The sequence below is a fragment of the Camellia sinensis genome, chromosome 9, assembly GCF_055761805.1.
Source record: "Camellia sinensis isolate YWXY chromosome 9, ASM5576180v1, whole genome shotgun sequence".
Taxonomy (NCBI): Eukaryota; Viridiplantae; Streptophyta; class Magnoliopsida; order Ericales; family Theaceae; genus Camellia; species Camellia sinensis.
In genome coordinates, this window is record NC_138969.1 from 146961192 (window position 1) to 147033280 (window position 72089).

At 38.1% G+C, this 72089-nt stretch overlaps 2 protein-coding genes and 1 pseudogene across 10 annotated transcripts; 2 read left to right on the plus strand and 1 right to left on the minus strand.

The window, feature by feature from the left end:
* Positions 1-4146: 4146 nt before the first annotated feature.
* Positions 4147-12486, minus strand: LOC114275746 (long chain base biosynthesis protein 1-like). 8 transcript variants are annotated; one of them, XM_082887774.1, is made up of 14 exons: positions 12228-12394; positions 10467-10589; positions 10271-10365; positions 9495-9528; positions 8741-8832; positions 8170-8263; positions 8010-8082; positions 7763-7895; positions 6737-6911; positions 6407-6547; positions 6225-6320; positions 5922-6063; positions 4790-4917; positions 4147-4514 (listed from the first exon to the last, which is right to left on the minus strand). In XM_082887774.1, exons 5-14 carry the CDS (start codon positions 8767-8769, stop codon positions 4338-4340), a joined length of 1188 nt encoding a protein of 395 aa, XP_082743900.1. In that variant the 5' UTR covers positions 8770-8832; positions 9495-9528; positions 10271-10365; positions 10467-10589; positions 12228-12394; the 3' UTR covers positions 4147-4337. The 8 variants fall into 8 exon arrangements, 6 of the variants coding, with proteins under 6 accessions (XP_082743900.1, XP_082743899.1, XP_082743895.1 ...); XM_082887773.1 differs by having other exon boundaries at positions 10467-10606; XR_014340414.1 differs by lacking the exon at positions 9495-9528 and having other exon boundaries at positions 4790-5845; positions 10467-10606; positions 12228-12486.
* A 4182-nt stretch (positions 12487-16668) lies between these two features.
* On the plus strand, positions 16669-29658 carry LOC145799200 (tRNA (guanine-N(7)-)-methyltransferase-like; annotated as a pseudogene).
* Positions 29659-35829: 6171 nt separating this feature from the next.
* Positions 35830-40631, plus strand: LOC114275745 (wall-associated receptor kinase-like 1). 2 transcript variants are annotated; one of them, XM_082887775.1, is made up of 4 exons: positions 35830-36755; positions 37331-37375; positions 38802-39053; positions 39516-40631. In XM_082887775.1, the coding sequence occupies exons 1-4, from the start codon at positions 36002-36004 to the stop codon at positions 40367-40369; spliced, it is 1905 nt and encodes a 634-aa protein (XP_082743901.1). In that variant the 5' UTR covers positions 35830-36001; the 3' UTR covers positions 40370-40631. The 2 variants fall into 2 exon arrangements, with proteins under 2 accessions (XP_082743901.1, XP_082743902.1); XM_082887776.1 differs by lacking the exon at positions 37331-37375.
* The last annotated feature ends 31458 nt before the right edge of the window (positions 40632-72089 follow it).

Sequence of the window (72089 nt, forward strand, 5' to 3'; positions counted from 1 at the left end):
TTGTCTTTATTTGAAACAAGATTCAAAATTCAAGATCAAATGTGTTATAATTGAAAAGTCAGGGACCAAAATGACACAAATCTCAAACTATAGAGACATTTAGTGTAATTCATACAAAAAAATTTGTATTAGTTGTTTAATCTCTCACTAAACCAAAAAACTATGAATGTTTATATGTAGAGTATTGCACTAACTTTTTTTTCATTTTTATAATTAATGAAATATTAATAAAAATATGATTAAATATTAAGTGAATTAAAATTTAACATGTAATTATATTAAAGTGATAAAACTTTATTCTATTTTTTTCAAAAAGTTAATGTAATTTATACCTTTAAAGTAAACTATGTCAAAAGTCCTTGAACTTTGTATATTTTTTCCGATTAAACTCTTAGTTTTTGTTCAATAAGCTAATTAACTTTTTAAATGTGGACATACATTTTAACGTAATCATCATTACATTTTATTTTTATTTAAGATAAATTATAAATATATTTTATGAGGTTTATTTAAAGTACAGATTGTCTCATATGATTTGAAAAATTATAAATGCTTCTTGTCAGAATTTTTTATTTAACAAAATTAATTAAAAAATAAAATTCATAATTGCTCTCTTATATAATAATAAAATTACCTAAATTATTAATGAAAAAATATTTTTAACATCATTAAAAACTGTTAATTGGCTTGATAATTTTTTAATAAAATGGATGATTTATTATAAAATTAGAAACTTTAGAGGATGTAATGTAATTTTCAGAATCATAGAAGGCTATTCGTATTTTAATCAAACTTCAGGGGTGTATTTATAATTTATGATTTTATTTAAGAGTGCTGCTATTAGCACTCTATAAATTATTTTGGACCCCTCAATTTTAAACCTTCTTTTTTATTACAATAATAACTTTAAATAAAATTACTAAAAAGAACATCATTAATTTTGGGACACCCTATCTCACAATTAAATTACACACCCACTACATCATGAATTATGATTTATGAGAGCGCCCACCTCCATCACCACTCATCCATCTTTCCCAAATCTCACATTAAAAACCTACTCACCCTCAAAATCTTGAAAACCCTTTAGCGGCAATATTCCAGCAGTAACAGTAGCAACCATTTGACTATCTACACTTCTCCGACAATGATAATATTTCGACGGTTACAGTGGTAACCCTTTAGCGGAATACATGCCTGAATATTACTTATTTGTTCAGGATGGCATTTCCGAACAAATAAATAATGTTTGAGAATGAAGGTCCAACCATGGAAATTTCTTAACACATTGAACGATCAAAATTGTTAAATGTTGCAGGAGTTTTCATTTTTTCAAGTTCGGGAATACAAGCCCGAATATTACTTATTTATTCGGAAAGGCATTCCCGAACAAATAAGTAATGTTCGGGAATGCAGGTCTGAACATGAAAATTTCTTAACACATTGAATGGTCAAAAATTTTAATACTTGCAGAAGTTATCGGAAGTAACCTAAATCCATTATCAGATTCAAAAGTTATTCCTTTATCGCTTAACTTTGATAATTGATGTGTAGTTCTCTACTCAACTCACAATTTTATAATATCTACCAACAAAACCAATTATTATAATTTTTTTTCTTGCAAAAGATGAAATTATTACAAGAAAACTAAGAAATTATGTATATATATATATATATAGAGAGAGAGAGAGAGAGAGAGAGAGAGAGAGCATACCAACAATGATAATAGTGGATGAGGTAGTAGAAATAGTAATAACATTGGCTCTTCTTCTTCTTGGTAGGTTTTGTTAGGATTTTTTGAAAGATGATTTTTTTTTTTTTTTGGGTGTGGATTCAATGGATGAAATATTTTCATAAAGATAATTTTAATATTATTTGAGAGGAATCTTTTTTTTTTTTTTTAGAGTTTTAAAATTTATAAGTGAGTGCAAAAAAAATAAAGATCTAAAATAAATCATGATAGGGTAATAGCACCATTTTTTATTTAAATGAGTCAAACATTATATAGTATTTACATAATTTTTTTAATGATTTTAAAAAATATATAGATAAAGGAATATTCCAACAAACTCCTTGCCTTCATCCTGACAAATATGCTGGCGGCCACATATAATTGTTGGTTATTTTAATAAAAAATATATACTCTCTCTGTGTTAAAATAATGATCCTTTTTAAGGAATTCAATTTTTTTTAGTAGTATAATTATTACACTTTAAAAAAGTTAATTTTTTAAAATTATCCTTTTGATAATATATTTTTTAGAAATATTAATGTCATAATTGTACTTTTTATATTGTTTATTAATTTAAAAAAAAGATAAAATAAGAAATTTATATTATTTTTATACTTAATTTTTGAAAAGGAATTATTATTTTAAGGCAATAAAAAATGAAATGAGCAACTAATATTTTGGGGGAGGAAGTAATTAATAGTCTTGTGGACAAAATAAAAAGCGAAAAGAAAAAGACAAAGTAAGAAAAGTTGCAGTGTCAAAATATAATAAAATAAAAAGAAGAGAACATTGATATAGAAATTTAGAAAGGTCGCGAGACCAAAAAAAAAAAAAAACACAGAAGTATAGTTGTTGGTTATTATAATATACATTTTGGGAAACATAATAAAGAATGTGTATTATATGTATTTTATAATTAAAAATATAATATAATTTTAAATTTTTGAATCGTAATTAAAAAAATAAAAAAATATCATAATTAAACACAATACGAAACATAATTAAAGAATTTATGTGTCATAATTAAAAAAATATTATAACTAAAGAAAAAATTAATCATAATTAAAAAAATGACATAATTAAAAATATATATGATACACCTGAATGTATATTAAAATTTCTCATACATTTTATCTTGCAATATGAGATTGTATAAATGACACATTGGGAAGTTGGCCATCAGTGAGTCAAAGGGTTGTTTAGTGCAATAATTGAAGTTCTTTATAATTATTTGTTTTTTTCATTTTGAAATATGTATCAAATTATTTTGTTGTAATTTTTACTTTTAATTTATGAGGTAAAAATAATTAAAATAAATTTTAAAAAAAAACTAATAAATGACCCGTATAGGGCCATATATATATATATATATATATATCACAAGCGAAGTAGCCTCTGGACAAAAAAAATATAGAGCCTATTTCATATAACTTCTAACAAGTTAAATATTAATAATGAAAAAACAAAATCGAAATATACCTCTATACATGGTTCTCAATCATAAGATTTTTTTAGTTTATTTAAACTAATTTTGTCTCACAAACTGTACACAAAAGTTACACTAAATACTGTACCGTATATAACTTGTCGGTATGCAAAAATATTTCAATTCTAAGATGAAATAAAATTAAACTAAGAGATTGTTTGACATGTCCTAAATAAATATACTTTTTATTTTTTTAAACTAAAAAATTGAGTAAAAAAATATAAATATTTGAGTTAACTTTTTTGACTTTTTATAAAAAAAATATGTATTAAAAAATTATATAAAGAAATATATAGGAAAAGATAGTGTGGTACGCCGTATAAATTGACAGTCAGTCGGCTTGGTGAATATATGAAAAAAAATTACCTCATTTTCGGGCTTTGATTGGACGGTGTTGTTCGGCCCATAGAAGCCCACCACGGGTCCCATTTTTCTAATCGAAACCGTTCAATGTGTAGAACTCGTCGAGTACTGTATATTTATAAAAAATCACATTGATTGAATATCGATAGCTATCTGATCGTGTTATTTTTTTTTTGTCAACTGTTAACTATAACACTATCCAATTTTTATACAAAATTGATTTGATCATATAATTAGCAATATCCGATAGACATGAATTTTTACAGGCATATAGTACTAGACGAGTTCTACATCTTGAACGGTTTGGATTATCAAAACGAGACCCATGGTGGACCTCCATGGGCCTAACTTTACCATCCAACTTAGTGAATGTACCCATGCAATTTTTTTTTTCTTCCCTTTCACGAAGCTGGCCTGATATCAGTTTATTGGTTTAACAAAAAGTTGATTTGTATTTAATATTTATATATTAATTTTTTTTTGTGAATAACGATAATTTTTTAACTTTTTAAAGTAATTTTTTGACTTTTTTTACACTTGTCAAACCAGCCCTTAATATGAAGCGGAAGCACACAAAACATGTAATTCAAACTAATAATATAAGTGGTGTTAAAAAATAAAAAAATAAATAAAAAAATAAAACTAATAATACAAGTACTACAAAATGCACCTATAAAAAAATAAAAATAAAAATTTTCTGGGAAATGTTCGAAAGATCATTGGAAAAGAAATGAGATCCAATCTGCACTATTCAATTCAATCATAACCTGCTAACACCACTGCTGCAACTCTCTTCAATGATTCAGAGGCCTTGAGCAGATCAGATTCAGAATGAGAAGCTGAGACAAATAATCTGATTCCCACAGGTAGATGGCATTTATCAAGCATTGATCTTTTGGAAGTCACAACAAAGACTGAGTCTTCCTTCAATACCTGCAAGTGCACAAACATTAAGACCTCGAGATTGTGTAGGCAAGTGATCATGATGCTATATAATATATATCTGAAAATGGTTTTCCCAAAACTGAAGTTATAAACCAACTCGCACATTGCCAAAACTCATTTCCTCTAGTTGCAATTTCACAAAAATGAGCCGAAGGCCCAATTTTCCAACACACAAAAATCGTTCCATCAGAATGTGTAACCAGTAACTTACATTGACTAGCCAAAAAGTAGGAGCGAAAGAAATCTCAGAACAACTGGATTACCTGCTCAGCAATATGCTCAAGCAATTGTGAGTCGCTCTTCAAGGATCCTGTGGAGTTCTTGAGTCTAAGGAAGACGATTGGGGATTTCACGTCACTCACAATCTTGAGGCCGTGTATATTTGACAATCCTGCAATTGCCAATATAAGAGACAAATGGCTAAGACCAATCAGATGGAAACAATTTAGTTCTGTTGTTCTATTTTGACTGAAAGGTGAAAGCTACACATACCCCTGAATTGGTAGCCAACACCTTCAGCAACACATGAAAGAGCTAGCAAAGATGCAGGATGAAAGAGAGGTAGTACCACAAACACCTACTGTTTGGTAACATTCACTATTTGTTGTTTTTTATTTACACACAATGGTAAGCATGTTTGTCATATTTTATTTTATTTTATTGCAAGAATGAAGGTAAAAAAAACATGTTTGGTACAAGGGAGGGGTGGCAGGAGGGGGGTCAGAGGTGGAGGGGGACTCGCCACAGATGGTGACCAATGGGGCCAGAGGTGGAAGGGGACAAGCCGGAGGTGGTGGCTGGCAGCCAAAAAAAGTGGCCGGCAACTTGGGTGGTGGACGGATGGGTCGCCAGCAGTATTGATAGGCTGTGGGTGGTGGCAGGAGGAGGTGGGGAAGGAAGGAATGAAACCTTGTTTCAAAACAAATAAAATAACTTTTTTATGTTTATAGAATTTAGTAACTTTTTGTAAACTAATTGAATTTTTTTTTAATTTTTTAATTTTTAAACGAAAACAAATAGCAAACAAGTTTTTATTTCCAATTTTCAACTTTTTTTGCTTGCAAATATAAGCAGCAAATTGTAAACATAAAGGTTATCAACCACATTAACATTTTTCTTATGCTTTTTCTAGCTGCAAGTGGTTGATTTACATAACCTCTAAGCATCACATGTGCAACCGGAGAGGTCCATGCATCCAACAATAGATCAATATATCAGTGACACTGACTCATCTGATGCCAATGGAGCTACAAGATTTTCCTGAGTCACTTTGAGATTGTAACATTGGCACTTTATAAGTGATCTCAAGTTGAGGATAGCTGACACATCAACCATATCCCCAATGAGTACCTTGCACTTCGATATAGATTAAAAGAGAGTGAAAATAAAACAAACCTTGGCATAGTACAGCAATATTTTTGTTCAGTTTTGTAATAAGATCAGGATTTTCCTCCAGAACATCAATAGCAGTAATAGCAGCAGTTGGAAGATACGGAGGCAAGGAAGCAGAGAATACATAACCAGAACTACTGAGACGCTGCAAACATGTAACACGTCATCAACAATTAAGAATAGAAAAGGAGGAAAAAAGAGCACTAATATCAATCAGTAAATAAACAACTACATAGACAAGGAATTTTGATTATAAAAAATTATTCCAGACATGGTTCCCTTTTTCAAGTGGTGGTAATTTCATACTTGATGAGCAGTGACCCTAACGCTTCCTACGCAGAATCCTCCTTCCGCGGCCAATGAATGTCCCATGGAAGCAGTTATGATATCTACCTTCTCAATCTACACAACCAAGTACCAACACCATCATAAAACCACAAATTGAGAATTAATGAACTGACTAAATCTAAAATATCTTCAAAACATACCGGAACCCCATATTGCTCGGTGATACCTCTTCCGGAACTGCCAAGCACACCAAACGAGTTGCTCTCATCCAATAAGACACGGAAACGATACTTCTCCTTCAGTCGGATGATCTCATCTAATGGAGCAATTTGACCTGAATTCTACAAATTGAAGAAATCTGTCAAAACATTAACATTTCCCAATCCTGCACGGGAAACAGAAATGCAGGGTATACATGATAATATGGTATTAGTAAATAAGCAAACTGCTAATTGTCAATACTGGTCTGATGAAAGCTACAAGATATGTTATCAACATAGTAAAATTAAAGCATAATTGCCAAAAGATACCTGGTACACAGCTTCAACCACAATATAGCGCCTTAGCTTCTTAGCTCGCTTATTTTTTACAGTAAATTTCTCCAGAGTACTTTGTAGAGACTCCATGTCATTGTGCTTGAAATACACAATTGTACTTCTGGAAAGATAAAGGCCATTTTGTATTCCCCAGTGGACACCCTCATCCCTAAAAAATTCCCACCCCCAGTCCAAATAAATAAATCAATAAGAAAAGCTCTAAAATAGAGAGAAAAAAAAAAAATAAACTCATATACATGGCAGATTGCAAAAGCCAAACCAATGCTAATTTTAAGGGACCCAAATAAATGTGCCAATAACTACTCATATTCCCATGTATATGCATAAATGTTTCCAAAATACAAATTAATAGAGGTTCTCAAAGCACTAAACAACAAAAAGAGAAAGCAAATTGCCAATTGATCGTGATTGATCCAATATGGAACAACCATATAAACCATTGATCGGCATCTTTATTATAGCCGAATGGCTTATTATAAGCTCATGATATAAATATCTGCAGCTTAATATAAACTCAAATGATTATATATACATCAACAGAACACAGTCAGCTAATATGCAGTCTTAGCCCTCTTCGCTCTTTTCACAATCACATTACACCAGGTAAATTTAGTCAAGAAAAGATACAAAAGCAATAACGTATCATTATGTTTTCATATAACAATATTGGCACTTTCAACAACTAACTAAATAAAATATAGCCAGCCATTGAACGATACTTGTCATGCGTTCTTCAATAGTAACCTTTGTAGGAAAGTCCTTGCAGCCTTAACACTTGGGTTTGAGGATTTGGAGAAGGATTTGGAAAGAGAAAAAGAAAGAGAAAAAGTGTGTGAAACTGGGTGAAATGCAGGTATGTTTTATTCACATTTCACCTACCTTTTCCCTTTCCCTTTCCCTTTCCAAATCCCTTCTTAAATCCCCCAACCAAACACAGCGCAAAAGATTTATGCCATACCAAATGAAAATCAATAATTAAACAGCAATGATAATACTCACGCAACAATAATATCCCCCTTCTTAGAAAAAGCTGGAATTGCACTGAACATGGTGGAAAGTCCATAAGGATATAATATGCAATCAGGAGTTCCCAAAAACTTAGCGATTTTGGCTTCACAATCAAGGTGGACATCTATGCAAAATAACATAGTTAGAACGGTAATCATTTTCAGGCACAAGTCAAGGAGATAATTCAATTTAGTTAATACACTAAGCTACACAATTACGACTTAATATCAGTTTATACCAACTGTTCCATAAAATCCACGAGGACCACAAGAGCCAACACCATATTTCTCCAGTGCAGAAGTACATGACTCCTGTTATACAAAACTGCTGTAAGTTGATACGGAAATCAGACTAAGATGATAAAGGGAAAATTACGAATAGGAAGAATAGGTTCTCACAATTAACTTCTCATGTCCAACAAATCCAAGGTAATTTGCTGAAGCAAAGTTCACAACTTCTTTGCCATTGATTATTGTATGTGGCCCTGCAGCACTGTGTAACATAAACCCGTGAGCAAGAATGTCTTTGCTATAGTGACAAGTCTCTTTTATCCATGTTTAAGAATTTCAATATTTATTGGATCTTAAAGTGTACGTAGTGGTGATTAAAAAATAAGATTTTACCCATACTGAAAATAATGAACACCTACATGACAGTGGCTAACCAACCTAACTGGGGAAAAACTTCAAAAAGGAACAGAAGAAAGAAAAAACTCAAGGCAACATATAATAATTCTTGCAAAATAAAATTATGCAAGGGTTAGATAGTGCATGAAAAAGAAATAAGTGTAGTACCAAGCAAGAAACACATTTACATAAAGCATGGAGCCGCACACAAGCCAATTTTGGTTTAGATATAAATCTAAAATTAGAAAACACAACATTTTACAAGCATAACTTCGAGAACATTTCGAGAGAATTCAGAGGTTAAGGAAATAATAAAATAAATACAAACCAAAACTAATTTTACCTTTCCAATATTGGAGGCTCATATCGCATCTCTTCTGTAATTGGAGGTATAAGAGATTCCGGAACCCATTCATCACATAGCTCATCTATTTCCTAGAAAAACCAAGCAAACACTTGAAAAATGTTAGGTTGTCAAATTGTCTATGGTACAAGAGCTACTATCTTGAAACAACAGCACATAAAAGACTCATAATAGTTGTTTGGGCCCTTCAGTCTTAGTTTTACAACCATTCATGTATACATCTTTTTAGCATCATTTACCTCATTGCCTTTAGAAGTGAGCAAGTTCTCCTAAACTTCAGCTCAGTATGTATTTTCAATAATTTACGAATATAACTCCACCATTATTAACACTCTCAAATCCAAGGCAGAGTTGTTCTACAATTTTCAAATTGGACAAACCCTATGTGAATGGATCAATAATGATCAATTTATCATAATACTTGCATTTGCAAGCAAGTAAACCTCGAACAGCTGAAGATCTATCTATATATGCCTTCCAAAGGCACCTCAATTAAGAACAGCCAGTTTTCTTTCTATTTTGAGGTGGAAATAACAGGTCCTACATTTTGTGTCTGCATATACAGTGTGTTACTTGGTGGTGGTGGTGGTTTTTATTTTCTTTTTCTTTTTATGATCTTTCCATTACTGTGGACTAGTAGTGTGATTTAGGCTAAGATGATATTGAATGCATGGCATGGAAACAATTGCAGTGCATGAAGGGATGAAATAAAATGCATATATTAAATGAACACCTGTTTGCTAGTTTTGCTCTTGACTTCGGCTTCTCTACTTACACAAAAAGAATAAGAGATGTAAGAGACATATTAACTATACATCTTAAGAATAAGAATTTTCATTAGATTTATCTGGCCCATAAGTGTAATCAATTGAAATCCAAAGGATAGGGAAGAAAGAGTATAGGCGTATCAACAATGTAAAGTTGAACTAATAAATATTAGTACTATAGAGATCGTGACCTGGCACGATGACTAGTACTACCCAAACCTAACCTTGTGGCACGGGTTCAAGTCATGTGAATTGGTCCCTCCATCCAAAACGCGGAGGTAACACTACTCACACTAACTTTTCGAAGCCATGTTGTAAGCAAGAGCCTTCGGTACTGGGTACAACCTTCAGCACTAAAGTATGTGGTTGGTAACAACTGTTGTTATAAAAATCAACTGAGCCCTCAATAATTTTTCATGTCCACACTTTAAACCATAGGTTTCTACCTTCTTTCCCATTTTCACTGACTGAGAGACATCATTAGTGTCGGAAATCAAAAAAAAAAAACAAAAAAGAGAATAGGAAAAGGAAAAAGAAAAAGGAAGATAAACAATAATGAACAAAATATGTTTATCATAGAAAAAAGTCCGTGCAAAGATTGAAATGTAACAGATTTTTTTATTTTAAATGCAACAGGAATAAAAAAGGAGAAATTGTAGAACTGTTAATCAATACAAGAAGGCCACAAAACCTATTCAAGAAGACAGCAAGTTCGTAAGGAACATAAAGGAATTTATAGTACCTTCTTTGTAAGGGGCCGTTTAGGGGGCTTGTAACTTTTCTGGGAAAGTAAAAACAAAATAACAACTACAAGAAGGCCCTCCACAAATAGATGCCCTTCAACCCAAAAAAAAATATATATATATATTACTTTTCGGATCAAAATACCACTAAATTAAGGACAAAAATAATTTCAGTTTAAAGAAATGATAGCCTACCATGAATGTGCACTCCGAAAACAAAAGCTCGAGCAAAAGGAACCTCAAATGCGAATGTCACCCAATCCAAAGTAGTGTTGACTCTATCCATAACAGCTGATGCCATTGTATTCATTGCCTCAACTATAAAACATGCAAGGCTTCAACCAAAAATACACAAATAGAATTGAGTTGAAATTTAAAGAAAAAAAATTATGAATAATTTCTTTTGGTTTAATGTAATTCAACTTGTGAAAAAAATGAATAAATGACCCAATCGACAAACTTTTGCGTTAGAAAAGTAAACAAAACAAAAAATAATTAGTGCAAGAAAGAATGATTTCAAAACCAGATTAAATACACCCACGAAACAGATTCATACTAGCCAAAAAAAGCCAATGAAAAAATCAGCATAGTTGACAAAAATGCAAAGAAGCAAAGACAAAAATGCCACAAACTAAGTACTGCCACACAAAAAGCAGGACACCAGCAAGCCTGCAGGTGTTGCCACACTTATGTTACCTGGAATGTGGAGCAGGAGTTAGAGGCGGAAGGGAGGTTCGAATGGGGAAACACACACACACAGAGAGCATCCAAGCATAGATGATTTTGGCGGGAGACTTTTGCCTACCATATAATGCACAACATGTGGAAAGCAAATATGAAACAGGGAAAATGCTTCTCACGTTATAGCATTTGTCTCACGTTATACCTGTTGGAGGCACAAAACTGATGCTTGGCTAGCAAAAATTTCTAAAATACAATTTTCCTCCCGTGTTGGCGTTGCTTAGACCAACATTACCAGGCATTTTGTCTAGAAAAAGTACACAAAAAGTACACTGTGTATTTTGCCTAGCCACTTTATATTTATGTCTATGGTGTATTCCAACAAGGCTATCTATTTTAGCTAGTCATACAAACTAACTTAATTGATTTTCAACCCAAAAAAAAAAAATCTTATATACACAAAATAAAAATGATACCTTTTGAAAATATAAGAGCACATGCAAACTCACAAATTAACCTCAGTAAAACTGTCTAAATTAGACCATATTCATATTAATAGACACGACTTAGGTAGTGATTGGCTCCTGGGGATGAAGTGGAATGGAATGGAATGGAATAATTATTTCATCAAAATGTTTATTTCATGTTTGGTTGAGAATAAACATTGCAAACAAATAAAAAAAACTTGCAAATGGAATCATCATTCATCATGGTAAAGATCATTCCATAGAGTTTCAGGAATGACCATTCCATTCCATTCCATTCAATCCTGTCTCATTCCAGTGAACCAAATATAGCATTAGTTCCCTTGAGATTCCAGATCAGAGTAAACCATCAGATCGGTAATGGAATCAGCCTAATTGAAGCCTTCTTGAACATAGCACCAAACTAAAACTACAGAAACAAAAAAAGAAGATAAAAAACATGCAATTGACAACAGAAATCTCAAGCAGTCTATAAACTATTTCACAAGACTAAAAGTTGAATCTTTGACATGCATTTGATCGATGATCATCATTTCACTCATGAAATTCATATTCAAGCCCAGATTGGTATTGGGTTTCTCTGCAATAATTTTGTTGAAATGAAATCCCAAACAGAACATAAAATATAATAAAAAATAAAATAAAATACAACCGTAATGTTTAGAGAAGATTGAGAAACTTGAATCAGAAAGAGTAAGAACAGATTCTGTGAGATCAGGAAAAAAAAAAAAAAAAAACCACAAAAAACCTGATATATGATGATTATTAGGATGGACTGAGATGGGATTACCTCAGGGGCAAAGATCAGACCAAGAAGCCTCGTAAAAACTAGGATTCGTTCAGAACAAGAAAGAGACGAGGAGGACAAGATTTGAAATCTGTTCGAACCCAAATTCACTAATCCAAACGCGGCCTTGGGTACCCAAGAAGAGAATGGAATGACAACGAACGGGGTCCAGATCGGCGACTTTTGGAACCGTTTTAAAAAGAAAGAAGGAACTCGAGTATTTTGGGAAAACCGCTCCACCCGGCGGTTCAACCGGTAAGCCAAACGAACCGCTCTCTGTTCAGTTTAATGTTTTAAAAATCGAACAGATGGGCGAACCGGAAAAGAGTTCGGGTGAACGAGTTACCGGTTCAACTGTCAGGTTAAATCGGAATCGAACCGTGATGTAATAAATATATTAAAATCAATGGCGTAGGCAGGAATTTGATGGAGAGGGGGCACAAATTAATAATAACATCAGTTTGTTTAGTTTGAGTTTTTGGTTTTCGTGTTTTTTTGTTTTTAATGAATATTTTGAAAATTTTAAATATTTTTTTTTTACTTTTTAAGATGCACTTTACTTAGATGTATTTAAAAAGTAAAAAATTTGTGAAAAAATATTTTAAAAATTAATAAATACATAAAAATACAAATAATGTAATTTTTCTTTTTTTTGTATTTTTGGTATTTAGTGAATTTTTAAAAAGTTTTTTCACAAATTTTTTACTTTTTAAGTATATTTATGTTAGATATGTCTAAAAATTAAAAAAATTGCTTAAAATATTAAAAAAATTCAGTAAAAATTAAAAAAAAAACAAAAAACAAGTAGAATTTTCTGAAAAGTATTTTTGAAAAATTCTAACCAAGCAAATTAATTTATTTTATTTTTATAATAAATAACTATGAGATATTACTAAACTTAAATATTAAGAGTCCATTTAGATAAATGTGAATTTTAAATTATAGGATTTGAGATTAAATTTTATATAAATATTGGGGAGTAACTATTTATAGGTAGATTGAAAAATTAAAAAAGAAGATAAGTTGAGATAAAAAATAATATATTTTATTAGAGAAACTCTATAAAACACACCATAAAAAAAAGTGTCTATCATATGTCGTAATTATGATCTTCGTGGTCTTTAGTTATGACACATTATAGTGTTAGATATAATTTAGTTATAATTTCTTGTGGTTGTTATTTTGGCTATTATTATATATCAAGTAATAGTTAGTTATGACTCATTTTGATATTAGTTATGACCTATTGTAATTTTTAATTTTTTTTTATAATTGAAGATGCGTTACTTGATTATAATTTATATAGTGGTCATTTTAGTTATGAATGGGAAAAAACATATGGAGGACAAACTCTACAGGTCAAATGTACGTAACAATCTAATAAATTTCATATATCTTCATTGAGGTTAATTATGTTTGCATGTCAATAATTATAGACATCACTATTATATTGAAATTTTTATAAATAATAATATAACTTATCATAGTCTCTTTACTTTCAATCAAAATAATCATTATTGTTCTCACAATTTTAAAAATGTCATTGATATTTCACTTTAAATAATATTTTTATAATTTTTTTTATTTAAAATATTTTCTTTATATTTGAAAAAAAAATCCAAAAACTCAGGGGGCACGTGACCCCCCCGGCCCTTGAGTGCCTCCGCCCCCGATTAAAATTATATTTAAATAAAAATATATGTAATAAAATTATAAATTAAAAATATTAAATTATCTTAAATATTTGTCCTAATATTTTTTTTACTGAAAAATATAATAATATATTTTAAAATATTATTAATTTCAATTTTGGAAGATGAAATCAAATATTTAATATTCCCTCTATATGATTTTAATTCAAATAATTTGATTGAAAGGAGAGCAAAAATTTTGGAGGGATATCAAAATTTCAATATTCCCTCCAATACATTTGATTTAATCCCGCATGGATTTCTTGAGTCTTTTTGAAAGAATTTTTTTCTTATAAATAGGTGAAAACTTTCACAATAATTTCATCAATCTCTTAATGAGATTTCTCACAAGAGGAGACTCTTGAAAAAGAGTTTCAAATTAAAATTTTCTTATATTCTTATATTATATATATATATATATATATATAATAAGAAAGAAAGAAAAGAAAGAAAATATAAAAAAAAAAGAGAGGAAAACTATAAAAAAAAAAAAAAAAAAAAGGAGCCAAACAACCCGGCGAACCGGCTCCGGGTCGACCGGTTTACCGGTTTAACCGTTGGTTTTTCCGGTTCTCTCTAAATATGTCGGTTTTGAGTTTTGGCCGGTTCAGAGGGTATGTTCGGACCGGAACCCCGACCGATCGACGGTTCAACCGGTCGAATCGGCCAGTCCAGTCCGGTTTTCAAAACCATGGTTCAGTTAACTCCACCGGTTCGGAGCAACGTATAAAATTTTCCAAATTGGGGCAAAGCTTTTAGTTTCACATTCCAGTCGCCTCTCTCTGTCTCTCCGTCTCTTAGTCTTGCGATTCAACTCACAGTACTCACTCTCTTCCTCATATCCCCTCTAATTTTTTACTATTTATTTATTTATTTATTAATTTTAATCGATAGATTCAGATTTTGAAAATCCTTGTTTTTATTTCATTGAATTAGATATCTTTCCTTCAATTAGTAAATTAATCATGCAATCAACCTCTTTGTATTATTCATTACCCTCATTATGAATGTACACATAAAATTACAAACAGCAATGAGTTATCTAAGTAAGATCAACTCCATTGTCACATGGATTTGTCAAACTATTTATTGGCTTGATACAGTACAAAAAGGCCAACTTCTTCTTCTTCTTTTTTTCTCTTTTTTTTTTTTTTTTTTATATACAACTCAAAATGTTATTTTGGCACGCCTAATTCTATCAATTTTGCTACCGTTTGATCTATTTTTCAAAAAAAAAAAAGAAAAGAAAAGCGTACAGTGGTCATAATTGGTGTGGAAAATTTGACAAAACCAAATTTTGTGCCTTTTGACAAATTTTGGCTCAAGATTTGGGACACCTGGAAGGCATTTTATTTTTATTTTTATTATTATTATTAGATTGTGGGCTTTTTTGGCTATTTTAGTCATAAAAGACAAAATAGACTATTTTAACCACAACAAACAAAACATCACATCCAACCCATAATCATTACACTCTTCTCTCACAAAAAAAGTCAAAAAAGTCAAAAAGCCAAAAAATCCTTCCCAAACCAAGCTTTTTAGCCCAGGCTAAAATAGCCAAAAAAACCAAAACGCCAACCCACTTCCCAAACCAACCCTAAATGGCTTTGATTTAAGGATTTGACAAACCATTAGAGTTGCTCTAACCTATATAATCTCATTTGATAATATAGTCCAAGAGTGTTCTTGTCTTTTGGGTTTAGTGGCTGGTGTTCTTGGGATTTCTTTGTTTATATTGTTGTGCTCTGTTTAAGGCCTGAAAACAGGGGACCAACTTTGTGTGCTGGTGCTATTTAAGTTTTTTTAATTTTTTTTTTTGGATATATATATATATATATATATATTGAATTTAATGATTATATTTTTATTTCTATATAATTATCAATAGATGTAATTATGACGTTACAGCTTGATCCGATTATCCTAACGATTGAATTAGTGAATCGCGTAAAGTAATCAAAGTGAAAATTAGCATATATTAGTATGTATCAGCAGGTAGTGTCTGAGAATTCTAAAGCAGTTGAAATTTTTTATTCAGAGTCATGTAATGTTACTGTTGTTTGTTAAAATGCAAGAACCTTTGGCAAGGATGATAAGAGACTTTATGCTGGTGATTTCTTATATGGAGACATAATGTTTGGGTGAGAGGCTAATTATTCAGATTCTATTTTGGAAAATGGAAAGCTTCTGTATTTGCCAGGAAAATGGAACAAATTTGTGTTCTAGAAGAAATAATGCAGGTTGGGAAGAGAAAGAATACTTTAATAGAACTTAATTTTGGCAATATGAAAGCATAACTGAGGAGAATTAGGTCTGCAAACTAAAACTTCCATATTTTGCTTGTAGAAAGAAATGATGGAGAGAGAAAAAGATGACAAAGTTCTTCCAATTTTTCATTATCTTCTTCATTAAAACATGCCATGGAATCTGTCGTACTTTTCATAATTAACCAGATTTGGGAAAAGAAGGGAAAAAAAATAAAAACTAGGAAAAAGGAAACATTGAACCCTAATATGATACTTTGATTTAACATGGCTTAATGTGGAAAAAAAGTAAAAATTTTGGAAAAAGAAAATTTGTATGAGAACATTGAGAAGCCTTTGTTAGCAATATCTAGTTATAATTTTCTTTATTTTAGACTACAGAGCTGTTTTAAACTTCACATCTGCATCCTGTAATTATTTTTTTGGTTTTTTTTTTCCCTATCCTATAAATTATGAGTTGCTGCTGCTTTGCAGTTTTGAGAAAAGAAGATGCTGGAGAATGAGGCAAACCCTTGTATCAGCAAGACGACTCGTTTGCCACGGAAACGTTTTTATTTGGCACGAGCTCACATCAATCCACTAAGTGACTCCCACTTCCTTGTGCCTATCTCCCCTTGCCATGTCGACTATTCCCTCCATTTCCCTCAACTGTTTCCATCATCCGATCAAGTTGACAATTCCAAGAAGATCCAATTTGCAGATATCGGCTGTGGTTTTGGAGGACTCCTAATTAGTCTTTCAACCCTATTTCCTGATACCCTGATGTTCGGGATGGAGCTAAGGGACAAAGTGACGGAGTATGCCAAGAAACAGGTTTTAGCTTTGAGGATAGCACATCCTGGTCAGTACTAGAATGCATCAGTGGTTAGAACTAATTTCATGAAATACATTCCAAATTACTTTGAGAAAGGACAGTTATCAAAGATGTTTTTCCTGTTCTCTGATCCTCACTTCAAAGAGAAGAATCATCAGCATTGTGTGATCAACCCACACTTGCTAGATGAATATGCTTATGTTCTTGGAGTTGGCGGGATTATGTATACTGTACGGGGAGGAAATAATTCTCCTCGTATAATCCTGTTGACTAAGTCCACGCTCCTCCGTACGACGTCGCTTTGTCACCTGAAAACACAAACGTGAGCTAGCCGGCGGGTGTGTGCCGGAAACCTCTCCGATGCCTAAGTCAGAAAACTTGACAAATAGACAAAGCTCAATGTATTCAGGAAGCAAAACTGTATGCTGTGTTATGTTGTTACCTCCCCCAAGGTGATACTTGTGAGCTTTTATAGATTTCGAGTGGCATAATCCTAGTAGGACTTTTATTTCTCCATGCAGAGTCCTCCTAGGATTCATACTCCTAAAGGATAATGCTTATCCTTTTACACCCCCCACTGCTTAAACCAAGTGGGATGGTTTTCACTATGGCCGAACTACCACTTGACCGAAGTAAAACTGGTTATGTTGAGCCACAGAGTAGGCCGAGCTATCCTTAGTTCGGCTCTCCCTCTACTCCTCCTTACCTCGGTTTTCTCCTGTTCAATCCATGGTATGTTTGGACCGAACTAACGATTTACGACCGGTACATTCAAGACCGGTATATCTTCAAGACCGGTCTAATTTCAAGTTACTTTCAGACCGAAGTACATTTACCCTCAAACCGAAATAACTTCATCTCTTTCTGGGCCGGAGTAACTTTATCTCTTAAATCGGAGTAACATTCTTATTCTTGGACCGGAGTAAGTTTTACATCTTCATTGGGCCTTTTTGTCCTTCGGACTTTGGGCCATAAAACCCATCTTCGCAGCTCGGCCCAATTTTTACCAAAAATTACCCTCTCAATTGCCCCCTAATTCCATCTGCATAGCATGATTGGGATTACCAGTCCATCAGCTGAGTTGACGTTTTTAAGCTTTTCCAGCCGAGCTAAAAACACTTTAGCCTCTCCAACCGAGCTAAAAACTCTTAAACTTTTAAGCCGAGCTAATTTTACTCCGGGCTCTGTTTTGCCCGGTCAAAACGTCTCTTCAATCATAGCGCCTGTAACGCTTCCCTTTCCAGTGACACGTGGCAAGCTCTGATAGGCCGTGGCCAACTGTCACGCCGCCCTACGAAAATTTTGTACAGTTCCCGCCACTTTTTGCCGCTCGTTCTTTTCACAAAACATCCCTTCATCTTGAATCATTCACTCACACTTTTCACATTCTTCTCTCTTCGTGCCTCTGCCTTTTCAACTTGCGTTTGTGTTCTTCACTTGCAGCCACTGTCTTCATTTCTAGTCCCCTTCTCTCCAATCTGGTAAGTAAATCTATTTTCCTTCCTTGTTTTTGCTTTCGTACATGTTCTATGTATTTGTTTCTTACTTTCTATGTTTTTGCGAAACAATTTTCCTCCATTTCTGCTTTGCTTCTTGTACTCTTATGAAAAATTTAGTAAGAACTCATGTGTATGAACTATTCTGTAGAAAACTGGTCTTGGATCCAAAATCAAGTAGCAACCGAGCTAGGACACTGTTTGTCCTATATAAGTAGATCACTTTAGATAACAACCGAACTAGAACTTGTAGAAAAATCAGTAGTTTCAGTAGGTTATCAACTCTTGAGACACTCTAGCCGAGATAAATCCACCGAACGAGTCTTGAACTCCTCAATTTAGGAACCAGTCTCCAACCGAGCTCCGCCTTTGGGGCTAAGCCAGCTTTCCTAGTTTCTAAACCAAACTTAGAAAAGCTGCCCCTAGAGGCTCAGCCGAAGTAATAAAACTTATTGTACAACCGATTTAGGCCTTTGGGGCTAAACCGGTTTTCTTAGTTCTTAGACCGAACTCAGAGAGCTGCCCTTAGACGATGAACCGGCCTAAAAATTGATTAAAAAGCCAATACGCCGAGATATATGCCAAGGTCGAGCTACTAAAAACACTGCTCAAACCGAGCTATCAATCATTTCCGCTGGACCGAGATAGAACCTTTCCATTTTTGCTGAGCCTTGCTTTTAATTTGTAGCACGGTCTTATGATCTGTGCTTAACCCCCATTGTTTTCTACTTTGCAGACTTAGGCTATCCAGACACTCCTTTGTGCGCTCGACCGAGCTACCGAGCACCATTTTTGCACCGATATAACTTATTTGTAAATTATACCATAAATGGGGAAGTATAGGCACCTAGTAAATACTCTGGGCGGTCTAGCCGAATTTAGGAAAGACTACCATATACCTGACGACGTTCAACTGGTTCTGGCCGAAAAAGACATCATTCCCTGGGACAAAGAAGGCTTCGTTCCCTTCACCCTTTTATCCATCATAGAAACCGGACTACGGTTTCCGGTTCAACCGTTGATCTGTGAGTTTTTTAGGCAGACTAGAATATGTCCAACCCAATTATCCACCAACTCATACTGCATAATTATGGGGATAGCCGAACTGAACCGTCAGGCCGAACTAAACCTTGGGCTGGCCGAAATCTTCCATCAATATTCAATCGGCTCAAAGAATGATGGGTGGGTTTACTACCTTAGGATACGCCGCCGCCGAGAGAAGATAATTAAATATACACCGGACAAAGACCTAAATGACGATGATTTTTTCTGGGTCTCTGGGAACTTTGAGGATTTTCAAGCCCAAATTCCTGGCCGACCTATAAATTGGAAGAAAGGAGAGCCTGGTAATTTAACTTCGGTCTTCTTCCTTGCATTTTTTACTTCGGCGTGTTAATGTTTCAACCGGACTAACAGTTGTCTTTTCTCGCAGATTTTGCCCACCTTCATTCCTTATATAGCTATCCAAACCTTGGAACTTTACGAGCCGCACTACGAAACCCTGAACGTAGTTGGGCCAAGTTGTTGAAATTCGAACCGACCTACCGATATAGCGGTCGCCGGAAGGCCAGAGTAACTGACTTCCTTCTAGAAGACGCCCCTGAACCAGACCCATCCTTGCCTGAGATCAGACTGATCCCGCTTACAGCCGAAGAGGAAATGGCAAAGAAGAACAGAGTCAGGGCTCTTTTAACCGAAACAACCAGGCCCAAAGTAACGCCACCCAGTCAACCGCAGCCTGCTGTTGTAGCCCTCCCTTCTCAACAGCCGTCCTCTTCCCGCTGAGCCAAGCGCGCCCGGACTGCTGAAACCGAACAAATTTTGGTTGATGAAGCAGAACCTGCACTTCCGCCGAGCTTGCCACCGAGCCCCCAACCAGAACCCTCTGACCGAACTACTGGTAGCTGGGCCCCAAAACTTACTTTCAACGACCGAGACATCCGAGACACAGACTCGGTTGTTGCTGAAAAAGACCACCTGTTGGCCTTTAATCTGGCCAAGAGTGTGTGTCTGCCCAAAGACATGGAGCACCATCAAAAACAGTTGAACACCGAACTGAAGTCTATCCGGTCTTCAACCAAATCCATGATCTTGGTAAGTGACTTCGGTCGTATTTCGGTCTACTTTCTTTTTCAACTTCTACCTCGCCTTAAGTGGAAATCTCTGCTTTGTCAGGCCATCCAGAAAAACCAAATTACTCATAGGAAAGTGCTGGAGCTAAGGAAAGTAACAAGGCAGGCTGCGGCAGAAGCTGAGGCAAAAGCGGCCGAGTTGGTGGAGGCCAGAAAAGAAATGGCCGAGCTACGAGGTGAGATCGGCAGACTGACCGGACAGATTAGTTCGGCCGAAGCCGAAAAACAAAAGACTGCCATTGCTCTGAAGGACAAGTACCTGCGTGAGCTGGTAAAACTTGAAAAGAAGAAAGACGCCGAAATATCCCAGGCAAAGGAGAGCGCGAAAGAGGCCGAGAAGAAAGGTTTCAAGAAGGCAGAGGATGTATACGTCAAGCAATGTGAGGCTGCCAAGAAGTTGTTCTTTAAGTGCGGCTGGAGGGGAGCCGTTGAGAAGCTCGGTCATGATCCACAGACCGAGGTTTTCAACCCTCCAGCTTACTTTATACCAAACTCCCTCCTGGAATTTGCAAATGCCATGCAACAGAGGTTTCTTGAAGGCTCAGATTCTGATGAAGATTCTGCCTCTGAGGATACTCCGGTTGTCAACGTAGATCAGACAGTTCGGCCGGAGCCCACAGTGGAAGATCTAACTGTTGATCATCCAAATGAAACTGTGGTTCCGGTCGAAACCACTCTTGTGACTGAAAACGTCCTGCCGCCAGAAACCGGTCTTCCTGTTGACACTGATGCTGCTTTTGACGCCGAAATTGAAGATCTTTTCTCTTGACTTTATACTTTTTCTCTTTTTGTTACTTTTGTTTGCCTTTGTCTTTGTAACCGGGCTGCGGCCCCTCCATTGTACCTATTTTGATCTTTAATGAAAATCTTCTTTTGTGGGACTCTTATTCCGGTTGTGATTTGTATGCTTGTAGTTGTAATGTCTTCTATTGTTTCAACTGCCATTTCGGATTTGAATGATTAAACTAACTATGCTTACCAGCCAACCATTCCTTAGCCGATATAATTACTTCGGCTGAGGAGTACAAAGAATTTGTTTAATCTAGCCAACCACTCTTCAGCCATACCCATACCTCGGCTGAAGAGTACAAAGAGTTGGTTTATTCCGGCCAACCACTCTTCAGCCATTCATATACTTCGGCTGAAGAGTATGGAAAGTTGGTTTATTCCAGCCAACCACTCTTCAGCCATACACATACTTCGGCTGAAGAGAACAGAGAGTTGGTTTATTCCAGCCAACCACTCTTCAGCCATACACATACTTCGGCTGAGGAGTATAGAGAGTTGGTTTATTCCAGCCAACCACTCTTCAGCCATACACATACTTCGGCTGAGGAGTATAGAGAGTTGGTTTATTCCAGCCAACCGCTCTTCAGCCATACCCATACTTCGGCTGAGGAGTATAGAGAGTTGGTTTATTCCAGCCAACCACTCTTCAGCCATACACATACTTTGGCTGAGGAGTATAGAGAGTTAGTTTATTCCAGCCAACCGCTCTTCAGCCATACCCATACTTCGGCTGAAGAATACAAAGAGTTGGTTTAATCCAGCCAACCACTCTTCAGCTATACCCATACTTCGACTGAGAAGTATAGAGAGTTAGTTTATTCCAGCCAACCACTCTTCAGCCATACACATACTTCGGCTGAGGAGTATAGAGAGTTGGTTTATTCCAGCCAACCGCTCTTCAGCCATACCCATACTTCGGCTGAAGAATACAAAGAGTTGGTTTAATCCAGCCAACCACTCTTCAACCGAAGAGTGGTTGGCTGAAGAGCGGTGTTGGTTTATTCCAGCCAACCACTCTTCCAACCAACCTCTTAAGTTAGTTTTTTCTAACTAACTTAGAATAATGTTTGGTTATTCCGACCAAACGTCCTGCAGCCTGGATCTTTATCCTGGGCTTAGGAAGGGTGTTGGTTTATTCCAGCCAACCTCTTAAGTTAGTTTTTTCCAGCTAACTTAGAATAATGGGTTTGCGATATTCCTATCTTTACTAAAGCTAACTTTTACAAAGAACAACTCATGCTGAAAAGAATCGATTATCTTATTGAGGAAAAAGAAAATTACATGTGTTTGAAAGTGAAAAAGCTAAAAATAAAACAACTTGAGATTGGCCGTGTTCCATGGCCTAGGGATTGCTTTGCCATCCTCGTCTTCTAGGTGGTATGCCCCTTTGCCTGCTAACCCAACCACCTTGTAAGGACCTTCCCACTTTGGCCCCAACTTGCCATCTCCTGGTACCAAGGTGTTTCCCATTACCTTGCGCAGTACCCAATCGCCAATCTTGAATTGTCTTGGATGTACCTTTTTGCTGTATTTTCTGATTAACTCTCGTTGGTATGAAGCAATGTGAACCAGTGCTTTTTCTCCTCTTTCTTCCGCAAGGTCAAGTTCCAATGTTATGGCTTCTCCATTTAAGTCTGGATCAAAATTTTCGCTTCGAATTGTGGGGAGGCCAACTTCCAGTGGGATTACTGCTTCCATTCCATAGGATAAGGAGAATGGTGTCTCTCTTGTTGATCATCGGGGTGTGGTGCGGTAAGCCCATAAAACATGAGGAAGTTCGTCCGCTCATTTGCCTTTTGCCTTCTCTAGTCTTTTCTTAAGTCCATCCAAGACGACTTTATTTGATGCTTCTGCTTGGCCATTCGCTTGAGGATATGCCGGCGTAGAATTGTAGAACTCTATCTTGTATTCTTCGCAAAAGCTTCTGAAGATTCTGCCGTCGAACTGAGTGCCATTGTCTGAGATTAGGGCTTTTGGTATGCCAAACTGAGTGATGATATTTTGCCAAACGAACTTTTTCACATCTTTTTCCTTGATTGATGCCAATGCTTCTGCTTCAACCCACTTTGTGAAGTAGTCTGTTGCTGCGAGAAAGAACTTCCTGCCGCCGGGTGCTGTTGGAAGTGGTCCTACTATGTCTAAGCCCCACATTGCGAATGGCCAAGGGCTAGTCAATGGTAGGAGTTCTCTAGCTGGTTGATGTATTTGATGTGCGAATTTCTGGCATTTTTCACACTTCTTCACATATTTCTCTGAGTCTGCCTGCATGTATGGCCACCAATAACCTTGCGAAATGGCCCTGTAGGCTAGTGACCTTCCGCCTTGATGGCTTCCGCAAACCCCCTCGTGTATTTCAAACAAGAATGCTTCTACTTTGCTGGGATGAACACATTTTAGGTAAGGCCCTGAGAATGACTTTTTGTATAATGCCAAAGATGGAGATAGCCAAAATTGCTGCGACTTTGCTCTTATTCTGTTGGCTTCTTTTTTCTCTTCTGGTAGGATGCCGTCTTTTAGGAATAGGATGATGGGATCCATCCAGGAGGGGCCTAATTCTGCACAACATACCTCTTCTGCTTCGGGGTCTTCTATGCTTGGTCTTGGTAAGAAGTCGATGAGTAATGGATAAGAGATGGATGTATCTGCCATTGAGGCAAGGCCTGCTAGTTCGTCCGCTCGGCTGTTTTCCTCCCTGCCAATTTGTTCTATCCTTACTACATCGAACTTCTTGATCTCTGTTCTTACCAGCTCTTGATACTTGGCCATTCTGTCATCCTTTGCTTCGTATTCGCCAGAGATTTGGTTTACTACCAGCAGCGAGTCACTGTACACCATTAGTTCGGTGGCCTTCATGTAATATGCAGACTTGAGCCCTGCGAGAAGCACCTCATACTCCGCTTCATTGTTGGATGCTGGGAAGCCAAGGTTGATTGCTTGCTCTATAACCAGGCCGTTTGGAGAAATGAGGACTATGCCAAGTCTTGCACCATGCCGGTTGGATGCTCCATCCACAAAGAGTTTCCACATCTCTCCAACGAATAACTTCCAGCAAGTGGAGGGTTCAGATGATGTCATGGGGTCAAGAATGGTGTTTTCTTCAAGGTCCATGCCTGTTGTCTGTTCCTCGTCATCTAGTTGGGCTGTTGGTGAGTCTTGGTTTGCTTCTTCCTTGCTGTCTTTAGTCTGGTCTGCCTTGGAGTTTAACTGAGTGTTAACTACTAGGGGTTGCGCTATTCCGGCGTCAACTTCCATCCCTAGTTCGGTCGTGTCAGTTAGGTCGACTAGGCAGATGTGATGACTTCCAGGAGTAAACTCTGCGACGAAGTCTGCCAAAGACTGGGCTTTTACTGCGGTTCTGGGTTGGAACTTGATGTCGAATTGTCCCAACTCTACTGCCCACTTCAAGACGAGCCCAGAGAAGTTTGCCCTTTCAAACAAAGCTTTTAGTGGAAAAGCTGTGAGGACGACTATGGTGTGGGCATGAAAGTAGTGTGCCAATTTTCTGGAGGCCATCATTAATGCCAATGCTAGTTTCTCCAAGGGTAAGTACCTTGTTTCGGCTCCCAACAATGTCTTGCTGACATAAAAGATGGGCAAGTGTTGTATTCCTTCTGCACGAACCAACACTGCGTTAACTGCGTGCTGAGAGACTGCTAGGTACAAAAAGAGTTCTTCACCAGGTACTGGAGTAACAAGCAGTGGTGGGGAAGACATGTACTCTTTCAAGCTTTCCAGGGCTCGGTCACATTCTTCATCCCACTCAAATTTGGCTTTTAAAGCTTGAAAGAATGGTCGTAATCTGTCTGATGACTTGCTTATGAACCGGTTGAGCGCGGCCGCCATGCCGGTGAGATGCTGTACTTCTTTGACTGAGTTTGGTCTCTCCAACTCCTGGATTGCCCTGATTTAAGAGGGGTCTGCCTCTATACCTCGGTTGGTCACGAGGAAGCCTAGGAATTTGCCAGATCCTACTCCGAATGCACACTTGGACGCATTGAGGCGTAACTTGTGCTTCTTCAGGATCTCAAACATCTCGCCTAGGTCCTTAAGATAGTCATTCTCATCCTTGCTTTTGACCACCATGTCATCGTTATAAGCTTTCATTGTTCTGCCTAACAATGGTTCAAACATCTTGGTGACCATCCGTTGGAATGTTGCCCCTGCGTTCTTTAGGCCAAAGGGCATGACCTTGTAACAGTATAATCCTCTTGGAGTTGTAAAAGATGTGACCTCCTGGTCTGGTTCATGCATGGCAATTTGGTGATAGCCTCTGTATGCATCCAGAAAGCTAAGTCGGTTGTGCCCGGCCGTTAGGTCCACTAGTTGATCTATCCGTGGTAGAGGAAAGCTGTCTTTTGGGCACGCCTTGTTGACTGTTTTGTAGTCGACGTAGACTCGCCATTTGCCATTTTTCTTTGGCACTACGACTGTGTTGGAGATCCATCTTGGGTAGTGTACTTCTCTAATTGCTCCTGCCTCCAGCAGGTTGCCTACTTCTTCCGCCACTATTTCGGCGTGGTGGAGTGCCGATCTGCGTGTGCGTTGAATGACTGGTCTGGCGGATGGGTGGACATTGAGTTGGTGACTGATGAAGTTTGGATCAATGCCTGGCATGTCGTAAGGCGTCCAGGCAAACACTTCGATGTTAGAGGTCAAGAATTCCAAGACCTCTAATCTCTCAGTGCTGGACAACGACGAGCCAAGCAAGAAGAACTTATCCGGGTTCTTTTCATCTATTTTTACTTCTACCAAGTCTTCCACTGCTTTTTGATCAGCTTCTTTGCCGACGTCCGCGAATAGTTCATTGCTTTCGGGTTCCTCTACCGAATGAACGTATCCTTTGGCAGCGCGGCTGCCATTTACCGTGGCGAAACATTGTTTTGACATGATCTGATCTCCATATACTTCTTCAATTACTCCGGAGTCGTTGGGAAACCGCATCACTTGATGGTATGATGATGCCACCGAACGCATGGCATGCAGCCATGTTCTGCCCAAGATGATGTTGTAAGTGGAGGGGACCTTCAATACCCAGAACTCCACTTGTTTTGTTACACTTCCTGCTCTGACTGGAACAATTATTTTGCCGACGGGCCACTCTGGCATGGAGTTGAATCCAATTAGGGGGGATACTGCAGGCGCCAAGTCTTTGTCTTGTAACTTTAGTTATTTGAATGTGTCGTAGTACATGATCTCACATGAACTACCCTGGTCAATCAGGATCCACTTGACGTCAAAATCCTTGACTTGGAGAGTGACGACCAGAGCATCATTGTGAGGACAGTATATTCGATCCAAGTCTTTATCCGAAAAGGTCATAACATTTGTTGCCTCTGTCTTTCCCTTCTTGATGGCAGGTTGTGCACTTAACACTTCTCTAAAATGCTCAGCCTTCTTGATTGATCCCCTGAGTTCGCATACACACTCAGGTTCAAAGACTCCATGTATTACATTGATAATGCCTTGAGGTGGGGCGTCGATTGGCATTCCGTTGGGATTATTGTGGTCTTGGGGGGCTGGTTGCGTCCCTCATTCGATGTACTTATCCAAGTGGCCTGCTGCCACCAATTCCTCCAAGTGTTGTCTCAATGGTGTGCAATTCTCAGTGCGGTGTCCCTTCTCTTTGTGGAAGGTGCACCGTGACCTTTCGTCGTAGTCTTTCTGGGCTTCTCCCAGCTTGGCTGGCCACTTGACGAAAGGCTCATCTCTTATTTCGCTAAGAATCCGATATATTGGTTTCTTGAACACAGTGGTTATGGCAGTGCGGATTCTCAACCATGTTTTATCGGGGTCTTCACCGTTATTACGTCTGCCACGTCCGTTTCTGTTACTTCGGTCTACCGTATTGACCTTTGCTGAGGTCTTCTTTTCTGGTGCTGCGGTCGCACTAGATTTTTCTTTGGCACGCGCGCCGTCCTCCTCTACCCTGATGTGCTGGTGTACTCTTTCCATCAGGGCTTCCATAGTGAGGGGTGGCGTCATGGTGATTGAGTCCCTTAGTCTGTTTCCAACTGGAAGGCCTCTTTTATACTGTGCAATGGCGAGATTGGTGGGGCAGTCCCCAATCTGATTGAACGTCTCCCAGTAGCGACTGTTGTAGGATCTTAGGGTCTCCTTATCACCCATGTCGATGGAGAGTAGCTGGTCGATCTCCACCGGAGTTTTAGTATTCGTCCGAAACCTTGTCACGAAGGCTTCTGCCAATTGTGCCCAAGAGGCTATGCTGCCCTCTGGAAGTTTCTCGAACCAAGTCAAGCCTAGGTCGCCAAGGCTCGATGGGAAGAGTATGCACATTAAGGCCTCGTTTCGCCTGTAAACAGCCATGACCTGGCAGCAGTGGCTCAAGTGTGAGTACGGGTCCGTCTTCCCTTCATATGTGGTGAATTTCGGCTGAAGGAAGCCTGATGGTAGGGGCGCGTTCTCGATTGCTGGAACAAACGGCGAAGTTTGTAGTCTTGCCAAAGCTTTGTCCGTTGGTTCGTAGGCAGGGCGCGGTATTGGCATTCCAACCTCGACGCTTCCATGCGTCCGAGGAGCCAACCGCTGTAAGACAGAAACTCTGTGCGGATCTCGCGCCCTGGCATCCTCCTTGCATCGTGGTTCGTAAGTCGGATGATCTGGGTAATTCTGTTTGTCTAGATCTAGTCTGATGCGAATGAGAGGGCCAGTATGTGCTTCCTTCAGTGTATGATCTTTCATACTTCGTCCTCTCAGACCTGGAGTGACGAGTTTTGGAAGACCATGATTGAGTATCGCCTGTCCTGAGGCTTCTACTCTCTCCTTGTGAGGGTGTAGTATTCTTACTACGATTTTCTGAGTGGCGAGGGGGCGTCTTGTTTTTGCGCCCCTCTCCTGTCGCCACTTCTTTTTTCTTCATCTGGCGCTTCAAGGCTTCCATGTCCGCCGCCATCTTCTTTATCAATTCATCTTGCTCTTTCACGCGATCTTCCAGAGCTTGAGGGTCAATCCTCCGTCTTTGTCTGTCGGGACTTTGAGAATGGGATTGACGGGGGCTATGATTCCGTCTTGCCCTAGCATCCCTCCTGGAGATATGTCGTTGTGGCTCCAGATCCGCCATGGGAGGGACAGAAGGTAATCCTTCACGCCTTGCGCCTCCTTCTGGAGTTAGTCCGTCGACGGCGGACTGCGGCAATTCTTCAATGTGTGCCATTGAATGTAAAGGGGAGAAGCTTAGTCAAGAGGTTTCGTTCTGTCTGATATTCCCACAGACGGCGCCAATTGTACGGGGAGGAAATAATTCTCCTCGTATAATCCTGTTGACTAAGTCCACGCTCCTCCGTACGACGTCGCTTTGTCACCTGAAAACACAAACGTGAGCTAGCCGGCGGGTGTGTGCCGGAAACCTCTCCGATGCCTAAGTCAGAAAACTTGACAAATAGACAAAGCTCAATGTATTCAGGAAGCAAAACTGTATGTTGTGTTATGTTGTTACCTCCCCCAAGGTGATGTTTGTGAGCTTTTATAGATTTCGAGTGGCACAATCCTAGTAGGACTTTTATTTCTCCATGCAGAGTCCTCCTAGGATTCATACTCCTAAAGGATAATGCTTATCCTTTTACACCCCCCCCACTACTTAAACCAAGTGGGATGGTTTTCACTATGGCCGAACTACCACTTGACCGAAGTAAAACTGGCTATGTTGAGCCACAGAGTAGGCCGAGCTATCCTTAGTTCGGCTCTCCCTCTACTCCTCCTTACCTCGGTTTTCTCCTGTTCAACCCATGTATGTTTGGACCGAACTAACGATTTACGACCGGTACAACTTCAAGACCGGTATATCTTCAAGATCGGTCTAATTTCAAGTTACTTTCAGACCGAAGTACATTTACCCTCAAACCGAAATAACTTCATCCCTTTCTGGGCCGGAGTAACTTTATCTCTTAAATCGGAGTAACATTCTTATTCTTGGACCGGAGTAAGTTTTACATCTTCATTGGGCCTTTTTGTCCTTCGAACTTTGGGCCATAAAGCCCATCTTCGCAGCTCGGCCCAATTTTTACCAAAAATTACCCTCTCATATACGATTATGGATGTAGAAGAACTTAGGGAGTGGATGAAGGCTTGTTTGGAGGGGCACCCTATGTCTGAAGCTCTTACAGATGAAGAACTTGAAGTTGATCTAGTTGTGAAGCTCTTGAGTAGTGCCACTGAGGAAGGACAAAAGGTTGCGTGGAATGGGGGACTAACTTTCCAAGCAGTTTTTAGACGCATTGTGCTATCTGTTTGATCTGAGTAGCACCATACCAAAAAAAAAAAAAAAAAAAAAACAGAAAAAAAAAACAGAAAAACGAAAAAAACTTACAAAATTTTCATCTAGAATGATATAGCAGTTTTACATCCTCTCATTTTAACATCGAAAGAGCCCATCAGAATGGCTTCTATTTCCAAGAATGCCCTTGCCACTTCATTTTTCAGATTAATTCTGTATAACAATTTTGTTTGTAGATCATTTTTCCTTTGATTTTGATACATAAAAGTTAGAAACTATTAAGTGCAATTAGGGGTGGGCAATGGTTTATTCGACCCTCAAAACCCGCCCAATCCGCATACAAATAGGCAGTTTCGCAGACACAATGCAGGAGAATGCAGTTTGGAATATGACATGTTTGTGGGTTGCGGATTTAATCTGCACCCACAAGAACTCGCCCACACTTTTTTATTTTTTATTTTTAATCTTAACCGTTGATTTCATTTCTATATCCTATCTAGATATTTTTGCTCAAAACAAAATACCAAACCCTAATCTGCGTAGCCTCTCTTCCATCTCTCTCTCTCTCTCTTTCTCTGTAGCGAGTCGATTGATCGACCTTCGACGATCGGTGACCTTCTTCAGTAAGATCGACCTTCGCAAGATCGGTGGTGACCTTCGCAAGACGATCGGTGACCTTCGATTCGACGATCGGTGACCTTCTCCGGCAAGATCAACTTTCGACCATCTCTCTCTCTCTTTCTCAATGACCTTCGACGATCAATATTAGTCGTGTAAGTTTGAATCGATGTTTAGCTCCTTTTTTGGGTTGAGACATGCTCTTGGGTATTCTTATATTTGAAAGAAATATTGTTTCATGAAGATGATGCTATGTGAGACATGCTATGTGAGACATGCTCTGTGAAGATGATGTTATAAAATGCATATCATATGTGTACCCTTTTTGAGTGCACATTAGCATCTCACATCTATTACAAATCCAAACACAAGTCTTAGTCTCACTTGACTGGAAAGAAATTTCGGTGTTACTTTTCTTCTTTTTTTTTTTTTTTTTTTTTTGAATTTCTTCTTTTTGAGGAATATTATATTATTTACAACACAAATTTCTCTGCCACTTTCTTTATCTATTAGTCAAGTCATGAAATTTCTTTGCACTAATATGTATGAAGGAGGTGTTTTTCTCGTCACTTGATTGGCATGAACTTTCACTGCAGTTTCTGTTTGTTGACCTTGACTTCCTTTATCTTGGAACTTACTCTAACATTACATTTGCTAATAGTATTATATTAACTGAAACTAAATAAATACTCATATTATTTTATAACTAAACTTGTCCCCGATGAAGTGTGATTTGGAACTTTAAATTCCTTAATGAATATGGAATTCTGTTTACCAAAATCTGTTTCTGGAGGGGAAATTAAAAATCTATTTCTGGAGGGGAAATTGAATCTGTTAATTATTATTTTTTTATTATATTTATCATTTAGTTCTTATTTTATTTTCATTCTAATTTTTGTAATCCAGTTTGAATGGAGGATAGTGTTCAATCTCTCATAATTTATTTTTATTTTATGATTGCATTTTGGATGAATATCAAAGTTAATGAAGAATTACTTTTAGGTAAGCTTAGGATTTTGAATGATTTTACTTTAATTGTATTGTTAGGTAATAGATAGATAGTGCATGGGATTGATGATCTAATTTATGATTTTGAAATATGTGCTTGTATTACTTTATGATTAGATTTAGGATTTTGAATGATTTGTTTGTATTAGCAATTGATTTTGTTGTGTTTTTAATTTTATAATTTTTAATTCATTAATTATTAATGTTAGAGCATTTTAGAAAATAAGGGGAAAATGACCCAAAATAAATATTTATAAAATGGGAAAAAAAGGCTCAAAAATAAATTTTTAAAGAAAAAAGTCCAATCCGCAAACCGTCCGCACATCTGCAAACCGTAACTGCACAAACCGCAAACCATACTACGGGCGGTTGCAGGTTGACGTTTTCCCAAATCACATACATGCGGACGAGTCTAAACCGATTCACAAACCGTCCAAAACCGAATCGAGGACAGCCTTATAATGCTCTTCAATTTTGACAGTTCATGCCAATTTTGTAGCATGGTATGGTCTAAATCAACTTTAATTTGCCATGCTATTTTTTTGTACAACCTTTTATTTATTTAAATTAACATTTTGGTAAAGCAGTCTTGATTTGTGCATAATAACATTCACATGTATTTGTACATTGTATACATATTCATCCTTATAAATATAAATTTGAAGCAGATGTGATCAGAATAGAAGATGTATGTATGCACAAGTAATTTTCTCGATTTTCTTGTTATTGAAAAAATTAATTTTCAAATTTTTTAACAAATACTTTGAGAAAATGATGACTTTTAAAAGTAAACTAAAAAATATGAAAGTGCGTGTTAGTTGTGACAAATAATACTTCAACAACAAAAATTTTCTTTAGATTTTTGATTCAAGTACTTGGAAGAAATGAATATGAAGACTTTCTTAAACACACGAATAGACTTATGAATTTAAATCTTGCACCTCAAATGAAGACGACCTTTGCAAGTAGAGCAGTACTTTCAAGGAAAATTCTTCTTTTCATTTCATTCAAGGCATATTAAAAAAAGAAAAAAAATTTATATATATAATAAGATTTTTTAGTTTTAGATAAAATTGATTTTTGTATATTATGTGTCTAACTCTATAATTATTTTTTATGTACCCAACAAGTAAATATTAGATATAATGTGATAGACGTAATCATATCAATCTCGCTTTGTGATGAAAAATACAACATATTTAGGGTTCGTTTGGGATGTGAATTGGCTTTTTGACTTATTGATTTTTTTAGCATGGAGTTAAAAAAATCTCGTTTGGGATATGGTTTTTGGCTTTTGTGAAAGAAAAAATAAAAATATTATGGTTTGGATGTGATATTTTGTCTTATTGGGTTAAAAATCTTATTTTGTATTTTTATGACTAAAATAACCAAAAAATCAAAATGCTTGACATGCCAAACGAAGGCTTAGATAAGCGGGGAGACAAGACTAGTCCACTCAATCCCCATTTATGATATTTTTTGCATGGAAACAAATTTTTTTGGTTCACCCCTCCTTACCTATGGGATTTAAACATATCAAGGCACATTTTTGGTGAAAATAACATTACAATGTATAATTAATTTTCTATTAAATAGATTATTTTCATAGTATTAATATGCCGTGTGGAAAATTGCAATCTTTATAATGAAGTTTGACAATTGACGTATGTGTGTGGAAAATTGACGTTTGTGTGTGGAATGTGTGTGGAAAATTGTAAATACATCTTCACCCATTGACTTGAGTGTGATATTTGTTTTGAGTTTTCAAATTATAATTTCACATTCATTTTTGAAAACTTCTTTCTAGGCGGGAAAATTTGTCTAATCCAATCATCCTTCCAGACGTCTCCCTAGATGTTCGGCCGATTGACCGGAACCGTGTAAATATATATATATATTTTTGGCAAATGGCACTTGTCATTTTTATATATTTTAAATAAAAATATTTGTGATTTTTTTTTTAATTTTTTATGAGCTTTTAATAGAATTTTGAGTTGTGTGTTTGGTTATGAGCTGTAAGTTTTTATATCAAATAACATATGTCATATCAAATATTCCAAACTCAATTCAAAACTCTTTTCAAAATTCATAACTAAACAAATTTTTTACATTCAAATCATAATTTCAAAACTTACAAGTTCAAAATACAACTCTGTTCTCAAATCATAATTTCAAAACTCTACCAAACTACCGCAATCTTTATAATAAAGTAAGTTCACGATTGACTTGCATGTTTGTGGTATGTGTATTTGTGTTGTGTAGTATTTCCTCTGTCGTAAATTGATAATTCCCTTGAGAAATGTAGGGGTTATTTGGGGTGTCTTAAATAAGAGCACTTTTTGACTTTTTGGATTAAAAAGTTGAGAAAAAAATAAGATTGTTTGGGTTAACTTTTTGACTTTTTACAAAAAAATGTGTATTAAAAAATTGTATAAATTAGTGTGTAGGAGAATATAAGGACAGTAGGCAGTAGGCCGTACTGTCTGGGGAGTGAATTGATGATAAGAAATGGTTGTCTACTTTTCAGGTATTGCATTAGATGGTGCTATTCGGTCCATGGGGGCCATCACGGATCCTATTTTGATAATCTGAATCGTTCATTATGTAGAACTCGTCGAGTACTATATGCTTGTAAAAAATCATGTTGATCGGATATCGATAGCTATCTAATCGAATTAGTTTTTTTTCAATCGTTAACTATAATACCATCCATTTTTTTTATACAAAACTGATTTAATCATGTAGTTAGCGATATCCAATCAACGTGATTTTTTATAGATGTATAGTACTTGACGGGTTATATGTATTGAACGGTTTAGATTATCAAAATGGGACTCGTGATGAGCCCTCACGGGCCGAACAACACTGTGTTGTTTGTACACCCCACCTGTGCAATTTTTCCAAATCATTTCAGCAACTCAGCAACCGTCTGTGGAACGGTTCAGACTGAGTTGTAATTATTTGTGTGTAAAATTATTTTATTTTATTTTATTTTGGTGAATAGTGATAACTTTTTAATTTTTTGAGTAATTTTTTGGCTTTTTGAATTTTTTTAAATATCCGAAACCAGCCCTTAAATTTTTGAAGGGGACATAATTATTATACTTTAAATTTAAATTTTAAAGGATAAAATTTAAAAAATATCTTTTTATTCTCATTTTTAAATATATTTATAATTACTTTATAAGGGATAATTTTGAAAATTTTTAAATTTTAAATTTTGATTTTTCAAAGTGGACATATATTTTGAAATAATATAAAATAAAATAATAGACCAATAAAATGGGACAGATAGAGGATGTATTTGTCAGTTTGTGATATTTTTCATTTTTTTTTTTTTTTGATAAATAGATTGTGATATTTTTCATTCTAAAATTGTGGAGGATATTTTACATTGAGGTACTATTTGGCATAAACTAAGTGCTATTTTGGGAAGTTGGCTTCTAGCAACTTTTTTTTGGTTTATAGTAAAAGTTAAAAGTTGACTTTTTTTGCATTTTTTTCATTTGGGAAGTTGGTTTTTAGCTACTGATAAAATTACAATTCTATCCCTCATGAGTCAAAATGTGCTACATAATTGAAGTTGTAAATATTTTAAATTAATGGGGGTAGTTTGGTCATTTTATTATGATTTGACATCATAAACAAATATTAATAAAAAAAAGCCAAAAACAACTTTTTACTAACTTCCGAAATCATTTGTCTAAAAAAGCCTAAAGCTTGGTTAAAAGCAAAAAAGCTACTTTTTACCATCCTCCCAAAATAGGCCTAAATATGTACACTTATTTAGATAAGTACATTTGTTTGGGTCACATCATCTCTATATTTTTTTATACATCTTTTTATAAAAGTCAAAAAATATATTTATTTAAATCATCTCAAAACCCCTAAATATTATCCCTGAATATTATTTAAGGATTTCATTTTCATCTCATTGTTTGGGATGATCTAAATAATTGCACTTTTTAATTTTTTACGAAAGGATGTAAAGAAAAGTAGAGATGTGATATGACTCAAAAAAGATAAAAAGATAAAAAGTGTGTACTTATTAGTACCCCAAACTTGAAGTTTCTCACGGATGTGCCGTGAATGGAAAATGCTATGGATCTTAAATAAATTATTAAATTTTTTATCAAACCTCTTACATGGTTATGAAACTTACACAAATTATATGTGTGTGAGTCCCACACCATGGGAGAGATTTAATAAAAAAATTGATAATTTATTTAGAGTTCCTAGCATAACTCGCCGTGAATACCAATTTTATGGACATCTTATCAAGTATTGACACGTCATGTATAATAAAAAAATAATCAGATAGTTTATTTCATACCATAGAGAGAGAGTGTTAAAACTTCCCATAACTTAACCACCGTTACAATTTTAAATAGAATAAAGGTTGAGACCCCCTTTGGGGTCACCCCTTGACCTCCTTTAGTTTTGATTGGTCAACTTTTTTTTTTTTTTTTTTTTTTTTCTTCTCACCCAATCCCCAACCTCCATGTGTGTGAGAGGGTTGTGGGGTGAGTGTTTTAAGGGGGTCTAAATTAATGTCCTTTTAAATAATATAAAATAAATTATAATCAATTGAATAGGGCTGCACAAAAACCCGTTTGTCTTCTCTGGTGATCGAAAAATCAGGCCTCAACTCCGTCTTCTCCGGCAAGCAAAAATCGAGAGCATCAAACGTAAAATAGAAAGACAAACGGGTAATCAAACAATTCTGTCTCAAAAAATGGCCTTGCAGAAAAGCTCCTCCTCCTCCTTCCTACTCCCCCTCTGCCTCCTCCTTGTGCTGCAGTTGCTTCTATGGCTGACAAAAACATCGGCGCAATCTCATGCGAGGTCTGGTTGTCAAGAATACTGCGGAGATGTTAGAATTCCATATCCTTTTGGAATAGGTCCCAACTGTTACTTAGATGAATGGTTCTCCATAAGGTGCAAGAGGTCAAGCAGCAACGACATGGGATTCGCACCTTACTTAATAAAGATCGATCTTGAGGTGCTGGAAATTTCATTGAATGGAACCTACCTTCGAGTCAACAATCCAGTAACATCTCCCAACTGCCACATCAACAACAACAGCAGCAACAACCTCAACCTCAACCCCAACAACGCAAGCTCGATTTTAAGCATTGACTTGAGATCTAGCCCTTTTCGCTTCTCAGAAATAAACAACGTATCCATGGCCACGGGCATGAATTGCAGCAACCAGGGGGCCATATCACACAACTTCTCCGGTGTGCAAACTCATGTCCCTTCTGTTCTCAATTGGGTTGTACACAATATCGCACAACTTCAATTGGTTCCCGACAACAATAAAAATAGCTACTCCTGTCTTCAGGGGTCGTTGGCTTATTCTTCTCTCCCAATTGGGTCGGACATGTATGATTCTTCATTGCTCGACAAGTGTGTTGTTGTTCAAACCCTCCAGTGCGTTTGCAATTTTCCCTTCTATGGAAATCCTTATTTTTCCAATGGATGTGTAGGTACGTCTTATGCTCTCTCAACCCATCTACGTCAACCAACCAACCAACCAACTAATTGGGATATTTCTATTCCTTTATTTATTTATTTAGGAGGTAACTAATCAAATCAAATCAAACGGTTAATTTTTTTTTGACAAAGGGTAGATTTGAAGTCGTTCTATAGTGATAGTGGTGTGTGGTGGTGGTGTTGGTGGTTGAGGAAGGGGTGGATGAGTGATTGAATATGATCCATAACATATTTTAAATTAATTTCAACTACACTGGATATGTTTAATTATAAGGATTATAATATAGGATTGAGATTGTTAGTATATAAACTCACAATCTCATGTTTGATTGAGAATCATAATTTCAAGTATGAAATAAATAAATAAATAAATACATAATAAATAGTTATTTTACTAATTTAATTGAATAACTAATCATATAGTAATGCATGAGATTATTAATCTGCTCACTATTAATCTTGTTAATCACACACGGCTATTATTAGAGTGATTATTGTCCAGCAATTTGTAAAGTTTGTTTTTTGGTTGATAACTACTTTAAATTTCTGATATTGCGATTGTATGCAGATACGTCAATTAAACCTCCTAAGCCAAATGCGAGGACTATCTTTAGTAAGCTCATTTTCCTTCCAAGTGTTTAAAAACATAGAAATTGAGGGATTGTTTGGTGTAATTTATGAAGCTGTTTATAACTTATTTTATTTTATTTTTAAAATTGTATGATGGAGTATTTGGTATAGTTTATGTGTATAATCTATGAAATAAAAATAATTTAAGTAAATTTAAAAAAAAAAATTGATTACAAAGAAACGAGAACATAAATATTTAGAAGTGGATTCCCTCTAGTCCATATTCTTGATTGTAGGATGTTGTTCAAGTCCGTGAGCTCATCACGAGTTCTATTTTAATAATCCAAACCGTTCATTGTGCCGTGTACTTTGTATATTTCATCCATATAAAAAATTTAAGTAAATCTAATAATCATATCCTATTTAATTTATTACATTTGTTATCAAAAAAATAAACTACAATTGTATTTTTAAAAATAGGCCTTTTTTTTTGTGTGTAACAAATGCAATAAATTGAATATATTATAATTATCGGATCGATTTAATTTTTTATGTAGATGATATACACGAACTATCAAAACAAAATAAATAGTTCGGATCATAGAATGAGACCCATGGTGACCCTCACGGGCCCGAACAACACCCTCCAATAAAAACTCCAAATTCAAATATTTATTTTTTATTAGTCTACACTCTTTTACTCATTTCTGTCTTCACGTTTTGAATCTTGATGTAAGGCTATAACCATTAGAAAGTTTAGTTCCGAGGCTTCAGTTTAGACACAAAATTGATCTAATTTCGACTCCGGAAGAAGGAGACATGCCTATTTGGATTTTTGATTATCAATTTTCAACTTTCAAAAAATTGCACCAAATAAGCCGATTATCATAACTTAGTATCCAACCTAATGGACCAACTAATTCGGGGATCAATCTCACTGTTCACTAACGGAGAGCTCAATTAAAATAAGAACAAAGCCCCGTATCAATATTTATCATTCATTTTTAATAACTTCTGTAATTTAAAATTTTTAAATCACAAACAAATAAATAATTCTGATAAATTAATGTTATTGTTTCAACAAAATAAATATTATATACAATTGCTTTTGACAACCATAATCTTGGTAGAGTTTAAAATCAGCTCTCTTTTTTTTCTTTCTTTCAAATTTTGTGGCCAAATAATTCAGCATAAGTTATGTTTACAAAAAAATGTCCGGTTTTATTGTTATTTATTTATTTATTTTTTTATGTAAGGATAGATTTTTAGTAAATTTGTTAGTACTCAGAAAAATAAAGTGTATAGAGTTGATACATTTTGAGTATGTCCACACAACATCAACTTTAAATATATATACCATCCATTTCATTTTATGAATTACACATGACTTTATAAAATTAAAAAATAATTAAAATTTTTGCTAGAGTTGAGTTCTATATGTATTGATTCTGGAGTTGAGTTCTCTACAGGTCTTTTTGTTGTTTCTTGGTGGGTGTACAAAATAATGGAGAAAATAATGAAGAAAATAAATGACGAGCAACGCGAAATAAATGACAAGCAACGCAAGGAAAATTTCTTTAAGCGAAATGGTGGTTTCTTGCTACAACACAAGTTATCTTCAAGTGATGGCAGTGAAAAAATCAAATTGTTTAATTCGAAGGAGTTGGAGAAAGCCACCGATCATTACCATGAAGATCGTATTCTCGGCCAAGGAGGCCAAGGTACAATTTTGTTATCCTTTCATTATCTAAAGCTTACAACTAATTTGTTATCTTGCATTGATTTCTTACCAAACATTTTGAGACCTTTTTATACACGGATCCTCCTTTGGGTTGGATAAGGGTCAAGAATATGAGGGCACTATGAATTTTTTATGCCAAAAGTTAGCACAACACTCGTATGATATATTTACCTATACATACAGACACGTGTATTGGACTTGTATAGCATGGTGAGCATGTATGAGCCAATATTTGTCATAATATTTTTATTGAAAAATCAAATGCAATCTTTCCTAATTAATTTAACCATAATTAAGTAGTTATGCTATTTCATAAATCCAGGATTTGATTTGCAGCAAAATTTATGATTTTTGTTTTTTCTAATTTCAATAAGATTTCTTTATTGTTTATTTTTCTAAATTTTTTTAATCAACCACTTACTTTCAATTAATTTTCCAACAGGTACTGTTTACAAAGGCATGTTGTCAGATGGAAGAATCATAGCTGTTAAAAAGTCTAAGGTTGTCGCCAAGGGACAAGTTGAGCAATTCATCAATGAAGTCGTCATTCTTTCACAAATTGTCCATAGGAATATAGTCAAGCTCTTAGGTTGTTGTTTAGAGACAGAAGTTCCAATGCTAATATATGAGTTCATTCCAAATGGAACACTCTCTCAACATATTCATGATCCAAACGAGGAGTTCCCACTTTCATGGGAGATGCGCTTTCGGATTGCCATAGAAGTTGCTGGAGCTCTTTCCTACTTACATTATGCAGCTTCCATACCCATATATCATCGAGACATGAAGTCAACCAACATACTCTTGGATGATAAATATAAAGCAAAAGTTTCTGATTTTGGAACTTCAACATCGATTGATGTTGATAATACTCATTTGACCACACGAGTACAGGGGACATTTGGGTACTTTGATCCAGAGTACTTTCGATCGAACCAATTTACTGATAAAAGTGATGTTTATAGTTTCGGAGTTGTTATTGTTGAGCTTTTAACTGGGCAAAAACCAATCTTTTCCACTAGATCCGAAGAAAGCAGGAGTTTAGTCACACATTTTATGGAATCAATGGAGGAAAATTGTCTACTTGAGATTCTTGATCCACGGATTCTCAAGGAGGGTCAGAGAGAAGAGATGATTGCTGTTGCTCACCTCGCAAGAAGATGCCTAAACTTGAATGGAAAGAAGAGGCCTACAATGAAAGATGTAGCAGTTGAGTTGGAAGGAATTAGAATGTCACAAGGAAGTTCAACCATTCACCAACACTATAAGAAGTTGAATACAGTACAACTGATTTGACTGAGAGGCTTTGGATGTTGCTTCAACCTCAACAGGGGCATTTTTAGATAGTGGGAGTGGCACAGCTTTATCGTTTGATGTCCGACCACTATTGCATACTATGTAGTTGGCATAAACTATACATATAATGCTTGTCCATGCTAGATATTTACCATAAAGATTTGTTATTCAAATGTTAATTATGTACTAGTATGTAATGTTACAAGCATATGTACTAATTACTTATGCTTTGGATTGGCAATAATAGTAGTTTTCTATACCATATTTTCTATTGACAAAATCATTCACCAAGAACAAACTGGATTCATTTGTTTGATCAAATACCCAAAAAGCTGCTCTGATCTTGATCAAATCCACAACATTAATCCAACTAGATTGAGCTCTATTGAAGATGATATCATTCCTGTGTAGTCCATAAAGTCTCAAATAGTCGCAAAGAAAAGTTATTTCCATATTTGTTTCTTTAAATTGGAGTAACCCCACATAAACCACCACTCTCAAAATCTCAGTCTAGACTTTCCGAGCGAGGTTACATAAAAGGAGAGGATGTTTAGTTGATTCCTCATGTGCGATATAAATCGCAGAAAGACTTGACAAAAAAAAATAAAATAATGAACACCATCTTTGCCTCTCTTCCAAATTAAGTTGTCCTCAGAATTGAGTCTCAATTGGACTGCTTCCAATAAGTTGAGTAATATTCCACATGATTCTCTTTTTTCTCATCAAATAAAGATTTTCTAAATCTGAAATCCCAAACTATGTTGTTGTTCTCATCAAACGAACAGACCTCAGCAATACTCTACAATCTTTTTGCAAAGAAGGTTTAAAAAGTCCAGAAAATCTGTGTTTGAAGAAACAATTATGAGACCATTTATCCTTCCAAAACCTTATCTGCAATCTGTTTTACAGTTTTAAGTTGAAGTTTTCATTTTAACGTTTTCCCAACTCTATCAATCATATGACTCTGGCCAACCTCCACAATTCCTTTCCATAAACCAGAAATAACACCTTCTCTCATTAGTAATGGGATCGATCATTCATTCCCATTCCCATTCCCGTTCCCATTCCCATTATATTTGTGAACAATAAGCTTCCTCCATAAAGAGTCCTTTTTTCTCTCCCGAATCTCCACCATCATTTTGACAAAAGGGATGAATTCTTTAGTCATACAGGAATAACATTCAACCCGCCAAACTCTTTTCCTGTTGTCACTTTTTCCCATTTCACCGAATTAATCTCTTCACAACCACCCGCAAAGAAATCATCTTTATAATTTATCCATTCTATTTTCCACTGTTACATGCATTCTAAAAAGCAAACAAGTAGTACATTGGTAAATTAGACAATGTTGCCTTAATCCATGACACCCTTCCAGCAATTAGCCAGTCTATCCCTAAATCATCAAATTTCTCTGCATATTTGTAATCTAAAGGACTGTTGTTGTGGTTCCTATGGTATTGGATTCAAACTCTTACATTTAATGGTGTAGGGATATATTTTCTGAGTACTAACACGCAGCTAAGGTGACGCTGACGTGTCAGTCGAGATGCTACGTGTCCTAGTCATGACGCCGAGGTTATCTCAGCGAGGCCGAGGTTACCTCCGAAGATATCGGAATCCGAGATAAGCAGATAAGGCACAAGAGTCTTAGAAAGGGGGAAGACTACAGTTGGGAAATGATAAGACTCTTAGGGAGTTTATCCTAATCCTACTGGGAGTCCAAGATTAATAGTAATCCTAAGTCCATTAGAGCTAGGCTCCTGTTGGGACAAGGGTTGAGTTAGCTATAAAAGAGAGTCACCCCCGAGGGTCGAAGATATGCAATTTATGTTCTGAATAGTGAATTTAGCACTATTGATTATCTTTGAGAGATATACCGACTTGATCGTCGAAGTGCCCCCGGGTGGACGAACCACTGCCAGAATCTTCTTTTTCTGTTGCAGGTCAGCCAGGTGTCATCTATTCTGCCAGTGTTCTCCAGCTGAATACTAAGTTGGGCAGTGTGATTGGAAAATCACTCACACAAATGGAGTTCCACATCAAATAGTGAGGAATGCCGTGCTCTAAAGAATTTCTCAAAAAACTTTATTTATTTATTTGTTATTAGAGAAATATTATTTATCAATAGTAAACTACTTTGCTGATATAAAACAGAAGTCTTTTTGTTATTAGTGTAGATTGTGGTCAATTATGACAGCTGAAGAATCTCAAGACTTCTTCTATATAAACATTTGGCAGAGGTTGAGACATCTCTGTTTAATTCACACTACTACCTAATCAAGAGGGAAATAACATAAAATATGCAAAATAAAAACAACATAAAAACTATAGACGAAGAATAAACAAAAGAAAAGAAAAGAAAAGAAAAGAAAGAAAAGAAAAGCATGGTTTCGCAGAAAAACTCCTTCTCCTGCTGTTGCTGCTATGGCTGACAAAAACATCGGCACTTTCTTATGTGAAACCTGGTTGTCCAGAATACTGCGGAGATGTTAGAATTCCATATCCTTTTAGAATAGGTGCCAATTATTACTTAGATGAATGGTTCTCCATAGGGTGCAAGAACTCAAGTGACAACAACAACGGAGTCGCACTGTACTTAATAAAGACCAATCTTGAGGTGTTGGGAATTTCATTCAATGGAAGCCACCTTTGAGTCAACAATCCAGTAACATCTCCCAACTGCCCCATCAACAACAACGTAAACTCAACTTTAAGCATTGATTTAAGATTTAGCCCTTTTTCATTTTATAGAAACAACTAATGTATTCATGCCCACGGGAATGAATTGCAACAACCAGGAGGCCATATTGACTGATGTGGACAACAAAAGGATTACCAATTGCTCGTCTACTTGCGATTCTATTAATAATATTAATATTAGTTCCTACGCTGTCGAAATCTCACTGTATGTGCAGTACCTGCAGGGCTACAAGGTGAATTTGCGAAGCGCAAACAACAATACTCAGAGTGGAGGTGGAGTCCAAACATCATGTGTATATACGTTCTTGGTAGATGCCCAAACACAAGTGTTGATTGGTGTGAACAAGAATTTCAGTGAGGCTGTCCAAACTCATGTCCCTGCTGTTCTCGAATGGGTAGTACAGTACAATACCACACAACTCGGATTGGCTCCCGACAACTACAAAAATAGCTACTCCTGTCTTCCGTGGTCGCTTGCCTATTCTTCTTTCTCAGACAGCAAGTGTGTTGTTATTCAAAGCCTCCAGTGTATTTGCAATTTTCCTTTTCTTGGAAATGCTTATTTTCCCAAGGGTTTGGCTACCTTTCAGCACCAAGGATCCTCTAGAGTGTTTTTTTCCTAAAGTTTCCTAAAGTGGTGTATTGTGTGGTTGAGATTTAATGCTGAAAAATTGATGTGACTTGTCATTAAATCTCAACCACATAATGCACCACTCTAGGAAACTTTAGAAAAAAAAAACTCTAGAGGATCCTTGCTCACCTTTCAGTCTGTGATTGGATTGAAGGATGCTGTTGGGCCTGTGACAGGTCCCGTTTCGATAATCCGAACTGTTCAATATGTAGAACTCATCAAGTACTATATCCCTGTAAAAAATCATGTTGATCGGATAATAAAAACTACGTGATCAAATCAGTTTTGTATAAAAAATGGACAGTAAAAAATAAACGGTTGACAGAAATCTGATTTGATGAAACAGCTATCGATATCCGATTAATGTGATTTTTTATAAGCATATAGTAATCGACAAGTTCTACATGTTGAACAGATCGGATTATCGACACGGGACCCGTGGTGGGCTCCCATGAGCCCAACAGCACCCTCCAGGCCGATCACGGATTGGAGGAAACCAAACCCTTTTCCCAATGAGGTAGCAAATTTAAGTAGTAACTGTGTACTTTGCTATCTTAAATACAAATTTGTTACCCCAATTTGTGACTTTTGAAATTTGGTTTTTCAATAAAATTAGCAAATTTTATTGTGGACAAGTCTAAATTGATGAACCACTTTAAAGAAAATTTTGATGAGAAAATAATAATTTGCCATTTGCGTTTGACGCATCAAAGTTATAAAAAGACTTTTATTTTCGTTTCATTACCTGTCTAAAAACACACATAGATTTTTGTTTGAATTTTCTTATATTTTTGGCAATTTTTTTTATTTTATATTTTAGTTAATTTTTAAAACTTTTAGAAACATCTAGATTAGTTGTATTTAAAAAATATATCTATTGATTAAAATATAAATCATCTAAAAGCAATTCACTTGGAGATTAGCTACTCGTAAATATATTGTTTACATGTACATTCGCAATTTGAGTGATTAGAGTAGTGTTAGGTGCATAAAATTAGAATACAAAATCTATGGTAAAAATACATTGTGTGACCAAGATTTATTTTAAATATGGACATACTCAAAATGATACCAAATAGAGTGAAAGGAATGTGTTTGACTCACCTATGAATGAGGTAGATGCCATGTATATATAATATATTCATGATACAATTTAAGAAACAAGATAAACAAGGCTCTAAATCCGTGATTCATACAATGACAAATTTTATACAATCTACTAAAAATAATTTGGTTTCAATTTTCTGGATTCAATTTTCTGAAAATTGAGTCTTTTGTTTTTTTTGTGTTTTTTTTTGTTTTGAGTGAATATTTTTAAAATTTTAAGAATTTTTTTTACTTTTTTAGATGCACCTTACTTAGATGTATCTAAAAAATGAAATATTTGGCAAGTACCACCATAGTTCCTTTCCTAGTCGTAGTGTTAGTCGTGTGTCTGCGTCTTTTGACGTAGTCCATATAGACATATGGGGTCCATCTCGGACATCCACTATTAATGGCTTTCTTTATTTTGTTATTTTTGTGGATGATTACTCTCGGATGACTTGATTGTTTTTACTCAAGCAACGGTCTGAATTACCCCAAATAATTTCAAGTTTTATAATGAAATCTTTACTCAGTTTGGGAAACGTATTAAAATATTCTGATATGATAATGCCTTGAATATATGCAGTCTACTGTGGATCTTTTTTGTGTTAATCGTGGTGTTATTCATCAGACTAGTTGTGTTCAAACATCACCCCAAAATGGTGTTGTTGAGCGGAAACACCGCCATTTTTTAGATGTTACTCGTGCATTGTTTAACATGCACGTTCCCAAACAGTTTTGGGGTGATGTTGTGCTCACTGCTTGCTCTCTTATTAACCGCATGCCCTTGGTTGTGTTACAAAACCAGTTTCCCTTCTCTCAATTATACCCTGACTATTCCTCGTTTCCTCTTTCTCCTCGTATTTTTGGTTGTGTGGCTTTTGTCCATGTTATCTCCTCGTGCTCCTAAGTGTGTGTTTTTAGGGTATTCTCGTACTCAAAAAGGTTACTGGTGTTACTACCCTGAGTTGCGTCGGTTCTCTGTCAGTGCTGATGTTACCTTTTTTGAGTCCACCCCATTTTTTTCTTTGTCTGGGTAGCAGTTGTTAGTCAATCTTATATCTTGTCGTGAGGGGGAGCCAGCTTCTCCCACACCTACCTTTTCTAGTGCCTTGCGTCTCCTCATCCTCTGTTTCACCCACCACCAGTGTAGATCCCTCTTTTTCACCTCCATCACCTCTCCAAGTTTATCAGTGGTCCCAAACTCATCGCATTGTTTCTTATGGCCCGAACAGTTCATCTTCTTTGTCAGAGGCTCCTGGCCCTCCTACCGTTCTAGACTTTGTTGATCTTCCCATTGCTTTGCACCGAGGTAAACGTGCTTGCACCAAACATCTCATTGCCCATTTTGTTTCTTATGATCTTCTTTCCACTAGTCTTCACTCCTTTGCTTGTAGCTTGTCTTGTGTTCCTATTCCATCTTTTTATGAGCAAGCTATGTCCATATTGGGTTGAAAGCATGCTATGGATGAGGAAATGAGTGCTCTTCATCAGAATTAGACTTGGGAACTTATTTCATTGCCTTTTGGGAAACCTAGTGTCGATTGTCGTTGGATTTATACTGTCAAGTATCTTCCTGATGGTACTGTTGAGTGGCTTAAAGCCCGCTTGGTGGCCAAAGACTACACACAAACTTATGGTGTTGATTATCTGGAGACCTTCTCTCATGTGGCTCGCCTTAACTTTGTTCGGATTCTCCTCTCTGTTGCCATTAGTTAGTCTTGGCCTTTATATCAGCTTGATATAAATAATGCCTTTCTTCATGGCGATCTCCAAGAGGAGGTCTATATGGATCAGCCGCTTGGCTATATTGTTCTCGAAAGTGAGCATATGGTTTGTCAATTGTGGAAGGCCTTGTATGGTCTCAAGCAATCTCCACGTACTTGGTTTGATCGCTTCAGCGGAGTTGTGCTTTCATATGGGTTCTGCCGTTCCACTTTTGATCATTTTGTTTTTGTTCACCACTCATCTACTGGGAGTATTGTTCTCATTGTCTATGTGGATGACATCATCATTTTTGGCAGTGACTCCACCGATATTGCTGATTTAAAACGGAATTTAGATCAGCACTTTCACACTAAGGACTTGGGGTCATCTTCGCTATTTTCTTGGGATTAAGGTTGCTCAGTCTTCTTAGGGGGTTGTTTATTTCGTAACGCATGTATATACTTGATCTTCTCTCTAAGATTGGCCTCTTAGGTACTTGTCCGAGTGATACTCCCATGAACTCCTATGTTAAATTGGATAGTGATACTGGCAACTTATTTCCTGATATTGGCCGTTATCGTCATTTAGTTGGGAAATTGATTTATCTTACTGTCACTCATCCTAATATTACACATGCTATCAGTGTGGTTAGTTAGTTTATGCATGCTCCTTGCAACCCTCATTTTGAAGCTGTTTGTCATATCTTGCGTTATCTAAAGAGTGCCCCAAGTCATGATCTATTCTATCGTCCATCTTCTTCCTTGTCTGTCACTGGTTTTAGTGACGCTAATTGGCCTGGTAGTCAGACTGATCGCCGTTCTACCTCAGGCTATTGCACTATCGTTGGTGGTAATCTTGTTACTTGGCGTAGCAAGAAGCAAACAGTTGTTGCTCGTTCGAGTGTCGAGATTGAGTACCATGCCATGGCCCATACCGCTTTTGAGATGTTGTGGGTTCACTATCTTCTACAGGATTTTGGTATTCTTGTTCCTACTCCTATGAGTATGTGTTATGATAATCAGGCTGCTATCTTTATTGAACGTACGAAGTATATTGAAGTTGATTGTTATTTTATTCGCGATCTCTTACTGAAAAAGCAACTTGTGACTCCTTATGTTTGTTCTAAAGATCAATTGGGTGATATCCTCACCAAACCCTTGGCTCGATATTCCTTTCATTGCTTATCTACCAAGCTGGGCATGTTTGATCTCTATACTCTGGCTTGAGGGAGAGTGTTAGAATAGTCATATGTTATTATGTTATTATTTTATTAGTTGAGGGTACTATAGTCATATTGTAAAATATCTTCATAGAAATATATACTGTTGGAGTAGGGTTGATTTTCACAACTCTAAACCAATTAGTCAAACCATCTTCTCTTCTCTCCCTCTCTCTCTCTCTTTCTCTCTCTCTCTCTAACCCAAACCCTAATATTCAACTCTTGTGCATTCTAACTCATCATTTTAGCCTCATTTACCTCGTTGCCTTTAGAAGTTAGCAAGTTCTCCTAAACTTCAACTCAGTACGTATTTTCAATAATTTACAAATATAACTCCACCATTATTAACACTCTAATCCAAGGCAGAGCTGTTCTGCAATTTTCAAATTGGACAAACCCTATGTGAATGGATCAATAATTATCAATTTATCATCATACTTGCATTTGCAAGCAAGTAAACCTCGAACAGCTGAAGATCTATCTATATATGACTTCCAAAGGCACCTCAACTGAGAACAACCAGTTTTTTTTCTATTCTGAGGTGGAAATAACAGGTCCTACATTTTGTGTCTGCATATACAATGTGTTACTTGGTGGTGGTGGTTTTTATTTTCTTTTTGTTTTTATGATCTTTCCATTACTGTGGACTATTAGTGTGATTTAGGCTAAGATGATATTGAATACATGGCATGGAAACAATTGCAGTGCATGAAGGGATGAAATAAAATGCATATATTAAATGAACACCTATTTGCTAGTTTTGCTCTTGACTTTGGCTTCTCTACTTACACAAAAATAATAAGAGATGTAAGAGACATATTAACTATATACCTTATGAATAAGAAATTTCATTAGATTTATCTGGCCCAAAAGTGTAATCAATTGAAATCCAAAGGATAGGGAAGAAAGAGTATAGGCGTATCAACAATGTATAGTTGAACTAATAAATATTAGTACTATAGAGATCGTGACCTGGCACGATGACTAGTGCTACCTAGACCTAACCTTGTGGCACGGGTTAAAGTCATGTGAATTGGCCTCTCCATCCAAAACGCAGAGGTAACACTACTACATACTAACTTTTCCAAGCTGTGTTGTAAGCAAGAGCCTTGGGTACTGGGTATGACCTTTAGTACTAAAAGTATGTGGTTGGTAACAGCTTGTTGTTATAAAAATCAACCGAGCCCTCAATAATTTTTCATGTCCACACTTTAAACCATACGTTTCTACCTTCTTTCCCATTTTCATTGACTGAGAGACATTAACCGAGCCTTTCCGAAAGATAGCTACCCATTGCCTAGAATAGATCTGTTGATTGATGGAACGGTAGGCCATCAGATGCTCAGTTTTATGGACGCTTTTTTGGGTTACAACCAGATCTTGATGCATGTTGTAGACCAAGAGCACACATCATTCATTATCGACCGGGGGACTTACCATTACCGTGTGAAGTCATTTGGTTTGAAGAATGCAAGGGCCGCTTACCGAAGACTGGTCAATGCTATGTTTAAAAACTAGATAGGTCGGAACATGGAGTTTACAAAGCAAGCTTGCATCAAATCATTTATCAAACTTGCGAGAGACCTTCCAGACTTTGTGCAAGTACAAGATGAAGCTAAACCCAAAGAAATGTGCCTTTGGCATAGGGTCTGGCAAATTTTTGGGTTTCATGGTCAGTCACAGGAGAATTAATACCAATCCAGAGAAAATCAAGGCCTTAGTGGAAATGAAATCTCCCATAACTGTAAAGAAGGTCCAACGACTCATTGGCAAGGTGGACGTCCTCAATCGTTTCATTTCTAAGGCTACAGACAAGTGCCTTCTATTCTTCAAAGTGCTTAGGAAAGCTTTTACTTGGAACGATGAGTGCGATGAGGCATTTCAACAACTGAAGCAATGCATGGCCAATCCTCCTCTCCTCTCTCAGACAATCTCAATGGAGACACTCTTTCTTTACTTGGCTATTTCCAATACCGTGGTTAGTGCTGCCTTGATCAGAGAAGAAGATTCAGTCCAGTGCCCGGTTTACTATACCAGCCGAGTGCTCAGGGGGACAGAGCATAACTATTCCCTGTTGGAAAATTTGGCATTGGCTCTAGTCATCGCCTCCAGATGACTCTAACCATATTTTCAAGCCCATTCCATTGTGGTTCTCATGGACTAACCTTTGAAAATGGTCATGCAACAACCGGAGTCCTCTGGCAGGCTCATGCAATGGTTTGTTGAATTAAGCTAGTGTGAAATCTCTTATAGACCGCGAACATCTATCAAGGGCTAAGTCGTTGTAGATTTCATTCTTGAGTTCACCAATGTCACCCCAGATCTATCTCTTCCACCAGTCAACACAGTGCCTGAGGAGATTGACCCCCACTCCTGGGTTCTAAACGTTGATGGCTCTTCCAAGAAGGAAAGAAGTGGAGCCAGACTAATCCTCACCACCCCAGAAGGCGAAGACCTTAAATGTGCTCTCCACTTCCAGTTTGAAGCAAGTAATAATGAGGTAGAATATGAAGCTTTGATAGCAGGCCTCATGTAACAACCTCAGTTCGTAATTAGCTACTAATCCTTAATTAAGACTACTTAGTAAGTGTTTAGGATGAAATTATGAATTAATTGTGCATTTTATGTGTTATTTGTGTTTCAATCTGTCTGTTGTAGGAATATATGTCTGAAATTCTATTTCGATATGAGAATTGAGAGCCTTATCGGCATCCGAACATAAAATTGACTAGGTTAATGTGTTATTTAGAATTTTTAGAATTTTATGGTAAGTTTAATTAGATTTTGATTCGAAATCAAATAATTAGGATAAATTAAATAGAATTAAGTTAGCTTACTTAACCTTAATCACATTGAATTAAGCTAACACTAATCAAGCCAAAATAAGGCCACTTATAACTCATCCTTGTAGACACCTCATTTTTGACCGCCCTCAAGACTTGGGCGTTACTGATGGTTTACTTGGTGGAGAAAGGTGTGTAGGGCAAAGGTTCAGTTTCTTCGGCAAGGAGAGAGACAAATCTCAACTTCACACCCCATTTTGGACCAAAGTTATTTTGGAGGGTTTTTAGACCTTAGAACCCTCTCTTTCAAAACATTTTTGAAATAAAGTTTCTATAATGTTCCGAGGCTCACATTTTGTCAAATGATGCGCTTTTTGATAAACCGAGTAAGGACAAAGTGGAAATGAATAAAAGAGAGATGAAATCTTTGAAAAATCTTTCAAAACACCTTGCTTAGGGGTTTGAAGTTGAAGAAAGGAGGGGAAGAGAGAAGAAACCAAGTTGGAGAAGAAGATAGGCAAGAATCGCTAAGAGAGGGACGAGCAGTTCTTGCTAAATCAAGCTTATCTGTCTATACAAATGAATTTAAGCTATGACGCCACCACCGTTGGAAAGAAGACTTTCGGGGCTTCATTTTTTGTTCAAGAATCTCTTAAATCCGAGTCCGGAGGGCGGAGATATGATTGGTTGAAGTTGGGCATCATCCCGGTTGGACTGAAACTAAGTAGCCTTCACCAAAACAAGCATAACTTTTTGTACAGTTATAATTTTGATGCAAGGCTGGTTCCATTGGAAAGCTTACTTCCGGGGCTTCAATTTTGACACAAGAATGACCTGAAAAGGAGTTCATATGAAGGAGTTATGCCCGTTTGAAGTTGGACCTGCAGAGCAGATTTTTCCTGCCGGCCGACCAAACATTCTGCCGACCGACCAAATAGATGGCCAACCGACCAGTTAAAGTAGCCGACCGACCAAGTTTGCTAGCCGACGACCTTTCGGAGTATTCTACAGATTGAGTGGATTACAGCTGTGCCAGCTGTTTTGCACAAAACCCACTGTCCGAAGGTCTTCCCTTTTGGGGGGAAATTTGAATTAGTTTTTTCCTCCTTTTCTCCACCTCTCTCCCTCTATATAACCAGCCTCTCCCCTTTATTTCTGAGGGTTACAAGATTTGGTTTAGAGCTCTTGCATTCATCCTCCCTTTCCTTCTCTTCCAAGCCTCAAAACACCTTTGTTCTTGGACCATTTCTACACCACCTCATAGCACCACACCTCCATACTCCATTCCAACAACTTGGAGGTTATTTCTAGAGGTTAGAAGCGCCATTTCTTCAACCAAAAGCTACTGGTTCATTGGTCTTCAAGGGTGAGTCCCTATTTCCTCTTTTCTTGCCTTATTTTTCTTTGTATCTAAGCCATACTTGCTAGCATTTTTGGGCTCCGACCCAAACTGTAAATAGTCATATTTTGAGCTTCTTTTCATGTTTGATTAAGGGTCTTTCTCTGTTTGAGGCCAGCTGCTATCACTTGCTTCTTTATCTCTCTTTTAGGCCTTATTTTTGCATAGTATTTTAGGCCCATTTGTGAGCTGTTTTGGATCTTTCTATAAACTGTAAAATATCTTGTTTTGAGCCCCTCTTCAACATTGTTGAAGGGATCTCCTCTGTTTGAGAACAGAAGCTGCCACTTGCCTCTTTACCCCTCTTTTAGGCCTTTTCTTGCATGATAGTTTGGCCTTATTTGTGATTATTTTCGTGGCTTGATATAAACTTCAAAGTGCCATGTTTTGAGCCCCTCTTCAAATTTGTTGAAGGGATCTTTGCCATTTGGGGCCAGCTTCTGTCCCTTTGTGTTTAATCTCTCTTTTAGGGCTATTTTTGCATAATAGATTAGCCCTATTTGCATTCATTTTTGGGACTTGTTATAAACTGGAAATATGCATGTTTTGGGACTGTCTTGCATCTGTCTTCATGTTTCATGATCAAATAATGCATGCTTTGTATAGCTATAGGCCAATGCGTATGCCTAGTTTTGTGTTTCGGGGCCATTCCATGCATCGAGTGCCATGTTTCCATGATTCGGGGTTGTTTTGTATCACATTTTAGTGCTGGAATTACATGCTTGTATTCCATATTTCATGCCTTGCCATGCCTTGTTAGAGTTGCATACTATGCCTTAGGTTTGGTCCTCGGTTTGCGTGCATGCGTGCACGCATTTCGAGAGTCTCATTTTCATCTAATGGCTACTGATGTGAGTGTGGCTGAGGTCCATTCATGTTAGTGTAAGTCCATCCTGCATTGTGTATGCCATGTTTCAATGCGTTGTGCATGTGATGTTGTTAGCATTTTGTGTGCCATATAGTTGCATTGCATGTTTGTATGTTTGCTTGCATGCTTAAGTCGCATGTGCATCGTTGTGCATTGCCTCACCTCTTGATCAACCATGATTGAGGCTGGGTCCCTTGTATGTTTTGTGTGTATTGCATTTGACATTGAAATACATACTTGACTCTTCGGCCATCATGCATCGAAATGCGCAATTGGTGGCCCGAGGGTCAAGGGCCATGCTCCCTTGAGTCCATTGCATGATAGGGGGTGTGGCCATGCATACATTTGCCTGAAAATTTCATGCCATACACTGCTTGCCCTCTGCTGCTGTCAATTGCAGGTTCTGCAGGAAGCTTTGGCCGGTCGGCTAAATGTAGTGCCGACCGGCCAGTAATCTGCGGCCGATAGGTTAAAAGGCGGCCGATGATCATCCTATTAGGCCGGTGGTGTTTCTACTTGGTCGGTGGTATTCCCCAACATCCAGAGAGCATGTCCTTGGACTTTGGCAGTCCTCAGAAGGGCAAGGCTGTGTAAACAGAGGCAACAGTGGCATGGTACGGACTTCCGGGCAAGACGAGTCAAGCATGCATGATCCACGCATTTCGAGGCGGGGGCTGTGGCCTCTTTAATTTTGCGTTTAATTTGTTAATTAATTAGAAATTCTGTAATAATTAATTTAGTATTATTTATTCGGACTGTAATATTTATTTGGACCCTCCGAGCGAGGGCAATTGTGTAATAAGTGTGCGTGTGTGTGATGTATGTCTTCCAACCCCACGTGTTTCTTCCTTTTATTTATCAGCTTATGATGGTTAGATTAGGGCATGTTTCAATTAGCATACATTATGATAGCATGTTTGCATTCATTCATCTGTCTTGCATGCACCGGGCTCGGCGCTTCATACTAACTGCATTTGTATCTCAATTCCAAGTTGAATACATGTTAGTTGTAGCATTTCACATGCCATCTTTAGAATATCCGATCCTATCTTAGTTGCATTTTGCATGTGTTGCATTAGGCATTTCTGTATAGTTAGGATCATGCATGGATTTCTAACATAGCTTCTGTTTTGGCTTGGAGTACTCGGTAAGTTTTATGCTTTAGCATCCTTGCATGCGTGTGAGTGACTGCCATGATAGCATGCTTACCATGAGGCTAATTGCTTATGTGATGTAACTGCCTGAATGCCTGTGGGTGAAGGTTGGGATTATTTGGATTGGAACAATTCATTCACTGTGAGTTTTAAGCCCACTAGATAGTGGCAAAATCATGTTTTCTAAGCCCACCTGAGGGTGGCAAATCCATGTCTTAGCCTACTTGCGGGTAGCACCATCAAACCATTTTCAAACAAACAAACAAACATGAAATGTTTTGTTCCAATTCAGGCGATCTAGTCTATACTTGTATGCTGTGCGCATCACATAGTAAATCTAGGCTAATAACCGGAATAAGAACGCATAATGTTTTCAAAAATAGATATCATGGTTAGTAGAGGCCGATCTTTGATCGGGCGAGCGGGGGTGCTCACGAAGTGACCTTCCCCAATCGTACCCAAGTTCCCGAGCCGAGGCAACTTTGGTGATAACGGACACGTGCCCTTAGGCAAACGAGTCAGGGTTTCCTAAATTTCTCCAAAATAAAACATTTAGGTGGCGACTCTGTATCTGGCAAAGCAGTCCATGTTTGGCACTTCTTTCAAAATCTGTTTTCTTAAAACGATTTGCCGGATTTGGACTCTTTGGTTCAGATTTAGAACCATGACAATTTGAGAGTCCACACTGTAGTTCACCCCAAATACGAACAGAACGGGGGGGACTCTCCCTCCCGGGGCGTTCGGGGACGTCTACAGTTTCTGGCGACTCTGCTGGGGATAATAGAGAACTTGACTCGAACTCATGATATCTTGTTTTGACTGCACTTATGTGTTTCTTTGCATTGCATGTGCATTGGTGCGCCTAGGACACCATGTTTGCCATCTTCCATTCCTGAACGGTTTGCCGGAGGCTTGTCTTGTCAAGGTATGACCATAAGGCTGACCGGTTATGGGCTCTGACAGTATGGGAACACAAACCCCGATTTTTACCGGGGCACCTTTTTCGACCATTCGACCTAGTGTATATTCGGATCCATAGTGACCATTCCAAGCTAGGACAGGTTGCTTACCCAATTATAGGTTGTTTGAAACTGCTGCGTGTATAGTGAAACCCTAGCTCCTGACAAAATAGGACAGGGAAACCCTACCCTAACATAGGGGTGTTTTGGCTCTCAATTATCTGTTATGTGCTGTCAGAGTGCGTCTCTACAGGAATGCATGTATCAGTTTGCAAGTCTGGGTATCAGGCCTGCGGGCATCAGTATTTGGAAGAATCAGTTTTACCTGAGGGTATCAGTTTACCAGCAGAATTTTGGGCAGAATTCAGTAGAGAGCACACTCATTCAACTATTCTCGTATCTGTTCAGGTGAAATCAGGCTGAGATGCTGTCTGTTTTCTCTTTTGCCAGGGTAGTCTTGGAACCATGGCTTCAGAAGGCTCCAATATCCCCCGAGGTTCATCGGACTTGTGCTGATAGACTTTGTCGGGTCAGAGATTCAATTCAATGGCAATCAGTGTTCCTTTGCCAGAGGCAGCGTAAAAGGGTCAGTCAGGCACAGATCACCAATTCAGCAGTTACCAGATCAGTGGCCCTTATCTATCCCACCAGTAAACAGTTGGGTCGAGGTCTCAGTTTTCACCACAGGGATAGATATACCAGTCAGTCAGTCGGAACAGTAGAACATGGCAGGGATGGAGGAAATGATGCGTCAACTCCAAGAAAGTATGAAACTCATGCAGCAGGACACTGCCCGTCAAGCGGAATTTGCCAAACAGCAGGCTGCGGTCATGGCCCAACAGGCAGAACTAATCACCAGGTTACAGCAGCAAACAGGAGCATCTGCTTCACATCAAGCTCCTCCACCACCAGGGGTTCCGACACCCGGGGAAACACCCAATGTCCAGGAAGGTACGGACATTCCGGTAGGGCCGGCTCCGCCCCTAATTTTACCCCAGCTATCCAAAACACCTACCAATCTACCGGACTCTCCTTTCGAGTTCGAGGTCGACCTTACCACATTAAAATTGAGCAAGCTTGAAAAGCTGTTCAAGAAATCTCAGGGCGTCAAGTCCATCCCGGACATTAAGGATGGGTATACCGACGTGGCTGTGACGCTGCCGGATAGGTTCAAAATGTCGCAAATTGATCGCTTCGACGGATCTGGGGACCCTATGGTGCATCTCCGGCTATTTTCAGATATACTACGGCCAATGGGCCTCACCAGACCACAAATGCTTTCACTATTCGGCCGGACCCTGTCAGGTCTGGCTGCTATCTGGTATGCGAAGTCAGAGGATAATATCAAGCGGAGTTGGGCTGAAATGGCCGAGGCCTTTGTCGCACAATACTCTTACAATACCTAAATCGAGATTACGACCTGAGATCTCGAAACAACAAGATAGGAGCCTAAGGAGAGCTTCTCGGATTTCGTAATTCGGTGGAGGGCGAAGGCTTCGATGATGACCCTGAGGCCTACCGACAAAGACCAAATCAGGATGATTGTGCGCAATCTCCAGCCAAAACTAATGCAGAAAATGATTGTTCTCCCCTTCCCTACCTTTTCAGATTTACATGAGATGGGGGTACAAATTGAGGACGCTATGAAGCAGGGCCTCATTGACCAGGAGAAGGAGCAGCCCAGGAGGGCGTTTTCCCGCGGTTCGAATGTGACCACCAGTGGTGATGCAGCTGCGAGATCTTTTGAAGTGGGCATGGTCACCACCACTGCATCAAAAACAGCTACCCCATTCACCGATGCGTCCAGAAGTAGCTCACAAGAAACCAAATATCCACCTCGAGTCAAGAGGGTTTTCACCCCACTTCATATGCCTTTGTCAAAGGCTCTAGAGGTCTTAATCCGGAAAGGACATCTGAAACCATTGGAACAACGGCCCTTACCCGATCCTATCCCTGCAAAGCATGATCAGACTAAATACTGTGCCTACCATCAACAAACCGGTCATGACACCGACAGTTGCTTTCGTCTGCGCCATGATGTACAAGATCTGTTTGACAACGGGGTCATTGCCGCACCAGGTCCTGCAAAGTCTATCGGCACTTGATCAGTGAACTTGTGGGGGATAATGTGATGTGATCAAGGGATGAACCACCTGCGGGCGGCGCTCAGTTTACTCCTGGTGTGGCGTATGGCACGCACTGTTTCGAGCATTTGTGAATGCTAGTTTTTATACTTTCTGACTTGGGTATTGGGTCAGTCTGTTGTTTTGTATATAGTCAGTCTTTTGTACTGAGTCAGTCGGGTCTGTCTTGTTGTATCGAGTCGGTCCTGTTTTGTTAGAGTTTGATGATTTCGGGGGTGTTATCTCGGACATCATTTGCTTGTTTTGTGTTTGTCTTTTTGCTTTTTTTTGAGTCTGCTTCTGCCTTGGAGCCAGTTATGCCAACAAATCTGAATGAAACAGCAGTGATTTTCACACTCTTGTCTTTGCTTCTGCCTTGCGCCAGTTGTGCCAGAAATTTTGAATGAAACGGCAGTGCTTTTCACCTGCTCTTTTGTGCCTTGAACTCATTGCATTGACCTAAGTTTTTTAAAACCTTTTGAACACTGCGGTGAAAACAAAGAGGAAAGAATTCCTTGGAATTTGTAAAACTTTGATCAAATTGAGAGAAAGAGAGGCGTGCTAAGCCCTTAATGATTGAAATCATGCCTGTCAGCGTGAGTACTGAGAAGGACCCTGGCTTGATCCAGACTGGTTCCACACTATCTTCAGCGCGAGCGATTTGTAGCTTCTTTAAAAACTTTCAAAAACAAAATGTCTTGCGCGATCTTGCGAAGACCTGTGTGGAATCGCTCTTGAGATTGTGCAGCTTAGGATCGCTCTCAGCCTCAAGACTTAAGCCCTTGCTTTAAAACCTTGAACCACAATTCGAAGTGTTCAACGATCGACCATCAAGGGAGGCCTGTGTGGCCAGATTGGAAGCAGCCCTTGAGCAAGAGGCACCAAAGTCAGATCAAGAAGATCAGATCTCATCAGAAGAAGCTTGTAAAGCTAGATCAGAAGCACCCTTCGAACTAGGGGCAAAGGATTTCAAATGTGCTCGAGGAGCCGGAGATGGATCATTCCACAAATCAAAGAAGGTCGGCAAGAATGCCAAATCCCAGAAGGGAGCAAAGAAGACAGTTTCTGCTGAAGAACAACTGAGTTCCTATCCGCAACACTAAGGACAAATTCAACCCCCTATTGGATGGACTCCTGCATCGTCAGCGAACAACAGCCATTTTCCTGGACTCAGATGACTTCAGGATCTCAAAACCATTTGACATGGACTTGTTAAACTTTTACCCTTTGAGAGGCTCGCTGGGCCGAAAACCCGGAAGGGCGACCCAGGCAAAAGTTAGAGCAAGAGAAAAATACAAAAAAAGAGAATGCAAAAAAAGAAGACAAAAAAAATGAAGAAAATAAAAAGAAAAGATGAAAAAGAAAAAAGAAAATACAAAAGAAATAAAAAAGAAAAAAAAAATAGAGCTCGCAAGGTTGAAAACCCGCAAAGGGCGGCCTTGGCAAAAGTTAGAGCATAAAAAGGAGAGGTTAAATACCCGAGTGTACCTTAACCCCGAACTACGTAAGGCTTGATTCCCGTCTTTGGGATACGTAGGCAACTTCATTCTGAAGTCTAGCTGTAAAACACTTCAAATTGATTGTGCCCATGTATTGGTTTTGATTATCTTCGCTTTCTCTGTATCCGAGAATTTGGTTGTGTTCGTCACTCTGAGGACTGACTACAATGCGCTGCGGGGCCATTCAGACAAGGGGCAACTTTCCGTTGCCATTCAATGCGCTGTGGTGCCGTTCAAACAAGGGGCAACTTTCCGTTGCCATTGAATGCGCTGCGGTGCCATCCAAACAAGGGGCAACTTTCCGTTGCCATGCAGTGTCCTCCAAGCAAGGGGCAATTTTCCTTCAGATCTAAGGTTGTGCATCTCAAGAGTAGGTTCCGTGCTCGTTGAGCAGTGGTCGTTTGCAAAAATAGTTTTTGAGAATTTTTACTGAGGTTGACTAATTCTCTCAAAAATTATTCCATTTTTCCAAAACTGAACCATTTCTTGGACCTAAAACAGGAAAATTTTCAGTGCTCACAGCCTGACTTGCATGATTTTAAATCAGAAAATCGAACAAACATGTTAATCTAACTCTCATGTTGGTCAAAATTGTTTTAGTAGAAAGCCAAAACAAAAAAAAAATGGTCAAAATAATGAACTAGGGGCACAATTGAGTCAAGCTTCCTGTTTTTTCCCTGTTGTCAATGCATTTGCCAGAAAGGGCACCATACTTGCCAAGAAGGACACTCTACCTGCCGAAAAAAGGCACCACTGAAGCTGACCGCAACAGGGGAGAAAGCTCTCACATCCTCCAAGCAACGAGGTATCAAGTCAAGTGCGAAGCACAAACTGAAATGGACCAAGATATTCCACTCCCTCATCTGGACAGATTTGATCACGTCCAAACTCCCCAGCAAAGCATCATCAACCGATGCTAGCTGTAGATTTGCTATACACCCAGTTGCAGCACAACCCCCCTGTGGGAGGAACTCACTAGCTGCGCGCAGAAAAAGAAGAATCTAGCTGAGTGCTAGGGGCAAGAGCCCACAACTTTTTGTTTATCCATCAACCACCCTGGGGAGGGATAAAAATGAGAGAATAAAGAATAGAGAGATGTACGATGAGAGAAAAGTGAGAAAAGGGTTTTGTGAGAAAAACCGAGCTTGAAGGCCGAGTGATGTGAGAATCACAAATGAGAAAGGGTGGGAAACAATACCCAGAGAAACAGGCTCCCTGTGCGCGTCTGAGTATAGTGTCTTTTTGTTTTACCTCGATTCTTGTCTTGAGTCGTTTTTTTTTTTTGAGTGTCTGTATTTGTGTTTAGGTTGTTTACCTTTTGTTTTCCGTTGTTGAGTCGTAGTGCGTTGTGTTCAGTCGTAGGCTCAATACCCGGTTGAGAACTCATTTATCAATTTCAAAATAAAATCGTTTTGCACTCCGAGTGCCGTGCCGTTCTCCACATCTGTGCAAAACAAGATTCGTTCTTTCATAAAACCGCAGGGTTCAACCCAGGTCATGTCAGAACAGTAAAACCAGGACCTATCTTAAGCTATATGGGTTCCAGACTGCAAAGCAAAAGAAAAGAGGAAATGTCGAGCATCTGAGTTTGTTTTAACTTCAGTAAGTTCCGAGACTACATTCCGTGTGTACCTCTTCAGGTCTTGCCAATGCTCCGAAGTATGAGTGTGCCTCTACCTCAAGCTCAAGATCAAGTCTGCTTCAAGTCAGAATGGCGATCAAAAGTGCTCTCACTGAGTGCCATTCCCTACCAGAGGCATCTTGGCTGTATTCGCAATGAGTTCCTAGGAGACCAACTGCGATGGTGGAAACTAGAGTTCAAATGGTTGTTGCCTAGAACGCAAAGGTTCGGGATTTCCGAGACTAAAGTCTGGTTTAAATACCCAGAGGCGTGTCCTCGGCTTGAAATCTGTATGGAAGCCCCATAGGTTGAGATAGCATGTATGCACCTCAATTCTGGATACTGAACCAACCTAGTCTGTCACCCCGTTGGAGAATAGGGAAAGTTGTGAATATGATCAGGAAGAAAGGCAACATCCAAAGTGTTCTACGTGAAGAATCCTTGTCAGTATTTCAGAGCTTTGTACTGTGAGTTGAAGGTAAGTGTTCGAAGAGCACGAGGGGAGATCCCCGTCAGAGTAGAGCGGTTCATCGCCACTCACCCCATGAGGTGCTTTCTAAAGCGCCGCTACGCTTGTTTATTGCATTCCTTAAACATCATGCATTGTATTGCATTGTACCTATCAAGTTTCTTTCTCATTCATGCACGATATTGTATGTACGGTTCATTCAAAGAAGTTCCATTTGAGATCCTTTATTCAGTGTATCAATCACACTTCATTCAATTAGTGTATCAATCACACTTCATTTCTTTAGTGCATCAATCACACCTCATTCACCCTTAGTGTATCTATCACACTTTCTTCGTTCGCTTAGTGTATCAATCACACTTCATTTATTTAGTGTATCAATCACACTCTCTTCACTTAGTGTATCAATCACACTTCTTTCATTTTGTGTATCTATCACATACATTCTCGTTTTGTGTATCAATCACACTTCACTTCATTCACTTAGTGTATCAATCACACTTCATTCACATTCACTTTTGTGTATCTATCACACACATTCTCATTTTGTGTATCTACCATGCACATATTCACTTTAGCGTATCTATCACATACATTCTCATTTAGTGTATCAATCACACTTCATTCATTTAGTGTATCAATCACACTTCTTTCATTTTGTGTATCTATCACATACATTCTCGTTTTGTGTATCAATCACACTTCACTTCGTGTTCATTTAGTGTATCAATCACACTTCATTCATTTAGTATATCAATCATACTCTATTCACATAGTGCATCTATCACACTTTGTGTTCACATTCAGTATATCAATCATACTCTGTTCACTAAGTGCATCTATCACACTTCGTGTTCATTTAGTGTATCCATCACACTCGTTCACTAAGTGCATCTATCACACTTCGTGTTCATTTAGTGTATCCATCACACTCGTTCACTATGTGCTTCTATCACACTTCGTGTTCATTTAGTGTATCCATCACACCCGTTCACATAGTGCATCTATCACACTTTGTGTTCACATTTAGTATATCTATCATACTCTGTTCACTTAGTGCATCTATCACACTTTGTGTTCGCTTTTAGTGTATCCATCACACCCGTTCACATAGTGCATCTATCACAATTTGTGTTCGCTTTTTGTATATCTATCATACTTTGTTCACTAAGTGCATCCATCACACTTCGTGTTCACATTTAGTATATCTATCATGCTCTGTTCACTAAGTGCATCTATCACACTTTGTGTTCACATTTAGTATATCAATCATACTCTATTCACATAGTGCATCTATCACACTTTATGTTCACCTTTAGTGTATCCATCACACTCGTTCGCATAGTGCATCTATCACACTTTGTGTTCACCTTTAGTATATCTATCATACTCTGTTCACTAAGTGCATCTATCACACTTCGTGTTCACATTTAGTGTATCTATCATACTTGTTCACTAAGTGCATCTATTACACTTTGTTCACCTTGTGTATCTATCACACTATACTTACTTTGAGTATCTATCACACGTGCTCACTTTTGTGTATCTATCACACTTTACTTGCTTTGTGTATCTATCACACGCTCGCTTTGTGTATCTATCACACTATGCTCACTTAGTGTATCTATCGCACATGCTTACTCACTTTGTATATCTATCGCACATGTTCGTTAAGATTTCACAATTTTCAAACCGGCTTCGCGTAGCGTATAAGTCCAATTATCAAAATCTTCCTGCATATCATTTGCATCCAGCCCTTGAACTACGCTGGTTTGATTCCTTGCAAAGGGATATGTAGGCAGCCCGCGGGCACAACCATTTATTTATCGGTATTTTGTTTGTTTGTCAAAATCTTCGGCCTTGTCAAAAATGGGTCGTCTCTAGGCTTTGACATTCACTCACGTCACTTCTTGACTTCTGAGTTCTGTGAAAGAGGGGCAACTGTAGACACCCCATTTTTTACCGCCCTCAAGACTTGGGCGTTACTGATGGTTTACTTGGTGGAGAAAGGTGTGTAGGGCAAAGGTTCAGTTTCTTCGGCAAGGAGAGAGACAAATCTCAACTTCACACCCCATTTTGGACCAAAGTTATTTTGGAGGGTTTTTAGACCTTAGAACCCTCTCTTTCAAAACATTTTTGAAATAAAGTTTCTACAATGTTCCGAGGCTCACATTTTGTCAAATGATGCGCTTTTCGATAAGCCGAGTAAGGACAAAGTGGAAATGAATAAAAGAGAGATGAAATCTTTGAAAAATCTTTCAAAACACCATGCTTAGGGGTTTGAAGTTGAAGAAAGGAGGGGAAGAGAGAAGAAACCAAGTTGGAGAAGAAGATAGGCAAGAATAGCTAAGAGAGGGACGAGCAGTTCTCGCTAAATCAAGCTTATCTGTCTATAAAAATGAATTTAAGCTATGACGCCACCACCGTTGGAAAGAAGACTTTCGGGGCTTCATTTTTTGTTCAAGAATCTCTTAAATCCGAGTCCGGATGGCGGAGATATGATTGGTTGAAGTTGGGCATCATCCCGGTTGGACCGAAACTGAGCAGCCTTCACCAAAACAAGAATAACTTTTTGTACAGTTGGAATTTTGAAGCAAGGATGGTGCCATTGGAAAGATTACTTCCGGGGCTTCAATTTTGACACAAGAATGACCTGAAAAGGAGTTCATATGAAGGAGTTATGCCCGTTTGAAGTTGGACCTGCAGAGCAGATTTTTCCTGCCAGCCGACCAAACATTCTGCCGATCGACCAAATAGATGGCCGACCGATCAGAACAGATGGCTGAATGACCAAATAGATGGTCAACTGACCAGTTAAAGTAGCCGACCGACCAATTTTGCTAGCCGACGACCTTCCGGAGTATTCTACAGATTGAGTGGATTACAGCTGTGCCAGCTGTTTTGCACAAAACCCACTGTCCGAAGGTCTTCCCTTTTGGGGGGAAATTTGAATTAGTTTTTCCCCCCTTTTCTCCACCCCTCTCCCTCTATATAACCAGCCTCTCCCCTTTATTTCTGAGGGTTACAAGATTTGGTTTAGAGCTCTTGCATTCATCCTCCCTCTCCTTCTCTTCCAAGCCTCAAAACACCTTTGTTCTTGGACCATTTCTACACCACCTCATAGCACCACACCTCCATACTCCATTCCAGCAACTTGTAGGTTATTTCTAGAGGTTAGAAGCGCCATTTCTTCAACCAAAAGCTGCTGGTTCATTGGTCTTCAAGGGTGAGTCCCTATTTCCTCTTTTCTTGCCTTATTTTTCTTTGTATCTAAGCCATACTTGCTAGCATTTTTGGGCTCCGACCCAAACTGTAAATAGTCATATTTTGAGCTCCTTTTCATGTTTGATTAGGGGTCTTTCTCTGTTTGAGGCCAGCTGCTATCACTTGCTTCTTTATCTCTCTTTTAGGCCTTATTTTTGCATAGTATTTTAGGCCCATTTGTGAGCTATTTTGGATCTTTCTATAAACTGTAAAATATCTTGTTTTAAGCCCCTCTTCAACATTGTTGAAGGGATCTCCTCTGTTTGAGAACAGAAGCTGCCACTTGCCTCTTTACCCCTTTTCTTGCATGATAGTTTGGCCTTATTTGTGATTATTTTCGTGGCTTGATATAAACTTCAAAGTGCAATGTTTTGAGCCCCTCTTGAAATTTGTTGAAGGGATCTTTTCCATTTGGGGCCAGCTTCTGTCCCTTTGTGTTTAATTTCTCTTTTAGGGCTATTTTTGCATGATAGATTAGCCCTATTTGCATTCATTTTTGGGACTTGTTATAAACTGGAAATATGCATGTTTTGGGACTGTCTTGCATCTGTCTTCATGCTTCATGATCAAATAATGCATGCTTTGTATAGCTATAGGCCAATGCGTATGCCTAGTTTTGTGTTTCGGGGCCATTCCATGCATCGGGTGCCATGTTTCCATGATTCGGGATTGTTTTGTATCACATTTCAGTGCTGGAATTACATGCTTGTATTCCATATTTCATGCCTTGCCATGCCTTGTTAGAGTTGCATACTATGCCTTAGGTTTGGTCCTCGGTTTGCGTGCATGCGTGCACGCATTTCGAGAGTCTCATTTTCATCTAATGGCTACTGATGTGAGTGTGGCTGAGGTCCATTCATGTTAGTGTAAGTCCATCCTGCATTGTGTATGCCATGTTTTAATGCGTTGTGCATGTGATGTTGTTAGCATTTTGTGTGCCATATAGTTGCATTGCATGTTTGTATGTTTGCTTGCATGCTTAAGTCGCATGTGCATCGTTGTGCATTGCCTCACCTCTTGATCAACCATGATTGAGGCTGGGTCCCTTGTATGTTTTGTGTGTATTGCATTTGCCATTGAAATGCATACTTGACTCTTCGGCCATCATGCATCGAAATGCACAATTGATGGCCCGAGGGTCAAGGGCCATGCTCCCTTGAGTCCATTGCATGATAGGGGGTGTGGCCATGCATACATTTGCCTGAAAATTCCATGCCATACACTGCTTGCCCTCTGCTGCTATCAATTGCAAGTTCTGCAGGAAGCTTTGGCCGGTCGGCTAAATGTAGTGCCGACCGGCCAGTAATCTACGGCCGACAGGTTAAAAGGCGGCCGGTGATCATCCTATTACGCCGGTGGTGTTTCTACTTGGTCGGTGGTATTCCCCAACATCCAGAGAGCATGTCCTTGGACTTTGGCAGTCCTCAGAAGGGCAAGGCAGTGTAAACAGAGGCAACAGTGGCATGGTACGGACTTCCGGGCAAGACGAGTCAAGCATGCATGATCCACGCATTTCGAGGCGGGGGCTGTGGCCACTTTAATTTTGTGTTTAATTTGTTAATTAATTAGAAATTCTGTAATAATTAATTTAGTATTATTTATTCGGACTGTAATATTTATTTGGACCCTCCGAGCGAGGGCAATTGTGTAATAAGTGTGCGTGTGTGTGATGTATGTCTTCCAACCCCACGTCTTTCTTCCTTTATTTATCAGCTTATGATGGTTAGATTAGGGCATGTTTCAATTAGCATACATTATGATAGCATGTTTGCATTCATTCATCTGTCTTGCATGCACCGGGCTCGGCGCATTATACTAACTGCATTTGTATCTCAATTCCAAGTTGAATACATGTTAGTTGTAGCATTTCACATGCCATCTTTAGAATAGTCGAGCCTATCTTAGTTGCATTTTGCATGTGTTGCATTAGGCATTTCTGTATAGTTAGGATCATGCATGAATTTCTAACATAGCTTCTGTTTTGGCTTGGAGTACTCGGTAAGTTTTATGCTTTAGCATCCTTGCATACGTGTGAGTGACTGCCATGATAGCATGCTGACCATGAGGCTAATTGCTTATATGATATAACTGCCTGAATGCCTGTGGGTGAAGGTTGGGGTTATTTGGATTGGAACAATTCATTCACTGTGAGTTTTAAGCCCACTAGATAGTGGCAAAATCATGTTTTCTAAGCCCACCTGAGGGTGGCAAATCCATATCTTAGCCTACTTGCGGGTAGCACCATCAAACCATTTTCAAACAAACAAACATGAAATGTTTTGTTTCAATTTAGGCGATCCAGTCTATACTTGCATGCTGTGCGCATCACATAGTAAATCTAGGCTAATAACCGGAATAAGAACGCATAATGCTTTCAAAAATAGATATCATGGTTAGTAGAGGCCGATCTTTGATCGGGCGAGCGGGGGTGCTCACGAAGTGACCTTCCCCAATCGTACCCAAGTTCCCGAGCCGAGGCAACTTTGGTAATGACGGACACGTGGCCTTAGGCAAACGAGTCAGGGTTTCCTAAATTTCCCCAAAATAAAACATTTAGGTGGCGACTCTGTATCTGGCAAAGCAGTCCATGTTTGGCACTTCTTTCAAAATCTGTTTTCTCAAAACAATTTGCTGGATTTGGACTCTTTGGTTCAGATTTAGAACCGTGACAATTTGAGAGTCCGAACTGTAGTTCACCCCAAATACGAACAGAGCGGGGGGGACTCTCCCTCCCGGGGCGTTCGGGGACGTCTACAATCCTACAATATTTTACACTTCTATTTTTTTTAGCCTCAACGTGAGAGAGATAGAGAGAGAGAGGGAGAGAGGGAGAGAGAAGAGTAATAAAGCTTAGAGAAGGGAGAACTGATGATGAATTGATGGAGAATTGGAAGAATTAACTTGGAAGCTCAAAGAATTAGCTACTTAGAGTTCAATTGAAGAGGTTAGGTAAGAAATCCAACTCTTAAATTTTATATTTGAGACATCAAATGTAAGAATTCAAGTGAATTAAGAGATTTAGCATAAGAATTAAGCTTAGATTACAAGATTGAAGATCAATACATGCATGCATGCATGATTCATGGATTTTGAGTTTGAATTTCAACAAATACTTACATGCATGGGTCTATACTTGCATAATTTTGAGAATTCAACATGATTTTACTCTTATTACTTTAGTTACTCATGTTTTGATGGCAAAGAGTTATAGCATTGCATGCATGTATTATATATATGAAGTTTCAAGCTTGGTTTTGAGAAATTGACATGCTTTTGGGCCTTGATTTTGCGAATTGATCTTCAATTCATGTTTTTACATAAGTTTCTAAGTGCTTCTAAAGTTTTGGCCCAAAAGAATGAGTTTTAGTACCTTCAAATTGAGTTTTGAACTTGGAATACGAATCTGGAAATTCCAGAATTCTGCTTCATCGCTTGAGCGACCAAAACCTCGCTCGAGCGCACATTGCGAGCTCTCAGAAGTTTTACAGACATATGGGGTTGGCTCGACCGACCAAAGCTTCGCTTGAGCAAACTTACCTTTGCCAGGTACAGGGCTCGAGCAACCAAAAAGTTAGCTTGAGCCTAAAATCACAGCATCTAGTATTTTTGCAGGCCTTGTAGACCGCTTGAGCGACCAAAGTCTCGCTCGAGTTTTTATGAAATTTTGAAAAACTTTTCTAAGTGCATAATTGCATCCCCATTCTATTTTAGGCATTCTTAAGCCATGGTTTAGACCACCATAATAAGGAAATGAATTAGAAACATACTAAGAAAGAATGTGATAAGTTAAGCATCATTTGAGACTCTTGTGTTTCAATCTACATCTGTTATGTGTTCGTGTAGGTCACGAGCTACGGTTCGTCTAATCTGTCTGATCTATCTCTAGAGCTATCTATGAGTAACAACTTTGTAAAGATATGTTGATTAGAAGTATTTTCTGAATGATATGATACACTCTATTTTTCTGAAAATGATATTTTGTGAATAAATGAATGATAGCCCAACTTTCTGAAATGTATCATGGTATCCTTGGCATCTGTTATCGGTTACCTGGTACCAAGGAAAAATGTGAGTTCCAATCATGGAACTATTTGTGAAACCTATATGGTTATTTGTTATGATTATGTATAATCATCTGTCTGATCCGAATAGGTCTTAATGACCATCTGCTGTATATAAGGGTCTTAATGACCATCTGCTCTATATATGGGTCTTATATGACCAATCTGCTCTGTTAGCTAGTAAATGTACCACGTATGACTGAATATGAATCTGTATTTGAATCTGAATCTAATATAATCTGAATTCTGATTTTTATATCTGTTATGGACATTATTCATTAAAAACCTTTACTCTGTTATTATTCACTGGGCTCCAACTCATTATTTATATATGTATGTAGGTGACCAGGCGCGTGACCAGGCCTAAAGTTGATTGCCTGGCTTATGTTTTTGTTAGCCAACCTATGCGCCTCCCGTAGAGGTTCCGGATACATCAAGTGATTAAAGTTATGTGATTAAAGCTTAAGTTTTTGTTTCTTGCTTTGTTAAACAAGTTTATGTTTATTTTGTAAATAAGGCTAAGTTTCTTTTTGTCATATCTGTATAGATAATGATGTAAGAATGATGTGACGATACGTATATGTGTATAAAGTTTTAAATTTCTCTGTCTTATACAAGTCTGCATAGCTCAATGGACGTTGTATATTTGTATTCTGCTTCCCTTAGCCCCTTATTTTGTAAATCTGTTAAGATGCCTTCGGTAATCTTAAGATTACTAGCCGGTCATGATGCTAAACCTATAGGGGCTGGTTTGGGTCGTAAGGGGTTGGAAAAAGATATTGAGGTCGACCGTATTCAAGTATTCTGCGATTCCCAACTGGTGGTTGGTTAGATAAATAGGGACTTTGATGCAAAAGAAGAGAAAATGATATCATACAAGGACATTGCTCTACCCCTTACACGTCTTTCTAACAGCTTCCACATTAGGCACATCCCAAGTGGATGAGATAGCCCAACTAGCCTCGGCAAACCAGTTAGACATCAGTCGTGGAGTCAGAATAGAGTATCTGTCACACCCAACAATTTCACAAGACCAGCAAGAAGTCCATCTACTCCTGAATGAATATATCCCCTAAGCACAGGACATAATCCAGTTCTTAGAGAAGGGGGTGCTGCTAGACGATAAGAAGGAGGCAGAAAGGATCAAAGCTCGGTCGGCCAACTATGTTATCATTGAAGAAGTCCTATATAAGTGGGGGTTCTCATGGCCATATCTTAGGTGCTTAAACGTTGACCAGGCCACCTATGTTATGAGAGAAATACATGAAGGGGTTTGTGGAAATCATTCTTGGGGACGGTCATTGGCCCATAGGATCCTTTGTGCGGGCTACTTCTGGCCTACACTTAAGCAAGATGCCAACGATTTCGTGCTCAAATGTGACAAATGCCAGCGCTTTGCCAACATACCTCATGCCCCTTCAACAGAACTGATCACACTTAGCAGCCCTTATCTATTTTCCAAATGAGGAATTGATCTCATAGGCCCCTTGCCAACCGATAAAGGCCAAGTCAAGTTTGTTATGATTGCCATCGACTACTTCACTAAATGGGTGGAAGCAGAGCCTTTTGCCAAGATCACTGAGCGGAATTCTACTAGGTTCATCTGACAGTCCATTGTATGCAGATTCAAAATTCCTCAGGCCATTGTGTCAGATAATGGCAAACAGTTTGACAATGCCAAGTTTAGGGAATTCTGTGAGGAGCTCAATATCAAGACATGTTTTTCTTCTCCAGGCCACCCCCAAGATAATAGGCAAGTTTAAGTTACCAACCGGTCTCTATTGAAGATTATCAAGACCAAGTTGGAGATAACTAAGGGTCTTTAGGCAGAAGAGTTACTGAATGCACTCTAGGCATATCGAATGATAGCGCGAACCTGCACAGGGAGACCCATTTTCGCTTAACATATGGCGCTGAGGCGGTAATCCCCATGGAGATCGGCCTACCGACTCCTCGAGTAATGCATCCACATCCAAAACTAAATGAAGAGCTGCGGAGAGCTGACCTCGATCTTATTGAAGAACTGTGAGAATCAGCCGCAGTCAGACTAGCTTCATACTAGTAGAGAATGAGGAAGCATTACAACCACAAAGTCAGACATAGAGAATTCGTAGTGGGAGACCTAGTCTTGAAGGAAGCAACTCTAGCAATCAAAAACCCAGCCGAGGGCAAGCTAGCAACTAAATGGGAGGGGCCCTACATTGCCAAATCTAGGCCGCGCCCAGGTACTTACCGTTTACAAGATATGGAGGGCACAGATCTCCTTCATCCGTGTTTAAAGCGGTATTTTCAATAAAATGAAGTCTTTTTCTCATGTATCATTTATTTTATTGTCCTGTTCAACCCAATCTACTTGTTGTATTTTGTCTTTTCTTTTCAATGCAATGTATAAGCTGACCTTGGCAGGACTTCACATTAATGAGAAAAATCTTCAACTTCTTTCTCTGCGTTGCACAATTTATACGCTTTAAATTAAACAAGCCTCAGCTAAACTGAGCATAAAGAAAATCTCGGCCCGATTTAGTCCAAAAAGTCTCAGTTAGACTGAGCACGAAGAAAGTCCTAGCCAGACTGAGCACGAAGAAAGTCTCAGTCAGACTAAGCATGAAGACCTCAACATAACTAAGTCTAACCAGCCTCAACAGACGAACTGACCGTCCTTAAGTCCAAAATAGCTCGGCCGACCGACCAAAGTACTTGGCCAATATATGGTCTACCCAAATCACCTTCGCCAAGGCACAACAAGGATTCACACCTTTAACTTAGGTCCTTTTTACAAAATTTAATCCTCTTCCTTAAACAAACTTTTCACAAGTTAGACTATTCACTAGTTTTATTAATTCAATTTGCCTGGTCAACCCACCACATCTCCCATTTACAATTACATTTTTAAGGTTCAACTTCACAATTGGTTCTCCAATGAAAATCAGTTTTATAAGTCTGGATGTCTTGTTTCATGCACTTTTGGCATTGGTCACTCTACTTTACCAATTCAATTTTTGTCTTTGCACAAGTTCAGAATTTATCCAGTCAATCGCCACCTCAGAGCCCTTGGTGCTCAACCCCATTACATTTTATAGGTTTTAATCTTATTTTTCACTATCCTGTTCAGTTTTAACTCAATCAACTTTTGCCAAAATTTTGCAAGTGTTTACTCGATCAACTTTCATTTTCTATTCACACAAGGCATTAAGGCAAAATTCCAAACAAACCAATTTATTTACTCAATCAACTTTCATTTTCTTGTAAGGCAATCTTTTTACAATATAACAATTTATTTATTATTACAAACTGCTAACTCTTTACAAGGACATACTTACAATTACAAACAAATACAAAATGAAAAATCCAATAATACACTACAATTAAACTCTATAACATTAGGCTCAATTCGCTCTCCCTCCACATTCTTCTTCCTCACTAGATATTAGGTCTTCTTATTCAATACCCTCGTCTAATGGTGTATAGGTGACGTCTCCATCTCCTAGTTCCACAAGGTTGAAGTTGATCTCAGGGAAGGTCGCCTCCATCCTCTGTCTAAACTTCACCTAACCGCTATCCCAATACTCGCTGAGCAAGTGTTTGAAATAGTCGGACTGTAGGAAGTTCTGTATTATCTCTAACTTCATCTGCCCGTCCACCAGTTCGGCAACAGCTATACTTGATGGACCAACCTCACCCCCACTCTCTCTAGTCAAGTTTGTGACCACAACTACATCTACTACTATCTGAAATTCAGTAGACTACTTGAACTGCTCCACAATTGCACCGTACAAGTTTGGGTAGGCTGCTTTCTCTGAAGCTAGCGTCTTGGCTAGCTCTGTTGACTTGGCCATCTCCTCCTCTAGGGCCTTCCTCTCCGCAACAAGAGCCCTCTCAAACTCAGCAACTCGTGCATCAGCTTCTTCCTTCTTCTTCAGGGATGACTTACGCAGCTCTTCGTTGTTGGTAAGGGCTTCTTCAAGTCTTTCCTTGGCAGTGGTGCAGGCTAGGTGGACTTCCTTGCTCTTCCTCTACTCAGTCATGACTTTGAACTCCAGAGACACCACCCTTCGGCGAGCAACTTCTAGTTCAAGTGTGAACTAGCTCAGTTGAGTTTTAGTGTTCACTAGTTCAGCAGCAGCCTCAATTTTGTCCACTGTTGCATGATTGACTAAGTAGTTCTGCACCACTGCCA

Bases quoted from the DNA above. Each gene is read 5' to 3' on its own strand.
- LOC114275746 (XM_082887769.1), bottom strand. From the start codon at position 10,581: ATGAATACAATGGCATCAGCTGTTATGGATAGAGTCAACACTACTTTG. The intron at 10,366-10,466 runs GTAGGCTATCAT...TTTGGGTTGAAG, and splicing joins TTTCGGAGTGCACATTCATG to GGCATCTATTTGTGGAGGGC. The intron at 4,515-4,789 runs GTAATCCAGTTG...GTGCACTTGCAG, and splicing joins TTGAGCATATTGCTGAGCAG to GTATTGAAGGAAGACTCAGT.
- LOC114275745 (XM_082887775.1), top strand. From the start codon at position 36,002: ATGGCCTTGCAGAAAAGCTCCTCCTCCTCCTTCCTACTCCCCCTCTGC. The intron at 37,376-38,801 runs GTAAGCTCATTT...AGTTCTCTACAG, and splicing joins AAATGCGAGGACTATCTTTA to GTCTTTTTGTTGTTTCTTGG. The intron at 39,054-39,515 runs GTACAATTTTGT...ATTTTCCAACAG, and splicing joins TCTCGGCCAAGGAGGCCAAG to GTACTGTTTACAAAGGCATG.